Raw genomic sequence first — 72,089 nt, forward strand, 5'->3', positions numbered from 1 at the left:
TGTGATTTATTGCTTTTATATGGATTTTTATGTGTTTTATGTGGTTTTATATGTTTCAATTTTTGGTGTTTTATACGCTTTCCGCTTTTCGCCTTATCAACACATACAACTCGCACTGCACATCTATCTCAAAACGTTAACAAATCGCATGCCATGTTACTCGCTTATGTTATACTACTCGCTGTTTACTCGCTAATCGCAATCACTGCTCTCGAATGCGCGAACCTTGACTGATGGGAGAATATGTGCAATATATGTAGGTGAATACGTGCAGAATGTAATATAGTGTCTTTTATGTGTTTATACGCTTCTGTGCTCTACGTGCTTATGTGCATCTGTGGGTATGTGCCTACGTGATTATGTGATTAGTCGTGTTCCTGAGACTTATTTAGAAATAGTGTGTGTGAGGTGAGGTTTGATTATATAGTGTTTGAGTCCTATGGCGATGTCTGTTGCAGACAATGTCATCTTTCGGATCTCACACTACTCGCTCCGCTCGTCGTAACCATGAGGACAAACGCATCGCTGCTCTCATCGCAAAGCAGATGGCTAAGGTCATTCCGCAAATTGTCAGTGAGCTCAATGAGAATACCAGAAAGTCCTCTCTGAAGAATCCAGGACTGATTCTCCTAAGTCTACTTTTAGCTTCAAGTAGTTTAAAGTCTGCGGTCCCAAATAATTCACCGGAGAAGATGGACCTACTGCCATATTTCAATGGTTTGATTCAATCGAAGTCACCCTGCGCCAAAGCGGCTGTCCCGAAAACCTTCGCACTGTTAACGCCACCGGCGTTTTCCAGTCCAGGGCTCTGGACTGGTGGACTGCCGAAAGAAACAAACAAGGGAATGATGCAGCTTAAGGGCTTAATTGGGATGAGTTGAAGGACATCATGATGAAGGAGTTCTACCCTCCCCACAAGCTTCAAAAGTCAGAGGACGAGTTCTGGCACATCAAACAAGAGGGTGGCGACGACGCTGGTGTAACTGGCCGCTTTAAGCAGCTGAGCATAATCCGTCCGGGCCAAGTTACTACCCCCAAGATAACCATCAAGAAATACATCCATGCTTTACCGGATTGTGTTGCTGATTTCATGCAAGCCGCGAAGACGACGACCATTGAGGAAACCTTCCTGCTCGCTGCCGAGATTAATGACAAGCGAGTTCGGGCTGGTTACTTCGACAAAGCCGCCATGAGTCTTCACCAAGTTACTGCTGCTTCCACCGCTGAAACCGCTGTACCGCAAGCTTCAAAGTCCTCCCGCCGCAAGAGAAAGAACAACAACAACAGTAGCAAGAATTGCGCTGTCACAGCCGCCGCTCAACCGCAACCTCAGAACCGCCAAGTAGCTGCACAGATGACCAATGCACTGCCAGCCAAGCGTAGGGTTTGTTATAAACACTTTGATTGATACTAGAGGCATTCCAGAAATCTCAGTTTTGATGCAAGAACAATCCAAGAATATGTCTTTCGGTTTGATAAAAAACATGCGCTGCTAATCCACTCATGATTTCCTCTAGGCGTAGGGTTTGTTATAAACACTCTGATTGATTTTTCTTAATTTGGGATTGGATTCTTAAACCCTTTAAGTTTTTTAGTGAATCTAACTGTGGTTTTACATTTAAATTGTTCGGTTGTTTTGGGCATTAAGTTGATAAACTTTTTGTCTATGATTTGTTTATTGGTTTATATATTCATATGATTGAATTGATGTGTTGTGCATAAACCCATTAAGTTAATTACATAGCCATCACTTGTTTAACTCAAGCACGGGCTACCACTAGTGGCTTATCACTAATTTAAATAGATCGAGTGTTTTGTCAAACCTGGACCTGGAGGGGATTACCTTCTTCTCATAATTGTTTTCTCAAATTGATGCAGGCCCAAGTATAGAGGATCGGCCATGACATTTCTGGAGGCCCATGATCGAGCCTCCAAGAGTCTTTTACGAAAACGAGCATAACTTTGGCTACGGGTCTCCGTTTTAGGCATTTGACAAATCAAATCGAAGCTTGAAATGAGGAGCACGTCATGGCAAGGACGGTCCTTGCCCAAGTTTTGGCCCCAAAAACGCGTTCTAATGGCAGTTTTGGACACTTTTATGTTTTTTTCGGTGTTTTATGCATTTTATTTTTGGGCTTATGTTTGGCCCATGGCCTTTTTGTAGCCCATTTCGAATTTTTGTCTTTATTTATATGTTGCTCTTGTAATTTGGATGGTCAAAAATCAATTTCGAGTTTACTCATTTTTCACTTTGAATTCTCAGCCCTTTGGGTTGAATAGGGGGTTTGGGGAGGTTCATCACGGGTATTCGTAGAATCAACGTGATTTGTTCTTCGTTATCATAATACACGCTACATTAGTTGGTATCAGAGCTGAATTCCTTGAATTCCTGGCTCAAAATGCCTCCGAGGAGAAACAGGCCAGTCGATGAAGCGTATGAACGGGAGTTGGAACAACGACTTATGGCAAGAGTGGATCAACGTTTTGATCAAGTGGTCGATCAGTTGACTGACCGGATGGCTGACTTGATCAATTGTAGGAGGCAGGGACCCAATGATGGGTATGGTTCTGATTTAGTAACCCATTTGGTCATGGTTTGAATTCTGAGGATGAACAGGAAGGGGGACCAAGGAGAGAACGTGGAGGGGGTAATAGGCACTAGGATTCTGTGATAAGAGTTGATATTCCAGAATTTGATGGGACTACTTTGAATCCGAATGGGTTCATCGATTGGTTGGCTACCGTAGAGGAGGTGTTTGAGTACAAGGAGGTGCCTGAAAATAAGCGGGTGGCTTTAATCGCTACCAGGTTACGTGGTAGGGCTTCTGCATGGTGGCAACAATTGAATCTAACACGCAATAGGCTCGGAAAGTCAAGAATCGTGACATGGACCAAGATGAGAAAGTCCTTGTGGACCAACCCATATGTACTAAAACATTTAATTATAATAGATCTTTCCACTTCCTCTCATTGTTGAGAGTGGGTAACGAATTGTATTGTACAAGTCACTCTTGCAGACACTTCTTATAAAGCATAATATATGTAGAGTTGAATCTTGCTTATGTGAGTTGTACCAAATAAATAATAGTATTTTTCTTTTTGCAGCTTTGGTTGTAGTCATTATGGTTTTAGGTAGAAACTCACCACTTTCAAAGTTCATTAAGGTGAATAAGGTCAATTCTTTTATCTAGGGCCTAATCGTACAATAAAGTTAAAAAAAAGATAAGAAAGAAGAAGCCATCCCATGTGACTCTAACATCATGCATAGTAAAACAGTGCAAGTCGCTTGCAGACTATTTATTAATTTTGTTTCACAAATTCATGGCTCTGGTATGAGCACATGGTACAATTGTGCATTAGTCATTTGTACCTTACACGGATGACTTGTAATCTTTTCATTTTTATTTTTTTATTTTTTCAGCTTGGGAACCTTTGTTTCTTAGTTTTGGATAAGAAAATAAGACGCATATTCTCAGAAGACCCGTTTCAACGAGTTCTTAGCTATCTGTTTGTGAGGCAAAGAGCTCGGAAGCGAATCATATGCACTTCCAAAAACTCTAGATCTGTGAGTAAACATAGTGATATGTTTTTAACAGTTTATGACGGGGATAGTCAGGGATTTAGAACCTGTTTAACCGGAGTCAAGAAGCAGACCTAACCGTCGCGGAGAGGGAAGATCCAGTCGTTTGTATGAAGAGACCGAGACACGCTTGTGCTCAGTTCCACGGATGGCGCCAATGTCGAATCCATGTTTGAAACGGCTGGCGTTACTAACCTTAGATTCGGTGGGATCCGGTTCAGATTCCTCATCTTGTCGTCATGGTGACGGTTCCTCTTGCGGGGCATCGGGTCTTGGGCTGCAGCCACAGGTAAATCTAGTTAGAGGGCCCGAGTGGGTTTACCCCAAGGGCACTCTGACGATCAAGTCAGTATCATGTATGGCAATGATAATTATAAGTGCAAGTAAAGGGTGTAGTTTGGAGAGAGAGAGAGAGAGAGCATCAGATGTTGAATGGGAGAAGGAGGAAGGAGAAGTAACCTCAAGTTGTGGGAGATGTTGTCTGCCCCTTTTAGGAGAAGGGGCTTTTCCTTTTATAATAGTATTCTAGGGCCTTAACCCTAATGGGTTGGTCCAAGAGTGGTTTCTAGTGGGGAAAATCTAAATGGGCTCAGGCCCAGACACCATTTCATAGGAGCAAGCCCAGACGAGGAGCCCAAGCGGGGACCCTTCTCGTCAGTTTCCAACCCACACGTTTTTTTGGGCGACGTGTTTAAGGCAATTTTCAGATCTGATCTATTTTGGAGATATTTTGCAAGTGATACCCGCCTCAAATGTAAACTGAATTCTGACGTGTTTCAGCAGTGGTGATAATGGTGCGCGAAGGCGGGGGTGGTGGTTTATGAAGGTGGAGTAGATGGTGGTGGTGGTTTGTGAAGGTGGCGGTTGTGGTGGTGGTTTATGAAGATGGTAGTGGTGGTTTGTGACAGTGGCTGGGGTGGGGATAAAGTAATGAACTAGGGTTTGGTGGGTATAAATTAGGGAAAATGAAAAGGGGGAACAAAATGATTGATTTGCCCTCATGTGTAACTCACATGACTAACTTTAATTGAAAAAAATAAACTGGGTTAGAGTTAAAGGGCATAACGTGTTGCATTTTAAAACGATAAGTACAAAACTCATCAATTTTATAGACAAATGACATCGGCTGAAATTGGATATAAAAATAAAAGACAAAACTTGCAATTGGCTCTTGATTATATATTATAGACTTAGATTCAAGTATTTCAATATTTTTAAAGCAACTCTTAAATAGCCAAGAATAATTTCAGTATTTTTTAAAGCAACTATTAAATAGCAAGGATCTTGATTGTATATTATAGATTTAGATTCAAGTATTTCAATATTTTTAAAGCAACAATTAAATAGCCAAGAATAATTTCAATATTTTTAAAGCAACTGTTAAATAGCTCAGAATAAATTGCTAAAACTTTTAACAGTTTGCAATTAACTTTTAATACTTTCAGGCCCAATAAAGTAGTTTTCGTCGTAGAAGAATGTTCCAATGAAAAAATATCATCCTTGAACTATCATCCTACATCCACTATGCTATTGTTTTAGACATATTGCTAGATTAGATTATAAAATTAACCAAAAATGTCAAGATCTTTTAAAGTGTTAGAATCTAACTTCTAATAAAGTATTTTAAATAATATCACATAATATTATCTTAGGTTATAGTCTCGTGTATTATACGGGTTGATATTACATGAATTTAACAATAAAAATTGTTTACTTACAAACCACAATAAAAACTAGTAGGTGTAAACTGCTAATTATCTCATAAGCTGGCAATTTCTTACTTATTATAATAAATACCCAACCCGTTTATAAAGTGGTTAATCATCATTTTTTAGGAAACTTCTAAATTATTTTTACATTGTTAGCCACAAAACATATTTGGATAAATATATCCATCAAAATCATTTTTTTTTTTTGCAGATAATATAAAATGGTTCATGATTTTAAATTATATGAACCAGTTGTTTTGCAAAAAAAAAAGTTTGAAAAATTAACGACCATTCATTTTGAAACGAGTATGACATGTGAGGTAAACTTCTTTTTGGGATTACAAGTAAAACGAGAATCTGATGGTATATTTTTAAGTCAAACAAAATACATGAGAACAATTTTAAAGAAATACTCACTAGAGAATTGCTCATCATCAAAACCCCCAATGGCCACTGGAAATAAATTGGATTCTCATCCAGATGGTAACAATGTAGATATTAAAACCTGTAAAGGAACGATTGGATCATTGTTATATCTTACAGCTAGTAGACCAGACATAATGTTTACAATATGTTTTCTAGCTAGTATCAATGTAATCTTGAAGAATCTCACTTAAAAGCTGTAAAAAAGGGTTTTAAAATATCTAAAAGGTACATCAGATCTTGGATTATGGTATCTGAAGAACACAAGTTTGGATTTAATTGTATACAAAGATGCAGATCATGCAGGATGTAAACTTGATAGGAAAAGTATATCTAGAGTATGTTGGGCAAGCAAGAAACAAAATTGTGTTTTTACTTCCATAGCTGAATCAGAATACATAGCAGCAGCAGGCTATTGTTCACAAGTTCTAGGGATACAAACTCAGGGGCGGATTTAGAGCCTTTTTACGGGTTCCCAGGAACCCAGTCGATTTGGAAAAAAACGTTTTTTTGTAGTGTAAACCTTGTATGATTTGGAAAAAAAAAAACGTTTTTTTATAGTGTAAACCTTGTATGATTTGGAAAAAGGAACCCAGTGAAAAAAACTGGCTGGATCCGCCACTGTACAAACTCAGTTGAAAGATTATGGAGTTAACCTAACAAAGACTCCTATTCTTTGTGATTCAAAAAGTTCTATAGCAATAACTTCAAATCCACTAATCCAGTCTATTACTCAAGGACTAAGCCCGTTGATGTCAGGAATTTGTGGTCAGTGTAGTGTTTAGTGAATTAACTAATTAACTACTATTGTCACCATTGTAGCGACCGCTGAAGCGACCACTGGAGCTACGACGTCCTCTCCAACAACCACTAGAAAGCGAGCTTTGATCGACCTGAAAATATCAAACTGGAAAAAATGAGTATCAAGAACTAAACTGTAATCTCATATCTAATTATGAATACATGACTCTGTTTATATAGGAGAGAACTGTCAACTATACATACAACTAACAGCTATACACACAACTAACTATAACAAACATAACTAACTGTTATACATACCAACTGTATATATACTCTAATATTATTATTCTAAAATATTGAGTACAAAAAAAAAAAAAATACAACAAACAATTTAGAGTATAGCACATAGACTCAAATTATAGTTTACTCAAACGAATAATATGCAAACTCAATTTTGTTAAAAGAATATTTAACTTAGGTCCATTAAGAACCATCGCTATGTTCATGAAATTCCATACATCTCCAATATCCTTCACGTGATATCTACTTGTGATCGGCACTTATCTTCTCGCTAAAGTTCATGTCCAAGTTTCATTTCGGTTTGAAACTCCAAACGTGAACAATTAATAAGAAACTAAGTTGTTTATAGTCCCAGTGGCGGATCTAGGATTCCGACCAAGGGGTAACGTGTTATAAATAAGCCGTAACGAAATTGAAAAAACATCAATTTTTTTTCCAAAATTTACAGTAATTTTTTCAAATTTTTTCCGACCAAGGGGTAGCGGGGGTTACCCCTACCAAGAGGTAGGTCCGCCCCTGGTTTATACAACATGTGTTTGCATGTATCAGATATAGTTATTTATGTATAAGAATTCATCTAATTTAAAAAAAAATTGCTACCCAAACTTGTGTCGTAGCCAACTTTACCTACCTAAGGTTGATTTAGAAGTTTGAAATGTGCGCTAGTGCCTTTATGATGCATGACATCATGAGAATTGTCATAAAGAACTCTATAATAGATATGGTTTCTATAAATAGCTAAAAATGCTAGGGAGCTTTATTAGCAATGGTTGCTATGGCTGCCTCTACATATTTCTTTTTGAATTCCTTCTCATACCATGACATGACTCGCAATAATCTTAGAGGCACACCAGGACCCAAAGTTGCACATGGGATCATCAAGAAAAACGATGGTTCGTCAAGGAGTTTGCTTGCTAAAGATCTTACAAAGGTAAACGCTACTGAAGTTCGCGCTAATAAAGCTAGTTTCTTGAAGCCAATAATGATGCTTGGCCAAAACAAAAATTATCTGGACATGATTCCGGATCTCGGTTTTGGAAGCATGCTTAGTGATGGTTTTGTTTTCCGACAAAACTTTCAAATCAGATCATATGAAGTTGGGTCAGACCAAGCAGTTACTATAGAAACCCTTATGAATCTATTGCAGGTATATATGGTAGATTTGTGATTAATATAACTGGTTATCGTAACTGACTATATAATTGGCATGTGCATGCTCAGGAAACATCCATAAATCATTTGAAGGCAATTGGAGTATGGGGTGGTGGCTCTGGTTTAACACGAGAGATGTGCAAGATCAAGAACCTAATCTGGGTGATGTCAAAGCTGCAAGTGGCAGTGGATCGTTATCCAATATGGTACAACTGGTCCATAAACATATTAATTAGCGTCTTAATATAACACACACGGCTTTGTTTCGAGAACACCTAATTGACTCGAGAACACCTAATTGACGACAAGAGCTTGATTTTAAACGGGTCAAGCTCAGGTTTTTACTAACAGCTAGTTAAACTCTAATTTAAATCCCTTTGTATTTAACAGAAATAATCTAACACTACTAGAAAACTAGGCAATTGCAACCAAAATTTGTGACCTACATAAGGCGGTGGCAAAATTAGCGACCAGTTTGCGACCAACATCAAAACAATCGCAAAATCAAAGACCAACCCACATTCGGTAGCAAAACGGTCTCAAATTTTGCAACCGCAATTTTTCGGTCGCAAATAGTTGAATGGTGGTCGGAAAACAGTCGCAAATATGAGAAAAATAAAAAAAGCAAAAGTTGTGACCGCCTAAAGCGGTCGCAAATACAAGAAATATATAAAAAACAAAAGTTGCGACTATCTAAAGTGGTCGCAAATACGAGAATATCTAAAAATAAAAAAGTAAAAGTTGCAAAGAAATATATAAAAAACAAAAGTTACTTTTGCCAAACTCCTCTGTCCGTTGCACTCTTCTTCACTGCATCTCTTCCACCACCTAGGGTTTCATTTTTTCATCTGATCCACAATTTTACCACCACAAATCCTCTCAATTTCTTCTAATATCTCTCTCTCTCATCCAATTCACCCCACTGGATCCACCAATTGCTTCAATTTCGCTCCGATTACACCTTAGGATCCGATTCCGGCCGAGCGTTTTCATTCTCCGAGGAGAATGATCGATTACTGTCCTCAACTTCCTCGTCTTCGTCGGAAATGATGACGGAGATGATAAAGTCATGTTAATCGATCCGAATTGCAGTAGTGTTTGTGATTATAATAGTTTTGGATGTTTATCACCTTTATCTAGGTTTCAGATGGGCGTTTTGAACAGTTACGATGTTTGGAGCCGTCCTCCGTGGATGAACGCCGTGTGCGGTTGCTCCGGCAGATGTCAAATTTGGTAAGTATGACTCACCGGATCAGTTAGAGGTTTCGGTTTATGGTAAAATTAGATCGAAATCAGCCAATAGTAGTGAACACTATAATATTAGTTCTAGTTTTAATTTGTGTCATGAAAGTCGTTTTATGAATGCTGATGCCTCTGTTGTTAATCACTTAGAAAAAAAGTTTATTCGAGAATGGTGAAGGCTTTGAGGAAGAAGACGATTGAAACCAGTTTGAAAGTGAACAATGAACATTCTATCATGCTTTGTTTTCCGCAGAGCTTGACGGATGCTAGACGAACGAAATCTGAGGTTTACGAAGGGTTTCGCATGTGTATTGTGATGAATTGTCTCATGTTACTTTCTAAACGCTAAATTTTCTTTAACTTTGGTGTGAATCTGTGAGTATATGCGAATGTTTTAAATTAGGTTGATTGTTTAGTGATATTTTGATTTTTTTCTTCATTTTTGTGGATGATTACTGTTGTGATTAGAAAATAAGTATGATAATTAGGTCATTAGATATGGAACCATGAAAGGATGAGATATTTTGTTACATTATCATAACTGTAGTATTAAAAAAAATATTATGATCTAGTTTTAGTAAAGAAGACGTGTTCATTGAAAACATCCTTTCAATAGATAGTTTCATGAGATACCTTCAATTGCTGAAAATTTATTAACACAGAAGTTATCTTGGTTAAACTATGTAATCAGCACTTTATTGCTCAAAAGAGATATGTCACTGATGTTGTCTGGGCTATCTAATCTTTTCTCTTGAAGTTAGTTTCTTTTGCTCTTATTTCTGTCGACCCAAACCTGTTTCGAAAGGCAAACCATACAGAATTGAATCAGTTTGAAATTTGGGTTCAATGTATTATTTAACTACCGGTTATCCCAAACCGGTTTCAAAACTGTATTCAATGTATATATGCTCAAACCTGAGGATCGGACCGGATTTGAACCAGCTTCAGATCAGTTTATTGGTTTAGTATCCGGTTTCAGATTCGGATCCGGATCCTGTTTGGTTGTGCACCTCTAATTTGAGTTATGATCTTAACAAAAAACTCTTAAACCATTTGAGCCAGGCCGTTAACTGAACCAGTTGGGCAAAGCCCAAAAAAACTGAAACCAATCTTTGAAGCCCAAACTTGATGGGCCCAGTTTAATTTTCTTTTGCAGAAAGCGATTCTTCCAAGAATTTCATGAGTGGGAATCCGCCAAGTTTCAATGATGTTAAAAGTCAACGAATTATTTAAGAAAAGGTTGATTCCTGGTTGTGGTTGTTAATCAAGGAGCATTTATATAACTGCCGGAAGTCTATTTCTGTATTTTTCCGACGGTGAGTAATCTCTGTCTGGTTTCATGATGTTTTTAGTTGTTTGTGGTTGTTATTGCTTATTTGCTTCTAGTTGTTTATATGATTTGGTGATTGATCATAGTGCTTGATTGTGTTAAAAGTATATATATGATTTGAATTATTTATTAAGACTTGTAATTATTTTAATTGTCTTTGATCTTTCATGTTTTATTAGGTTTGAGCTTTCATGTTTAAGTGGTGAATTAGGGCTAGCTATCTACCATCTATGATCTAATTGAATCATACTTGAACCAGATGAGTGAATTTTTCACACAATTCCTTGGTTTGAGTTTAGTCTAAACGGGTCACAAGTTTACTTGAGGGTCGTTTGGGTTGACCCGTTTGGTTTCAATATGTTTTGCATCAACACTTAATCTGATTGAATGTTTTGTGCCAAAATTAGAAGGATAAAAGAGAAAGAAGTATCTGATTTTATAGTCTAAATGACATTTTATATGTTTTTTTGTTGTAAATTTGTAATTTTGGAGGATAAATATGCAAAAAAATAAAATATAATAAATTTTTTGGGTTAAACAAGTCGTGGTCATGTCAACACAATTTACGTGTAGTAGTCTCTTTGGTTAAATTCGTCGTTTATATATCTGGTGATTTCAGGGCCATTGAGCATTTGTTCCAAGCGAGATGTCTGATAGGTTTGGAGAAGTGGCGAGCGGGCCAACCCAAGACCCGTCTACCAACAGTAGCGACGCTGGCGATTTCGAGTGCAACATATGCTTTGACTTGGCCCAAGACCCGATCGTCACTTTGCGGGCATCTTTTTTGCTGGCCCTGCCTTTACAAATGGCTTCACCTACATTCACATTCTCAAGAATGCCCTGTTTGTAAAGCCCAAATTGAAGAAGGAAAGTTAGTCCCTTTATACGGTAGAGGAAACCTGATGATGAAATCCTGAACATGAAACTGTCAGGAAATTAGGAAATTACGAGAGAAACCATATACGTGGAATGACACGAGACGGTAAGAACGATGCACCCACACTAAAACGGGCCGACATTGGTATTGCGGTTGCTGATGCAACTGATGCAACCCGTGGTGCATTCAATATTGTATTGACCAAGCCTGGGCTGAGTGTAAATATATCCATGATATATTCTATCACCTAACATCTACAAGCTATCATTATACATTCAGATCATACGCATATAATTTTATGTAAACATTTGCTGGTTAGACCAGTTATTGGTAGCTTCTGACCCGTTTACTTTATATTCATTTGATAGTTATTTGTGTTCCTCCTTTTCAAGACTGGTTTCTAATGGTGGATGAGCTTGTTGTTTCTGATGGTGGATGCTTGCAGGTAATATCATTACTGTAATTTTATTACGTAGATTACGATTACAAATGACATTGAATTTTACCTTCTCTAGGTTCGCTGGACCTCCTAGCCTTGTGCAGTTGGACCTCCTGGCCTTGTGCAGCCTTAAGTTGCAGGTAGGTGTTTGACTGTTTTCATTACAACATTTTGTCATTCCATGTGTCGGTTTCGTAAAAACGATCACTTGTGCTTTCGGTTTTCAAACCGGTTGTAAAGATCAAGAATAGTAATTGGTCATAAACTGCTGGTTCGGTTTGGTCCTAAAACCGTTTTAAAAAAACAGTTAAAAAAACCGGTTTTGGGTTTTTTTCTGGTTACGGTTCTAAAACAGGTTGTTTCGATTTCGAATAAGGTATGTCCATGTGGTAGTTCGTGTGCATTAAGAGCAACTGATTTTTTAAGTGAAGTGTATAGATATGTTTGGTGAATTCGGTTCGGTTTTAAAACCGGTTTGGGCCAAAAAGCGGTTTTAACTGGTTTTTAAAATCGGTTTGGTTTTTAAACGGCTTACAAATGTCGCGAAGAAGAACCGCGCTATAGATATGTTAGGTACTATCACTATGCAGTTAATATCGGTGATCAGTCCCAGAACTATTATATGTCCGATGTTCAGATGCTTGATACAGGTCTCAAGTTTGACTTTGTTGACCAAGACTTATAATTGACCTGAATTTACCTAATAATATCAACTTTCTTCTTCATCTTCTTTTTTGTAGATACGCTTACCTGGACAAAGTTGATAACCAATGCCGAGCTATTGCCACCTAGAGCTGGTCATACAACCGTTGCATTGGGCAAGAACTTGCTTGTATTTGGAGGTTTTACTGACGTTCAAGATCTTTATGATGACTTATATATGTTTGATCTTGGTAATCTACTGAATATTTGTATTTAGTTTAACATGATATTAAAAGCACTACCTTTATGTGTTCAATCTTAATCTTTTCAATTATTGTGTAGAAACGTTTAGATGGACCAAGGTTATTACTTTAGGAGTGGGCCCATCAGCCAGATTTTCTATGGCAGGAAGCACTTTGCATCCACAGCATGGAGGCATTCTTATATTCATGGGAGGCTGCAATAAGAGTCTCGAGGCACTTGATGACATGTTCTACCTACACGCAGGTTTTATTAACTTTGTGATTACGGGTCAAAGTCATGTTGGTTGCCCAAGTCATGTAATTCGTTTAGTGTCAACATCGGCCATTGAAACCTGGATTGCTCTTTCAGACTGCTTCAGTTGGACATGCCTAAGTTTTCCTTTATAATATATCTTTCAGACTGCTTCAGTTGGACATGCCTAAGCTTTCAAGGCACAGGTAAACTTATTGAGTTTCTTTAGATAATCAATGTTTTAAATATACTGTTATACTATATTACTACTATGATAATCTTGTCTTTTAAATAAGAGTAAAATACATGGATGGTCCTTGTGGTTTATATGCGTATACGCTTACGGGTCTAACTTCTAAGAGCCGTGAATCATATGCTAATGCTGGCATCATTGCTGAACAGGTGATCATACCTTTGAAGTTTCCTTAAGTTTTAAACGGTTGAAGCTTTGTTTTTTTTTGTTTTGTTTATTATAAAGGGCCTTAACGTTGTTTATTTTGCTATTCTTTGTTGATTCAGATGGATATATATTGTATGGGCATGCACATGATCTCCACAACGGATAATGCTCTCAGTTCAAGTGGTAATTTGTTCCTTCTTGAGCATATAGTTAACTGATTAGTTTCATAAATTGTGATTATGCTGGCCATTAATATTTCACTTTGCATTGGTTTTATTAGATCGAAAGGTTGAACGTGATTATCCAAGATATAGTGAAAGAAAAAGAAGAAGAAAAAGAAAAAGAAAGGTTGAATGATATTATTGCGGGATTGGTGGTGGAAAAAGAGAAATATAAGGCGGAGAAAGAGGCTATGAATGAAAGAATGGCAAACATTGAAGCAATGCTAAAGGCTAGGTTTCAAAACGTATAATCATCGACTTAGGTTTCAAACGTTTAAACACTTTGTTTTGAATATGTATTTTGTTACGGTAACTTTGGTATTTGATGTTTCAAGTGAAATGTTTTATATAAATGTGAAAGTTTGATAATATGTAAATTTTAAAATTGACATTATATACAGGTTAAAATAGAAGACGGCTGAAATTAATTAATAAAAAATAAATATAAATTGCGACCGCAATAGCGGTCGTAATTTTTCAAAAGGCAAGTGGTCGCAAAACGGTCGCAGTTTGTAAAAGCCATGCGGTCGGAATACGGTCGCATCAAGACCGTCGCAACCGAAGTCCCACAAAACCAGGAACAGTATTGTGACCATTATTAAAGTCGCAAAACCCAGGTCGCAAACGATAATAGCAGTCGCAACTTAGTCGGAATAGAGCAATTGCGACGGGTGTTTTTCCAATCGCAGTTCCGGTCAGAAAACGGTCGCAACAGGGCAATTGCGACTGGTTTACGACCAAAATTGCAGTCGGAAAAACCTAGTTTTCTAGTAGTGTAATAAATTTTTATAACGCTCAAACTATTGGCACACCAAAGGTGCCTATTTGCACACAGCGTATAGGGTTGCATAAAAATCAGTGTCTGACTAAGTTCATTTCTGGTCTGGCTGCTCCTATACGTTGCGTATAGGCCTATACACAGCGTATATAAAGGGCAAAAAGACAATATTTTATAAATGTTTCTTAAAAAAACCACCCTTTATATACGCTGCATATAGGCCTATATGCGGTGTATATAAAGGGTCAAAAGGATAATTTTACCCGTGGTTTGGGCTGCGTATAGTCCCGAATCTAGGGGTAAAATTGTCTTTTTTACCAAACTCGCCCTACATATACGCGACATACAAAGCTATACGCGTCGTATAGTAAAAAAGACCATTTTACCCCTGGACTGGGCTATACGCAGCCCAAACCAGGGGTAAAATTGTCTTTTTGACCCTTTATATACGTTGTGTATAGACCTATACGCAGCATACAGGGTATTTTATAGAAACACTTATAAAATATTAATCGTTTTAGTAAAGTTTTATAAAAAAAAGTTTTCTATTTTAAATACATAAAAAAGGAACTATTTCTTACAAACTTTTTTATAAAACATTAATCATTTTTATACAATAAATATCGTATATATGTTGTATTCCGGGTCTGATGGGGCCAAGAACGGAGTAGGATTTTTGGTGTCTATACAATTGCATAAGAATGTAATTGAGGTGATACGATACAACGATAGAATTATGGTGTTAAAGTTAGTATTAGGTGAGCAAGTAGTGACAGTGGTATGCGCCTATGCACCGCAAGTGGGACTAGGAGATCAAGAGAAAAGAGAGTTCTGGGATTGTCTAGATGTAGTAGTAAGGGCCATACCTAGGGAGGAGAAAATTTTTATAGGAGGGGATTTTAATGGGCACATTGGCAAGGATGGGGATGGCTTTGAGTTGGTGCACGGGGGTTTTGGTTTTGGCGATAGGAATGAACCTGGTAGAGACCTTCTAGACTTTGTGGCAGCTCACAGCCTAGGTATTATAAACTCGTTCTTTAGGAAGAGGGAATCTCATTTGATCACTTTTAGTAGCGGAGGACGTAACACGCAAATCGACTATCTTTTGATGAGGCAGGGAGATCGACGGACGTGGATAGACTGCAAGGTTATACCAAGGGAGACTGCAGCAGCTCAACACCACTTGCTAGTAGCAGATATAGCCCTAAAAGTAAGGCTAACTGAGGGGGAGAGGAAAACCCGACCTAGGATCCGTTGGGGAAACTTGAAGGGAGAAAAAATTATGATGTTTAGAGATAAAGTTAATTCGATGACATCGATGCAACTAGTTGACGACGCAAACCGGATTTGGGAGGCTATGGCGACTACGATCACTACAGTGGCGAATGAGACGCTAGGGGTCACAACAGGAAAGACTAGTGGGCATAAGGAGTCCTGGTGGTGGAATGAAGACGTGCATACCAAAATAAAGGATAAGCAAAAGAGTTTTAGAGATCTTTTGAGGTGCACAGATGAGGAAGAGCGGCTGAGGGTGAGGGAAATATACAAGAAGGCAAAAAGGGAAGCGAAAAAGGCGGTGACCGAAGCAAAAAACACAGCCTATAAACAAATGTATGAACATTTGGAAACGAAAGAGGGAGAGCATGATATGTTCAAGATTTCCAAAGCTAGGGAGCTAAGAAGAAAAGATCTAGGAGTAGTAAAGTTTATCAAAGGAGAGAATGGACGTGTTTTAGTCAAGGCAGATGACATTAAGTTAAGATGGCAAACCTACTTCCAGAATCTTTTCAACAACGGTAGGGCATACCAACAAGATAGCAGCAATCCGAGGACTCGAAGGCGACAACAGAATAATTGCTACTGCACTAGGATCACACATGAAGAGGTGAGGATGGCACTTAGGAAGATGGGAAGGGGCAAGGCTGTGGGTTTGGACAACATACCGATTGAGGTGTGGAAGTGTTTGGGGGAAGAAGGAGTCCGATGGCTAACACTTTTGTTCAATCGTATTTTCAAGACTGGAAAAATGCCAGATCAGTGGAGGAGTAGTGTCGTGGTGCCTCTATACAAGAATAAAGGAGACGCTCAATGTTGTGGGAGCTACAGAGGAATCAAATTACTAAGCCACACTATGAAGCTCTGGGAAAGGGTAATTGAAACTAGAATTAGAAAAGAAACTCAGGTTTCAGTAAACCAATTTGGATTCATGAAAGGGAGGTCAACTACAGAAGCGATACATATTCTAAGGAGATTGATGGAAAAGTATAGAGCGAAGAAGCAAGATCTACATATGGTGTTTATCGACCTTGAAAAGGCATATGACACTGTCCCACGGCAACTGATTTGGGATAGTTTGGAGGGTCGAGGGCTACCTGGCAAGTATATTGACATAATCAAGGATACATACGATAGAGCGGAAACTAGTGTCCGCGCGCCTGTAGGGGATACAAACTTCTTTCCTGTGGAGGTAGGACTCCACCAAGGGTCTGCGTTGAGCCCTTTTCTTTTTGCGGTTGTCTTGGATGAGCTGTCCAAGTTGATTCAGGAGACAGTTCCGTGGTGCATGCTTTGTGCAGACGATATTGTGTTGATTGCAGAGACTAAACAGTGCCTGAACGCGAGGTTAGAGGAGTGGCGAGTAGCCTTAGAGGGCAAGGGCCTACGGATTAGTCGATCTAAGACTGAGTATCTACACTGTGATTTTAGTAGTGTAGCCGATGATGATGACACCCAAATCACCATTGAGGATCAATTAGTCCCACAGGTAACTATATTTAAATATTTGGGGTCGTTTGTACAAAGAGATGGTGACATAGATAGTGATGTAACCCATCGCATACAAGCTGGCTGGTGTAGATGGAGGGCAGCCAGTGGGGTATTGTGCGATAGGAGGTTCCCAACTAAACTAAGGGGAAAATTTTACAGAGTCGCAGTTAGGCCTGCTATGCTATATGGAACAGACTGTTGGGCTATCAAGAAGACACAAGCGCGCAAGATGGAGGTAGCAGAGATGAGGATGCTGAGGTGGATGTGTGGTCACACGAGGTTAGATCGTATAAGAAATGAGGTTTTTAGGAAAAGATTAGGGGTGGCTAGTATATCAGATAAGATAAAGGAGGGGAGATTGAGATGGTTTGGGCATGTGAAGCGGAGACAAACGACGGCACCAGTTAGAGTAGTGGAAACTCTTACTGTGGAGGGGAGAAGAGGAAGAGGCAGACCCAAACTGACATGGGATGAGCAGATTAGACATGATTTACTAGAGTTGCATCTTTCTGAGGACATGGTCCAAGATAGGACAGCGTGGAGACGTAGGATTAGGGTTAAGGACTTTTAGGGGATATTGCAGAAAGGTCTTAGTTGTATTTTAGGGACGTAGGTTTTCTTATCCTTTAAGAGACCTTACGGGTGATTGCATCCCTGTGTTCATGCCCAAATGTTGTATGATATTACACATGATTTACATTATATTGTGTCACTCTGATAACTTTCTTGGTATTGTTAACTTCTTATTTCTATGTTCTTTGACTTGGTGTGTTGGTATGATGTTCGTTTTGGAGCCGAGGGTCTCTCTGGAAGCAGCCTCTCTATCCCTAGGGATAGAGGCAAGGTCTGTCTACATCCCACCCTCCCCAGACCCTATAAGTAGCTTTTCTATTTATGGGATTTACTGGGTATGGTTGTTGTTGTTGTATCGTATATATGTAGTATAGGTTACGTATTGACCTCGTATAAGCCTATAAGTGTGATATCGTATCGTATAGTGTGTATAGTGTAGTATATGTCCCGTATAGGCCTATAGACACATACAAAACTTATAGAGAACCTATACAAGACTTATACTACACACTATACGATATGATACTATACGATACGATACTCTAGGATACCATAGAACACCTGTATAGGCCTATAGGTGTAGTATAGGTCCCGTATAGCCCTATAGGCATATACAAGACATATACGAGACTTATACTATACACTATACAATACGATACTACATCCATAGGTCTATACGAGTTTTATACTACGAGACTTATACTATACGATACGATACTTAAAAATGTTTTTTTTAAGTACTTATTATAGAACTTTGCTAAAACGATACATAATTTATACAATTGTTTCCTAACAAAAAAAAACCTTTATGTGCGCTGCGTATAGGCCTATATGTAGCGTATATAAAGGGTCAAAAAGACAATTTTACCACAAATTTAGAGGGTAAAAAAAACTATCATTTATATATGCTGCGTATAGGCCTATACGCAGCGTATATAGTGGGTCAAAAAGATAATTTTACCCCTAGTTTGGGTTGCGTATAGCCCCAAATCTAGGGGTAAAATGGTTTTTTTACCATACGCCGCGTATAGCCCTGTATGTGTGTTGATGCAGATTTTGTGTCCGATGCTTGTCGAATAGATTAGTTATTATTTTACGCTGAATTTGTAATAGTTAGTGAAACGGTCTATCGAACGTGTATAGACCCGCTCGTTTGAAGTGGTCAAACGAGAGGGTTATTTGTTTGACCGTGTGTGTTTGCTAGACAAATTATGGTTGTATAATGTTTGGTGTCGAAGGATAGGGCATCGAAGGATTGTGTATATCCTTCGAAGGGTCAGATTAACCACAATCCAAAAGATCACCTTTATCACCTGACAACTTCGAAGGATACATAAGAAAACTTTGAAGGGTCATCTTTACTTCTCATCTTTTGTTTGGAAGGATCAGATTTCTGTTTCGAAGGGTCATCAGTTTTTCCTCGACAGATCAACCTTAACCTCCTCACAACTTCGAAAGATCAACTATTCTTTTTCGAAAGACAACAACTTCGAAAGATATAGATGGTTCGAAGGATCCAGTTGTGATGTTTCGAAGAGAGAGAGAAAGAACTGTTGCTGTTGTTCTCTGACATGAAGAATAGCGGCTGCATTTTTTTAATATTGTTTCGGTTAATGGAGGTTGGCTTCAAGTTTTTGATCTGTGTATCTAAGAAATTTAGAAGAGAATGGTGGTTGTCTGATCTTGTATCGCAGTGGAGGATGACAAGAATGAGGGTAGATGTTGTTGTCGGCTGTTGTTGTCATCACACAGGAGAGAGAAAGAAGGGATGTCGGCTGGTGATGTTTTAAAAATAGGGTTTTGACTTTGAGTTGTGCCCATTGTTTAAATCAGCTGAATATCTTTAATCCTTTGATGGTCCAACATTTAACATTTCACTATAAACATGTTTAATTAAGCCCACTTGAGGTATTTTTTTTGGCTGGTGATTTATGAGAAGTGAACTCATGTCTTGGGCCTCAATAAAATATCAAATGAAATGGGTTGTGAATGCATGTTTGTATTTATTTTTTTTGTTGGGCCATTCACCTTTGGATTTAATTAGATGCCATCTAATTAAAATGGGCCGTGATATTTTTTTTTTGGTGAAGCCCACTAGCATTTTACTAGCAACCATTATCACATTATGGCCGGGCTCACATGATGGTTTCTACAAATTACTAGTGGGAGTGGGGTCGGATGTTCGTGAAGTCTAGTTGAACCACGCTTCTAAATGTCAACGTCAAATTTGTACGGATTTGGGAGCGCGCGGGATGATGCGGCATGATGAAAACAAGAGATGATGAAAACTTGATTTTTGAAAAATGTGGGGTAGTCACGGTTACCGATGCAAATGGCAAAAATGGTGACGCGACTATTATGGGCCAAAAACAACACGGTGGTAGAGTTTGTGATTTTCTGGTGATACAAACGGTTCGGAGTGGAATGTTTTGCACAGACACATATTTGAGGATTTTAATTAATTCTCCAGCCAGCGTGAAGGGTTTTGCACGGAAACATACAGGTATCTAAAGTCGACAGTTGTTTCAAAGCGCTGTTTACTGAAGACCTGGGGGAATCTTTATGGAAGTTGATAATTCAAGGCTGAAGACCTGCAGGATTCGGTTTTGGGTTTGATGTTTCTTTGGGATTTTACAGGGATCTGGGGGTAACTCAATTCGTTGAGTTTGCAAACGATGTACTTGGTCAAGCTGACTTCCTGAGTACTGATGCTGAAGATTCGTAGTGCATTACGTGGTCAACTTCACAAAGGCGAGACAATGAGATCTGGATGTAGTTCAACTAAGCGTGCTGTTTGGTTGAGCTTGCAAGGGATACACTTGGTCTAGCTGACTTTCCTGAGTGTTGATGCTGAAGATTAAAGTGCATTACTTGGTCGATTCCACAAAGACGGTTTACAGAAGACAGTTCACCAGAAATCTCTATCAATGTAGTATGCTTGAAGATCAAGACTTGATGCAGTTTTTTAAAGACTGGAACCCTTATCAAATGCCGGTTGGAGTATTGGAAGATCAGCGGAAGATCGGTCAATTGAGCCTTTTGAGGAAATTGCACAACACCCAACACGGATACGCGTACTTTAAGGGGGAAATATTATACAAGGAGCATCAAGATACTACTTACCTGGATCATCGGTCAAGGGGGAATTTGTTAACACAGAGAAGATGAATACTTGACTGAAGATCGATTGCAGTTGCATGTTCAGCATTCGACAGCAACGGACAAGGGGGAATTTGTTGATGCAGATTTTGTGTCCAATGCTTGTCGAATAGATTAGTTATTATTTTACGCTGAATTTGTAATAGTTAGTGAAACGGTCTATCGAACGTGTATAGACCCGCTCGTTTGAAGTGGTCAAACGAGAGGGTTATTCGTTTGACCGTGTGTGTTTGCTAGACAAATTATGGTTGTATAATGTTTGGTGTCGAAGGATAGGGCATCGAAGGATTGTGTATATCCTTCGATGAGCTCGAAAGATATCCATCGAAGGATGAAGATGGACCTCGAAGGATATGTCATCCTTCGAGGTATATGTGTATCTTTCGAAAGCTGAATGATCGACAGATGATCTATCGATCAGTCAGTTAGATCCTTCGACCATACAACCTATGTTGGGTATAAATACCAACACTTTGTCATTTGCAACACAAGAGAGTGAGAGGAGGTTTGAGACCTCACCGGGAGAAATCACCACTTGATTTCTCCCTGGATGTATACTTCTTTGGTATTAGTTCGGTTATCATGTAATCGGGCCGACTTGTAATGTTTTACTACCGGATTAATACAAAGTTTGTTTGTTTATCATCTCTTATCTCTTCCGTCTTTGAACATAATCATGAAAATCACGGTTTTGATCCCGAAACCCGGACCTACAATGTGGCGTATATATGGGGTAAGTTTGGTAAAAAGACCATTTTACCCCTGGATTGGGGGTTAGAAACATTTTACCAGCGTGTATAAAGGGTGTTTTTTTAGAAACATTTATATAATATTAATCATTTTAGTAAAGTTTTATAAAAAAAAAGTTTTCTATTTTAAATAAATAAAACGTAAGTATTTGATACAACCTTTTTTATACAACATTAATCGTTTTTATATGATAAATATCGTATCGTGTAGGTGTAGTATAGGTCACGTCTTGACCTCGCATAAGCCTATAAGCCTCATATAGGCCTACGGATGTAGTATCGTATCATATAGTGTTGTATAAGTCTCGTATAGGCCTATAGGTGTAGTATAATATCATATCTTATCGTATCGAATAATGTCGTATAAGTATCCTATATGTCCCCTATAGGTCTTGTATATGCCTATAGGCCTATACGAGATTTATACTACACTATACACGATACGATAGGATACAATATTATATTACACGTATAGGCTTATACGAGATTTATACTACACTATATCATACGATACTTCATTCATAGACCTATACGAGACCTATATTATACCATACAATAGAATACTTAACAATGTTTTTACTACAGTATATGATACCATAGTATACAATATTATATTTACACGTATAGGCCTATACGAGATTATACTACACTATATGATACCATACTACATCCATAGGTCTATACGAGACATATATTATACTATACGATAGAATACTTAACAGTGTTTCTTATTTATCTAATTTTAAAAATTATTTATTATCTAAGTTTGCTAAAACGATAAAAACAATGTATAACAATGTTTCTTAAAAAAAACCATCATTTATATACGTTGCGTATAGGCCTATACGCGGCGTATATAAAGGGACAAATTTCCACATCATATCAGAGATTCTCTTGGAAATTGAAAAAGACGGCTATACATCGCGTATAGACCTATACGCGATGTATATAAAGCTAGGGTTTGATGTGCAAATAGGCATTTTGGTGTGCAAATATGTACACCCTTTTATAACTAAAGAAGGGATGATGGATAAATCTCTCACAAATTCAAAAACTTCTAAATTGGTCAAAAACTTACATTAGAAAAAAAAATAGTTAAAACAACTTGTATTACATAAACAACCATAATTACTCCTCAATATACAATATGTTTAGGTTTTACTAATCCTATGTTATGGACTGAAACTATTGCAAGGTATGGGACTTTTCCAACATCGATTGTATGGGCAACCAATGTAGGGTTTATATACCAAATTGGCTCTCTCACCCACTAGTCTTTTGGGATGAGTTCTCTCGTTTGGTATGTAACATCCTACACCACCCCCAAACTCAAAGACGGCACCACCAAACTCAAAGGGCCGTTTAAAGGTGGCATGCCTATGATGTAAGCCATAATGTCCAAATGGCCGTACGAATCACCAAACAACTATTAAAAAGTAGGTGAGCTAAGATGCAAGGCACAATTCCTAACCAAGCAGATGACCTCTCAATGCAACTTCAAACAGTTGTTTGAAATTGGTGTATTATAAGATTGTCAGTAGCGTGGTGTGTGCATGATAAGCCCCCATGTTTATCATACACGAGATTAATTTCCATGTTTGAGCATAAGCACATACGTTTTAGTACTATCAATCCGCATACAAATAATATACGTCCAAGTCTATACCTAATAAATAAGTCACTCGTTGCACAATACCTCACAATTTCTGTGAGCCAAATTTCTTTTTTCTGTTTATCTTATTCCACCATTCGTATTCTATTTCTTAGTTTCAAAAAACAACAGTAACTTATGGATAAAGACATGTAATTTCTATAATATCTTATCTTAAAATATCATTCTGTAATTTTCAAATTTCCATGATCTGAAATTCTTTTGTTATTCTAGGAGTAGGGAAGTGAGCGTGAGCTTACCCCATTATCAACCAGTTATGTATAATATTTGGGCTCTAAGTGAAACCCAGGCATGCAAACTTGCATAGTACCATAATGTATATATGTAATTGGGCACGGCTTGTTGGTATCACAATTTAGCCTGAGTTTTATAGACTCCTACACACATATATATCCATAATTGTATTTATGCATGTATATGGTATTTATACTAACTTGATGTTGATGTGCTAATTTGTCATGCCTAAATGATCTATTATAGGGATGATGTTATTCAAATTGATACTTGGAAAGGTGCCTATGGGAAAATTGGAATATGCTCCAATTGGACGATTTGTGATGCCAAAACAGGCGAGATATTACTAACAGCCTCGTGGTATCAACCTTTTACTACATAAAAGTAGAAAACATGTTTATGGAGTAACTTTTCTGGGCATTAATGGTGGCATATTTCTTGTGTAATCTCGTAGTATTTGGTTAATGATGAATGAAGAGACAAGAAGGTTATCCAAATTCCCATATGAAGTTCGAAGTGAATTAGACGAACACTTAACAAATGTTACACTGCCCGTGGTCGCTAGAAAATGGTGTAGGTCCCTTTTTCACGGAGGATAACGAACCTAAACCTTGTTATACAAACCTACTAGCTAGTGCGGAATCCCAGCTAGCAAGCAAACCGAGTTAGTAGCAAGTAGAGAAACAAACACACAAGTTCACCGATTAACACAACTTGTATTAATGCAATGAGGGTTCGGTTACAAGCTCAATGTTTACAGAAATGTTCTATAAACTCTCAAAGTGTGTGAGTGTTTTCTGGACAGAATGCTCTCAAGGCATTCTATCTCTCGGATGTGCAAATGGCAGAACTTCTCACACATACACTGCATGGGTATATATATACCCAGCCCATGATGCCAGATCGAAGGATCCGATAGATGGTCCGAAGGATCATCTATCGAGGATAAGTTGTTCGAATCATCAGCATTGACCTCGAAGGATCATCCTTCGAGGTCTAACAGTCGAACTATATCTTTCGTGCACCTCGAAGGATCAACAGAATCCTTCGAGAAGCTATCCTTCGATCAGAACATCTTTCAATATACAAACTGTTGTCCAAGTCAAACCGGAGGATGGTTGACTTGGTCAACTTACAACACAAATCAGGACATTGTTACATACAGACCGAATACAGACAAAGTACAGACACAAGTGCACCAACAAACTCCCCCTTGGCTGTAGCTTTGTCTTTATCTTCTATGGTTGTAGACTCGTCTCGAACTTCGACGGTCTTGGGTCTTCGAGTTCTCAAAACTCTGATGTCCTTTCAAGTCTTCAAAGTCGGAGGATCTTCAAAGTCTTCACGTCTTGAAGGCAGAGAGTGTATCAACAAACTACCCGTATCATGTAGGAAGTGTGTTGACAAACTCCCCCTTAACATAAGCTCCCCCTTGAGTTATGCTCGTGAAAAGACTTTATCTTTATGAAGTGAGATCCTTGTGGTGTTGACGATGGTCAGCGGCTACTCGATCATCTTCATCATTTGAGTGCCTTCATGTCGTGTCTTCATTCCAAGGCTTTGTCATCGACCATGTTCTCCTAGCCTTTAGAATCTGCACATGCAAGAAATCTAAACGCGTAATGAGAACAACTGCTTGGAATATGGTTAATCATAGATAAGTGACACACGGATGACCATGTCACAATCAAACACCGTCCGACAGTTTGAAAGTTTTTCAAATTTATCAATTTCAGATTTCAACTTTCAAAACATGCAAATTTCGACCGTTTATGAAGATTTAGTCAGTTCGGTTTTCGTTCAGGTTTCAGGCAACGAAGACTCGAGCTCCAACATCGTACGATCGAAAATAAAGTAGAAAGAAAATCTTTTTGGCTTTTATAAAGTTTATATTAAAACAAGCCTAAAATCTTTTTGGTATTTTTGAAATTAAAAGACAACAATTTAAAATCCTTTGAGTGTTATCAAACGACATCACCGCTAGTGTCGTGCTGATATGCACCAAACGACGAAACTGTTTTAAAAGAAAACAATAAAAGTTAAGCAGTAAATAACTATATACAGACATTCTTTTTGCGAGTTTCGAGGGTAAGAGAATCATATCAGTGTACGGTCATGCCAAAACACTCTTGTTGTTCAGTTAGTTAATATTAAGATAAGCATCCTATAACAATTATCGGTATTGTTGTCCACTTAAGCTCAACTTATCAGATGTAATCATGGCGAGGGGATACGTTAAGGTATGATTTATACTTACCGACCGGTGTTCATCCACATCACGACACATTCCCGTATCAAGGTATGCACGAGAGTTCATCTTACCGGTGAGTATACCGATTATCATCTGTTTGACCGTATAAATTGTGGGATACTCACTTATTTTGATTTGAAAACCAAGCCCTTTGTGATATAATCACTTATTGATGAGGAACTTGATTTTCGTATGCATGAGGGCACAGGTGCAAGTCCGTGAACAGGTCAGTACTTCCGTACAGCAGAGAGACGAACTTGACACCCGGATAAATGTGATATTTTATCACTTATTTGATTTGGACATGTGATTGTTTATCACTTATTGAGGTCGAATGCAGTATGTAATATGTACACGTATGTATAGTATCATGGAAGATCTAGACTTGCGTCCCCGTTATTTTTCGGTAAAAGATACAACCATGATACCCAGATGATAAGCAGCATAAAGACGGAATATCTCAGAACCTCGGCAATCTATCAAACGAAATTTCGGTACTAAGACCATATGCCAATGAATGGTTCCCACCTGATCTTCAGTCGATTAAGATTTATATCACCCTGCACACTTTAAAATGATTGTGAGCCTACCGATACATCTTATATAGAGCTGCTTATCGTTTTTCATTTAAGGTTTAAAGAGGTTTGGATAGACCACTGATGTACTATCATTTTCTCTTTTGCTCGCCAGGAAACTCATTTTTGTTTTTCTATTGTTTTTGTGTTTTTGAAATTTTTCGATGTTTTTGGATTTTCTGATTTTTGGATTTACTCCCCCTAAAATCAATAAACTAAGATAAATTTAAAAACACAACAGTATTTACAAAAATGATTTTCCGATGTTGGTTTACTCTTGCTTGACCTTAATGCCGTTTACCAATAATAAAAAGTCAAATCTTGATTTGTCAAATGCTTTGGTAAAAAGGTCGGCACGTTGGTCATCGGTGTGGACCTTAACAACATCGATTAGCCTTTTCTCAAAGCAATCACGTATGAAGTGATATTTGATTTCGATGTGTTTGGTCTTTGAATGCTGCACAGGATTTCTAGTGATATCTAAAGCAGCAGAATTATCAACGTAAATAGGAGTAGTTAGGAATTCAAAACCGTAGTCCCGCATTTGTTGTTGGATCCAAAGAACTTGGGAGCAACAACTTGAGGCAGCAATGTATTCAGCTTCGCATGTTGATGTAGCTACACACGTCTGCTTCTTGCACTGCCATGTGACTAGGCGATTTCCTAAGAACTGACATCCAGCCGTTGTGGATTTACCGTCGATTTTGCATCCGCCAAAATCAGAATCACTGAAAGCTACCAATTCAAAGTTATTATCCCTAGGGTACCACAGACCGGTGTCAGGGTACGCCTTCAAATAACGAAAAATCCTTTTAACAGCAGCAAGATGTGAGGCCTTCGGGTTAACTTGATATCTGGCAAGCAGGCACGTTGGGTACATTATGTCTGGCCTTGATGCTGTGAGGTACATAAGAGATCCGATCATAGCGCGATAGATTGAAGGGCTAACAGCTTCTCCCTTCAAGTCTGGAGTAATTCCGTGATTAGTTGGCAATGGGGTACCAATGGGCGTTGCATCAGACATCTGGAACCGGCTCAAGATGTCACCAACATATTTAGTCTGATGGATGAATATCCCAAACTCCGTTTGTTGTACTTGTAGGCCCAAGAAGAAAGTCATTTCCCCCATAGCACTCATCTCGAATTTATCCTGCATAATGCGCTCGAATTCCCTACACAAGACATCATTAGTAGAACCAAAAATAATGTCATCAACGTATACTTGTACCAGAAGAAGATCTCCATCTTGTTCTTTGATGAAAAGAGTACAGTCGATAAGACCTCTACGAAAACCGTTCTCCAGCAGATAGTGAGATAAGGTTGCATACCAAGCTCGTGGTGCTTGATGAAGACCATAAAGAGCTTTGTTTAGCAACCAAACCCGATCGGGATGGATAGGATCTTCAAAACCTGGAGGCTGTTCGACGTACACCTCTTCTTCAACCACACCATGTAAAAATGCACTTTTCACGTCCATCTGATAAACCTTGAATCCTTTGAAGGACGCATAGGCTAGAAAGATTCGAATTGCTTCGAGACGTGCCACTGGTGCATAGACTTCGTTGTAGTCGATCCCTTCAATCTGACGAAAACCTTGAACGACTAAACGAGCTTTGTTTCGGATAACAACTCCGCGGTCATCCTTTTTGCATTTGAAAACCCAACGGGTACCAATCTTCTTGTATCCAGCAGGTTTCTCTACGAGTTTCCAGACACCCAGCTTCTGGAATTGTTGCAGTTCTTCCTGCATTGCTTCAACCCAAGCATTATCTTTCAAGGCTTCTTTCCACGTTCTTGGTTCTTCCTGTGAGACATAACACGCGAAAGACCAATCGTTTTGTTGCCCGGATTCTCGAATAGCTGCATACAAGCCTGCATTGTTGTTGTTTCGCAACATGTTTCTTGTTTGTACGCCACTCTGCACATTTCCAATGATGTTTTGTTGAGGATGGGTATTATGAATCCTTGTTTCTGGATTATCTGGAACTGGAACATTTATACCCAGGTTGTTAAGATTAAGATCAACAACTAATTCAAGACCCGGAATTGACGAAGAGGATGATGCAGTAGTCTCAGCTGTTCTATGTGTATCCACTGGAGGAGTACCCTCTGAAGTACCATGAACTGCTGTTGTAGGACCTTCCTGATCTGCATCTAGAAATTCATCATCCTCTGAAGATTCGTTCAATTCGTTTGCATCATGAAAATCCTCATTGTTGAGAGTATTGTTGTTCACCGAAGAAGATGGTTCTTGATTAACAAGAATTGGACGAACCACCGGTGAAACTGTTGCATTGTCACTCTCGAAAAACATCCTAGCCGCAGCATTTTCTTCAACGGCTTCAACATTGATCGAATTGAAGAAGTCATCATACTCAAACATCCAAGGTTGACCCGGATTTTTGACTGGCAAGGTGTGCCTTTGTACTCTGACCTCAGACCATTCCTCGACCCTTTTAGTCTCTAGATTCCAGACTCGTAAGTTAGGGGTGGCATACCCAAGAAAGTATCCATCAATTGCTCTTGCCCCAAACTTTCCATTAGGATCGATGATTGTGCATGGAGCTCCAAACGGTTCGAGATAAGACAAATCTGGTTTCCGTTTTTGAAGAAGCTCAAAGCAGGTCTTGTTGTGCCTTTTGACTGTAAGGACTCTGTTCAATGTGTAACATGCAGAGGCCACAGCTTCAGTCCAGAATGGAATGGGTAACTGTGACTCCACTAACATTGTCCTAGCAGTCTCGATCAATGTGCGGTTCTTACGTTCAGCGACACCATTCTGTTGAGGAGTATAAGCTGCACTAAACTCATGTAGAATACCCTTTGAAGTGCAGAACTCCGCCATGGAATGATTCTTAAATTCAGTACCATTGTCGCTACGTATCCGCCTAACCTTCAACTTATACAAATTCTCAATCTGAATGATCAAGTTTTTGATAATACCAAAGGTTTCACTCTTGTGTGCCATGAACGCAACCCAAGAAAATCTTGAATAATCATCAGTAACCACGAGGCAGTATTGATCACCCCGAATACTCTTGTGCTTGACAGGTCCGAACAAATCCATGTGCAAGCGTTCAAGAGGAACTGCCACCGTGTTGATCTTCTTTGTAGGGTGCTTCTTCTTCGTTTGCTTTCCTTTCTGGCACGAAACACAGACGTCTTGAAGATGGAAATTTTTGAGGGGAACACCATTCACCAATTCATTTGAAACCAAATGATTCATTTTGCGTAAGTGAATGTGACCCATTCGTCTGTGCCAAGAGATAGTGTCTTTTTCTGTGGCTTTGGAAACGAAACAAGTTGCTTGTGCAGACGTAGTAATAGCTTGGCTCATGTCAAGGACGTACAGATCATTTATCCTTGGAGCCGACAAGAGAATCCATTCTTTTGGAATTTTGAAGCCGGGTTTCAGCACATAACATCCATTAGCATCAAAGTGTACTGAGAACTGCTTGTCACAGATTTGAGAAACACTAAGAAGATTGTGATCAAGTTGTTGCACAAAATTGATCTTGTCAAAGCTGACAATCCCGTTAGATATCATTCCTTCACCTGTTATATATCCACCTTTATCTCCAGCAAAAGCAACATAACCTCCTCTAATTGATTTAACGTCGTAGAGAAGCTTCATGTCGCCTGTCATGTGCCTGGATGCCCCACTATCAACAATCCAATGACTACTGATAGTTCCTCCTGAAGCACCCTGCACATGAACTCAAATGAATTAGTTGGAGATGGGGACCCAAGCCATTGTGGTCTTGGGTCTTCCATTTTCATCAATGACAATAACTTCTTGTCTTTGATGGTTGGTGAATTGTGATGGTCCCCCTGATTCAGTAACCGATTTAGGTTTCCATGTCTGTTTTGTTTTACCAGTATCTTTCTTTAAAATTTTAACTTCTTGATTGTTTGAAATTGTAGAAGTTTCTGGTTTTACAGCAACAGATTGTTTTTGAACCGCATCGGTTTTAATCGCTTTTTCTATCCTTTTGACCTGTTGGCGTTTCTGTTTCTTTTCCCTTTCTTTTACAAGGCGGGGATCTTGTTTTGTGGAAACAGTTGGCTTACGGTCAGTTTTGCCACGGGGATCATCAACCTTTCCTTTCTGCTTATGAAGATATGGGCAGTTTCTAATAATGTGCCCAATGGTTCCACACTCAAAACATGATCTTCGTTCTACAAACCCCGAAGTATCATGTGATCGCTTAGCCGATGATGTTGAACTTTGTGAGCCCGAGGTACTAGGTTTTGAGCTACTTGGTTCATTTCTTTTCTTGACAATAGCTTTCTTGACAAAATCTAAGTTAGATTGATCTTCAAACTTTTCAATTTTGTCTGTTCCCGTCGATTTCACAAAGTTAACATTTTTCTTCTTCTTTTGATTCGGCTTCTTGTTAGCTTGAGCCGGTGTTTTACCTTTGGGTTTGGTGTGATTTTGCTGTGTTGGCACTGTTGGTAATTTCTTGTTACCAAATTGTTTTCGGATTTCAGCTTTTGGAATAGGAGGACACTGTGTGACTGTAACTCGTGGTCCTGTTTTTCCCAAAAACTTACTTGTCGAATTTTCAAAGACTTTACAGATTAAGGATTGATTAACATTCTTAATGGGAAAATCTTTGTCTGAGTAAATTTTATCATCACCAACTAAAGTGTACAGCAAATTCACACTCTCCGGCTCTTCTGCGGATGAGGACTCAATTGCAATAGTCTTAGCGGGTTGTACAGGGGGATCACATAGAATGTGATTCTCAAGAGGTATGTCCTTATTTTTTACTACCGCATCAGACTTTGCAGGGACAGTATCATCAGATTCATCATCAGACGAATCAGCATCCTCAATCACAACTGGAGGATCTTGATTCTGTTCAGCACTCACAAATGTATCTGCTGACACATCTGAATCTGAGGATACTTCCTTTTGGTATCCGAGTCCTGCAGCAAACTCCTTAACATCTAGAGGCACAGAAGGTTCAAAGAAAACTCTGTCCTCTTCATCAGGCATGGCGTCATAATTATGTCTCACTGGTGGTGGACACTTCTTGTAGCCTATGCATGTGACATCTCTCTTTTCCTTCTGAACATCAATGATGTGATCTAACACATAGCTAGAGCTCAAATAACTGTCTAGCCTGAGTTGGATCGCATCACTTTCGGTTTTCACACAAGCCATCTCTTTTTGCATTGTTTCAAGACGAGAGATATACAAATTAATATCCGTCTGTTTTCTTGAAACCATTTTTGTCAATTCAGTTTTATCTTTCTTTAATGTTTCAATCATTGACTTAAATTCTTTTTCATGGTTTTCATGAAACATATTGGCTTCTGTGCATTTTGAGAGATCCACAGTCAATTTCTGATTGTGGAGAAAGGTCACATCATATTTTTCTTGCAAAGCGTCATGCTTACTTTGCAAGTCACTCAAATTCTCATTCACAGTAGTATGTTTGTCTTGCAAGTCAAACAAACTAGCTTGTAAAGCATCATGTTTGCCTTGCAACTCAGACATACTTTTCTCCATTTCAGCACATCTAGCATGCAACCTAGCACATTCATCACAATTAACAGCAGTGGGTTCATCGACACATACCTGACTTGATGAACCGTCGACATTAGCCATAAAGGCTGAATGGAGAGAAGACGAAGTATAAGCAGCTTGATCCACCAAAATAGATCTTCTTTGAGTTTCTGCTGCAGCTTCCTCCAAGAGTTCATCAATATCTGCATCGATTGCTGCATTCGATGTCTCACCCACATAATCATCACCAGAATTGGATGATTCTTCATCAGCACTCCTGCTATAACCAGAAGAGTCTTCATCTTCAGACGATTCACCACCACTGGCAGAAGATTCTCTACCACTGGTGTGAACCAACTCTTTCACAATTTGAGCAAAACATGCTGTTTCATCAAGAGCATCAGCACCCAACTGGATTGACCAGTCACAACCTTCATCCACCTGAACTGCAAGTGCTCGGTTGGTTTGGTTATTTGCAGGCACCAATGACCGCTCAGTGTTTCTGTTCTGATTCTGCTGGTTGCCTCGGTTTCTGAAGGGATTTTGATTCCCGTGCTGTGCTGGCTTTGTACATTCCCTTTTAAAGTGGCCCCGTTCACCACAGTTGAAGCACTTAACAGCCTGCTTATCGAACCCATACTTGGTGTCTCGCTTACTTTCCAAGCTGGTTCTGCCAGTACTTTCCATCCAATCCTTTGCTCTTCTCACAGCACTCGCAAAGGCCCACTTGATATCCATCAAGTCCATCTCTTCCTTATCAATCTGCCTGTAATCTTCTTGTGTCAGATTAATGTTTCCAATCTGACCTTCTATCAACCCACAGTACGCGCTCACTACAGTGTTAAGTAGCTCCATGTGTTCCTTAGCTACTTCTACACTGACTTTAGAGAAACTTGAAGTGTCAAGCTGTACTGTATTTGGCTTTGATTGTTGACCTGCAGCAGATGATGTTCCTCCATAACACGCATATTGTGGTTGTTGAGCAGGAGGAGGAGGAGGTGGTTGTATTGGATTTCCATACAGATCTGTGGTTGGAGGCGGCTTTACAGGAACTTGCATTGGATTGCCATACATATCCGTGCTTGTGACAAACGCCGTTTGAAGTGGAGCATGTGAACCGGCTTTTGCAGATGAAGAAGTGGAGGTGCCATAATACATCTCTGGATTCTGTGGCACTGCAACTCTCTTTGCCTTCAACGTTTCTTCCTGATCCTTGTTCTCCAGAAGCTGCACGAAATTGTTGATATTTGTAGTTTTCAACGTTCCGTTATACTTCAAGATTTCCAGGAAGTTATTCCATTGAGGAGGCAATGCATCGGCAAACTTCTTTACCACCTCTGTTGGAGTCGTTGTGACTTCAAAGTTGGTCAGCTCAGTAAGTAGGTGATAGAAACGGATTGTCATATCTCCCAAGGACTCCTTATCCATACATGTGAAGCCATCGAATTCTTTCTTCAGTAGATCTCGTCGTAGTTGACGTGTGGCTTCATTACCTACTCCTCTTGTCTTCAATGCATCCCACAGCTTCTTCGTAGTCTTGAAACTGACGAACTGATGATAAATATCCTTGCTCAGTGCTTGAGTGAGAATAGCGTATGCTTTCTTTTCTAAGTCATACGTCTTCTTTTGATCATCAGGAAGATCGGCAAATGTAGCTGTCGAAGAAGCAGCAACCTCAATAGATTGATCGAATTCCGTAGTGAACCGCAACCACAACTCTGTATTTTGACCAAGAATGTATGTATGGAAACGATCAACCCATCCCGGATATTCATTAAGATGCATCAACTTTGGAGGCCTGTTCAAACTGCCGGTTTCACTTTCGCTTAGTAGAAGACTTTGAATACTCGGAGTTTGATTTGAAACAAACGCCCATTGACCAGCTGGAGTGGCATTTGTTTGTGAGGATGTAGATACCGGAGATTCGGCCCATGATGGAGATTGACTGGTATTCATGTATTTTCCACTGTCTGGAGCCGGATTTCCCCACCAACTCGGATTCATCTTTGACAAGAAAAATAAATTCTATGTCCAAGTCACGAAAGATGATGAGCACCCGAAAGATCACACACAGTCGAAGGACCCTAGTTCGAAAGATCTTAAAAGAAAACAGAAACTTGTTAGCAATAAACAGACCACACTTCGAAAGATCAAATCTTGTTCGAAGGATCAACAGTGCTCGAAAGATCACTGTTGAATCTCGAACAATGATTTCGAAAGATTCAAGAACTCGAAGGATTCCCCTTTGAAAGATCCTTATCTTTCGAGTTAAATCCTTATCTTTCGGACACCTGTCTTTCGAAAAGATTCCTTTATCGAAAGATATGCTTCGGACTTCGAAGGATGGGTCGAAGGATAATAATCTTTCGAGCCTTCCTTGATCGAAAGATAGTCTTTCGAGGTCGAAGGATATCTTTCGAGAGGTTCTGACACACTGACACAAAGTGATGGGTTGGTGAAAAGGTGACGGGTTGGTAAGTCAACTTTCGGCAAAAGGAGGTAAGGTCTGACACAGATTTCTACCAACTTTGAAATGACCTGAAAGTTTACCAAATATGGACAATCTTATCCACACAGTCCGGTGACCGGAATAGTTACCGGAGTATGCCGGAAATCACCAAAACACTTAAAAACAAGTTTTTAAGTTACCCAACCCCACTTTAAACACTCCCGGTTAGTTTAGACACGTTTTTACTCAAAGAAAATGTAAGAAACTAAGTAAAAACAGGTGCAAAACCAAGTGTTTCAACACACCAAAACTTGTAAAAACCCGGTTTTAAACAAGGTAAAGAGCCAAGCTCTGATACCACTTGTAGGTCCCTTTTTCACGGAGGATAACGAACCTAAACCTTGTTATACAAACCTACTAGCTAGTGCGGAATCCCAGCTAGCAAGCAAACCGAGTTAGTAGCAAGTAGAGAAACAAACACACAAGTTCACCGATTAACACAACTTGTATTAATGCAATGAGGGTTCGGTTACAAGCTCAATGTTTACAGAAATGTTCTATAAACTCTCAAAGTGTGTGAGTGTTTTCTGGACAGAATGCTCTCAAGGCATTCTATCTCTCGGATGTGCAAATGGCAGAACTTCTCACACATACACTGCATGGGTATATATATACCCAGCCCATGATGCCAGATCGAAGGATCCGATAGATGGTCCGAAGGATCATCTATCGAGGATAAGTTGTTCGAATCATCAGCATTGACCTCGAAGGATCATCCTTCGAGGTCTAACAGTCGAACTATATCTTTCGTGCACCTCGAAGGATCAACAGAATCCTTCGAGAAGCTATCCTTCGATCAGAACATCTTTCAATATACAAACTGTTGTCCAAGTCAAACCGGAGGATGGTTGACTTGGTCAACTTACAACACAAATCAGGACATTGTTACATACAGACCGAATACAGACAAAGTACAGACACAAGTGCACCAACAAATGGTCACCACGCGATGAGATGAGTATTGTAGACCATGTTCGCAATGGTATAATGGTTAGTCAATTTGTTAAATTTTCTTCACCAATAAAATGTTTTCTCTATGTTTTAATTTAAGTCCTTGCATGAACTCATTAACTCGTTTCATACACAAATATGTGCTTATAGCCAAGACGGAGCGACTTAGATATGAACCAACATGTTAACAATGTGAAATATATTGGGTGGATCCTTGAGGTAACAGGTAACTTGCTTTTCTTTCATTCTAAGTATATATGCATCAGATGATTTAAGACATTATATATAATATTAAAACCTCAGGTCGGTAGCTACATTCAGTTTCTTTATCTTCACACACACACCAAACGTTTTTTTATTGGTGTAGTTAATTTTTAACTTGTTTTTCTCTTATAACTTTTAAAATATGATATTTTATAAAATTTTGAGTATGTCCTTATGAAATGCTTATTTTTATCTATATCTCGTGGGTTATTATTGTAGAGTGTTCCACATTCTATTGTCGAGAACTATGAGCTTGCTAGCCTAACTTTAGAGTACCGCCAAGAGTGCAAAATGGAAAGCGTGGTGCAATCCCACACTTATGTAATGGTAAGCAACAATGGCAAAATAGGGGTTTATGATCTTGTTGATTGCAAGCATGCGCTTCAACTTGAGACTGGAGGTAGTGATATCATGAGAGGCTGGAGTATATGGCGGCCAAAACAATATGGAAATAGACTAGGACTCGAATGAGGGTAACTCTTAGTTCTTTAATTGGAAGTAAAAGACCTAAAGGTCATAAAACAACAAATGTTACCATTGGTTTACTCTTATCATCTTCTATGGAAACTCATGATAATATTGACTTTTTAGTTCCCTATTTTAGAGTTGATATATGTTGTATTACAAGGTTTTGAGCTTTGTGTTATTCTACCTCTTTCACCCAATCCATTTTCTAAGACAAATGTTGACAATTGGAATTTATGAATGTGAATACCCCAATTAATATATACTTCAAGATTCACATATAAATTTCATATTTCATACATGTATCTCAAAAAAAAACTTCAAAACCTATCATGGTTAAAACTACATAATGAATTGAAATTTACAAGCTTTCTACATAGTCTAACCATAAAAAGAAACATAACAAACCCATTTCAACAATATCAAAGATTATATCATTCCAATCCTTTTTATTTATTAACATGAACTCCCATTAAACTCAAAAGTTAGGGTTTAGGTTCATAAATTGCTTACCACTTGAACTTATTCAGCTGGAGACAGAGGCGGACTCACAGCATAGGTTGAGTGGGCGGCCATCCCCCTTAAAAAACAATAATTAGTTTAATAGGAATGCGAAAATCTCAAGAGCCCCCTGAGAATTTGCAATCGCACCCCCTTGAATTGAAAAAAACGAGAATGAAAACACCTTGAAAAGTGTTTATGAATTTTTCCAATGGAATTAATTTTCACCACTTTGTTAATGCTCACCGAAGCTTTGGATGGAAGAAGATGAATGTATAACCAAAAGTCAAAGCAATTAGATGATTATCCATTCAAGTCAAATTAGCTTTTGGTGATACACGATTTGTGGACGCGACTCGGCTCGACGTGATTCAATTAAAGACACGACATTCCTCCGTCGTGTGCAAGAACAACAATGATGGGGCCAAGACATCAACTATTTTATCTTGATCCTTGGGCTGAAAACATCTCGGCGAAACACTCTAGTGGGCCTAAACTGTTGGGCCTAAGCCCATAACGGCGAAACAAAAGGAGGTCGATGAAACAAGACTTGTTTCGTCGACTTGATTCCTTTCGTCGAATAATATTTTGTTTCGTCGAGCTAGGTTCTGTTTCGCCAAGAACTGTTCCGTTTCGTGGTGGCCTATGTTGTTGTGACTATATATAGACAGAAGACAGATAGGAGAAACATAGAACACACACGAGAGAAATAGAGAGAGAGTTTACAGAGCATATTTGTAAACATTGAGCTGTAACTGTTTTTCAAGTATTAATACATAGGTGTTAATCGTTGAATCTCGTGTTTATATTGTCATTGTTGTGTTCTATCTCGGTTTGCTATCTCGGTTGGATTCCGCACAACCGGGTTAGTTTGTACACAAGGATTAGGCGACTAGATCCTCCCCTAGCCGGACCTACAAGTGGTATCAGAGCCTTGGCTCTTCTCCTTGTTAAAACCGAGTGTTTTCGGGTGTGTTTCGGGTTTTTGAAGTTTATGTTTTTCCTGAAAAATTGTGTTTAAAGCTTCAAAAATTTCATGTCTTACTAGAAGTTCTTATAAAAACCATTTTATCTTTCATGTTCACATGCTAAAAGTTGGTTTTTAGTGAAGTTCTGAGCAAAGTCGTGTTTCGGAAAGTTGTCAATTTACCGGAAAATTCAAAGTTTCTTAGTGTGTTCTTCACATCTTCAAGTTGTTCTTCATAAACACAACTTTTTGATCAATTTAAAATAAATTGTTAAGTTGTTTGTGCTTTGAAAAGTGTTATTTGATTAAAATATATGTTACCATGCTTGGGTTGGTGAAATGTTCATGTCTTGAGCCGAAAGCATACTGTTGTGTCAGTAAAAGATAAGGTTGAAAAAGTTTACCAACTCCTATCACCTTTTTCGACGTAACAGATATTCGACGAAACAAGTTCCCTTTCGCCAAAACGTAAACGACGAAACACAAGATTCTGTTTCGTCACCATCTTTCTGTTTCGTCGTCTTGAATTGGGCCCTGTTTCGTCGAGTTAGTATTGGGCTGTCTTAATCGATCTAAGCCTGTTTCGTTGACTAGAGCCCATAAGAAAAGTTCAGTTTCGTCGATCGGTTTCGTCAATACTAATCAACTCCTGTTTCGCCGAAGTGTGTTTCGTCAAACATTCATTGGGCTCGTTTTGTTACACAAACCTTGGGCCCATTTCGTTATGGCACCTGATTTGGGCCGACCTTATTTTCTGTTTCGTCGACATAAAGCCCAAAAGGGAATTCTATTTCGTTAAAGTAACAAAGTCTGTTTCATGGAAACTGTTTCGTCGAGATACTTGTAATTTTAAACAGAAGGTTTGCAATAGTGGTTTAACTATTTGTTTGAAGTGTGTTTTTCAGGTATTCATTCATTTGTATCAAATATGAATCCAAGTTGGTGGGGTACTCCGTCTGTAGATGAAGGAAAGTATAGAAGTACGGGTTTATCTCCTTCGTGGGCCGAATCTCCCGTACCGGTATCTTCGCAAGCCAATGCAATATCTACCGGTCAATGGGCATTCGTATCAAATCAAACTCTGAGTATTCAAAGCATTCTATTGAGCGAGAGCGAAACCGGAAGTTTGAATCGACCTCCAAAGTTGATGCACTTAACCGAATATCCGGGATGGGTTGATAGATTCTATACAAACGTCCTTGGACAAAATACAGAATTGTGGCTACGTTTCACCACAGATTTCGATCAAGCGATAGAGGTTGCCGCTTCAACTGCTGCTACATTTGCCGATCTTCCTGAAGATCAGAAAAAGACATACGATTTGGAAAAGAAGGCATATACCATTCTTACTCAGGCATTAAGCAAGGATATTTACCATCAATTTGTCAGCTTCAAGACGACAAAGAAGTTATGGGATGCGTTGAAGACATGAGGGTAGGAAATGAAGCAACACGACAATTGCGACACGACCTACTCAAGAAAGAATTTGATGGCTTCACGTGTATGGATAAGGAATCATTTACTTACTGAATTGGGTAATTTTGAGGTAGTGACAACTCCAGTAGAGGTAGTGAAGAAGGTTGCGGATGCGTTGCCACCTCAACGGAATAGTTTCTTGGAGATTCTAAAATACAATGGAGTGTTGGCTACAACAAACATCAATGACTTCATGCAGCTCTTGGAGAACAAGGATCAGGAAGAAACTCTAAAAGCAAAGAAGGTTCCAGTGCCACAGAATCCTGAGATGTATTATGGAACCTCCGGCACCTCTTCTGCTAGACCAGTCTCTCATGCTCCTCTTCAAACGGCATTTGTCACAAGCACAGATTTATATGGCAATCAGATACAGGTTCCTGTCAAGCCAGCTCCAGCGACAGACTTGTATGGAAATCCTCTACAGCCAGTTCCACAACAGCAAGTCTATCGGCCATCTACCGTAGCAACTGATCTATATGGGAATCCACTTCCTGTTCAACAACAAGCTTGTTATGGAAGTACATCATCTGCTGGTCAGCCATCTAAGCCAAATACAGTGCGGCTCGACACCTCAAGCTTTTTAAAAGTCAGTGTGGAAGTAGCAAAGGAACATATGGAGCTGCTAAACACTTTGGTGAGCGCATATTGTGGGTTAGTAGAAGGTCAGATTGGGAACATTAATCTGACACAAAAAGACTATCAGCAAATTTATAAGGAGGAGATGGATTTGATGGACATCAAATGGGCTTTCGCAAGTGCTGTAAGGAGGGCAAAGGATTCCATGGAGAGAACGGGCAGAACCAGCTTGGAAAGCAAGAACGACACCAAGTATGGGTTCGATAAGCAGGCTGTCAAGTGCTTCAACTATGGTGAACGGGGTCATTTTAAAAGGGAATGTACAAAGCCAGCTCAGCATGGGAACCAGAATCCGTTCAGAAATCAAGGCAACCAGTAGAATCAGAACAGGAACAATGATCGTACGTTAATGCCTGTCAACAACCCAAGTCAAGCGGGACCATCAAATGCCAACCAGGCTCTTGTGGTTCAAGTAGATGAAGGTTGTGATTGGTCAATTCAGTTGGGAAATGATGCTCCGGATGGAACAGCGTGTTTTGCTGAAGTTGTCAAGGATCTTAAGCATGCCAGTGGTGGAGAATCTTCCACCAATGGTGATGAATCTTCTGAAGACGAAGACAGTTCCGGATACAGTAGAAGCTCGGATGAAGAATCCTCAAGTTTAGGTGATGATCAGTTGGATGACACGTCAAGTGTGTCAGTCGATGCAGATGTTGATGAGCTATTGAGAGAAGCTGCAGCAGGAGATCATAGAAGATCTATTCTGGTGGATCAAGCTGCTTATTCTTCGTCTTCTCTCCATTCAACCTTTATGGCTAATGTCGACAGTTCATCAAGTCAGGTATATGTCGATGAACCCACTGCTGATAATTGTAATAATTGTGCTAGTTTAAGTGTTAAATGTGTTGATCTGGAGGCAAACATGTCTGAGTTGCAAGGCAAACATGATGCTTTAAAAGCTAGTTTGTTTGACTTGCAAGACAAACATGTTTCGCTAAATGCTAAGTGGTGTGAGTTGCAAAGCAAACACGAGGCTTTGCAAGACAAGTATGATGTGACATTCATCCATAACCAAAAGTTGACCGTGGATCTTTCTAAGTGCACAGAAGCCAACATGTTTTATGAAAACCATGAAAAGGAATTTAAATCGGTGATTGAAAAATTAAAGAAGGATAAAACCAAGCTGACAAAAATGGTTTCCAGAAAACAAACTGACATAAATTTGTATATAACTTGCCTTGAGATAATGCAAAAAGAGATGGCTTGTGTTAAAACTGAAAGTGAGGCGATCTAGCTTAAGTTAGACAGTTATTTGAGCTCTAGCTATGTGTTGGATCACATCATTGACGTTCAGAAAGAGAAACGGGATGTCACATGCATTGGTTACAAGAAATGTCCACCACCTGTGAGACACAATTATGATGCCATGCCTGATGAGGAAGATAGAACCTACTTTGAACCATCTGTCCCTTTAGACGTTAAAGAATTTGCAACAGGACTTGGATACAAGAAAGAAGTATCATCCGATTCAGATGTGTCAGCAGATACATGTGTGTCTTCTGCTGAAACAAATCAGGATCCTCCAGTTGTTATTGAGGATGCTGATTCTTCTGATGATGAATCCGATGATACTAACCCAGCAAAGTCTGATGCGGTAATCAAAGAAGAGGACATACCTCTTGAGAATCATATTCTATGTGATCCTCCTGCAAAACCCGCTAAGACTGTTGCAATCGAGTCCTCGTCTGCAAAAGAGTCGGAGAGTGTGAATTTGCTGTACACTCTTGTTGGTGATGATAAAATTTATTCTGACAAAGATTTTCCTATTAAGAATGTTAATCAATCTTTAATCAGTAAAGTCTTTGAAAATTCGACAAGTAAGTTTTTGGGAAAGACAGGATCACATGTTATGGTAACACAGTGCCCTCCTATTCCAAAGGCTGAAGTTCGAAAACAATATGGCAATCAGAAATTACCAACAGGGAAAAAGCAGCAAAATCATACCAAACCAAAAGGAAAATCAACGACTCAAGATCAAAAGAAACAGAGTAAAAAGAAGGACAAGAAGGTGAACTTTGTGAAATCAAAGGGAACGGACAAATTTGAAACATTTGAAAACAAATCTAACTTAGATTTTGTTAAGAAAGCAATAGTGTTGAAAAGAAATGAACCAAACAGTTCAAAACCTAGTACCTCGGGATCACAAAGTTCATCATCGACAAGACACTCATATGATGCTTCGGGGTTTGTTGCACGAAGATCATGTTTTGAATGTGGTGAAATTGGACATATAATTCGAAATTGTCCATATCTTCATAAACAAAAAGCCAAAGTTGATGATCCCCGTGAACGAAATCACCAAAAGAGATCTGTTTCTTCAAAACAAGATCCCCGCCTTATACGAGAAAGGGAAAAGAAACAGAAACGCCAACAAGTCAAGGTGATTGAGAAAGCACTTAAGACTGATGTGGTTCAAAAACAATCTGTTTCAGTTAAACCAGAAAAGTTCAAAATTTTCAAAAACTTCAAACATTCACGAAGTTAAGTTTTCAAACAATCAAACTGGTAAAACTCAACAGACATGGAAACCTAAATTGACCACAAATTTAGGGGGACCATCACAATTTCCTAATCATCAAAAGGTGGAAGTTATTGTTGTTGATGAAAATGGAAGACCCAAGACCACAATGGCTTGGGTCCCCATCTCCAACTAATCAAGTGAGTTCATGTGCAGGGTGTTCCAGGAGGAACTATCAGTAGTCATTGGATAGTTGATAGTGGGGCATCCAGGCACATGACAGGCGACATGAAGCTTCTCTACGACATCAAATCTATTAGAGGAGGTTATGTTGTTTTTGCTGGAGATAAAGGCGGATATATTACTGGTGAAGGAATGATATCCAACGGGGTTGTAAGCTTTGATAAGATCAACTTTGTGCAACAACTTGATCACAATCTTCTCAGCGTTTCACAAATCTGTGACAAACAGTTCTCAGTACGCTTTGATGCAAATGGATGTTATGTGCTGAAACCCGGCTTCAAAATTCCAAAAGAATGGATTCTCTTATCTGCTCCAAGGATAAATGATTTGTACGTCCTTGATATGAGCCAAGCTATTACAACGTCTGCACAAGCAACCTGTTTCGTTTCCAAAGCTACAGAAAAAGACTCAATCTCTTGGCACAGACGAATGGGTCACATTCACTTACGCAAAATGAATCATTTGGTGTCAAATGAATTGGTGAATGGTGTTCCTCTTAAAAACTTCCATCTTCAAGACGTCTGTGTTTCGTGCCAGAAAGGAAAACAAACGAAGAAGTGACACCCAACTAAGAAGATCAACACGGTGGCCGTTCTGCTCAAACGTTTGCACATGGATTTGTTCGGTCCTGTCAAGCATAAAAGATTAGGAATGATCAATATTGCCTCGTGATAACTGATGATTATTCAAGATTTTCTTGGTTGGAATTCATGGCACACAAGAGTGAAACTTTCGGTATTGTCAAAAACTTAATCATTTAGATTGAGAATTTGTATAAGTTGAAGGTTAGACGGATACGCAGCGACAATTGTACAGAATTTAAAAATCATGCCATGGCAGAGTTTTGCACTTCAAAAGGTATTCTTCACGAATTTAGTGCAGCTTATACTCCTCAACAGAATGGCGTCGCTGAACGTAAGAACCACACATTGATCGAGACTGCTAGGACAATGTTGGTAGAGTCGCAGTTGCCCATTCCATTCTGGAGTGAAGCTGTGGCCTCTGCATGTTACACGTTGAATCGAGTCCTTACAGTCAAAAGGCACAACAAGACCTGCTATGAGCTTCTTCACAAACGGAAACCAGATTTGTCATATCTTGAACCGTTTGGAGCTCCATGTACGATAATCGATCCTAATGGAAAGTTTGGGGCAAAAGCAATTTAGGGATACTTTCTTGGGTATGCCACCCCGAACTTAAGAGTCTGGAATCTAGAGACTAAAAGGGTCGAGGAATGGTCTGAAGTCAGAGTTCAAAGGCACACATTGCCAGTCAAATGTCCTGCTCAGCCTTGGATGTTTGAGTACGATGACTTTTTCAATTCGATCAATGTTGAAGCAGTTGAAGAGAATGCTGCAGCAAGGATGTTTTTCGAGAGTGACAACGCAAAAGTTTCACTGGTGGTTCGTCCAATTCTTGTCAATCAAGAACCATCTTCAGTGAACAATAATGCTCTCGACAATGAGGATTTTCACGATGCTACCAAATTGAACGAATCTTCAGAGGGTATGATGAATTTCTCGATGCAGATCAAAAAGCCCCAACAACAGTAGTTCATGGTACTTCAGAGGGTACACCTCCAGTGGACGCCCCTAGAACAGCTGAAGCTACTGCATCTTCCTCTTCGTCAATTCCGGGTATTGAATTGGTTGTTGATCTCAATCTCAACAATCTGGGTAGAAATATTCCAGTTCGAGATAATCCAGAAACAAGGATTCATAATACCCATCCTCAACAAAACATCATCGGAAATGTACAGAGTGGCGTTCAAACAAGAAACATGTTGCGGAACAACAACAATGCAGGCTTGTATGCAGCTATTCGAGAACCTGGTCAACAAAACGATTGGTCTTTCGCGTGTTATGTCTCACAGGAAGAGCCAAGAACTTGGAAAGAAGCTATGAAAGATAACTCTTGGGTTGAAGCAATGCAGGAAGAACTGCAACAATTCCAGAAGCTTGGTGTCTGGAAACTCGTAGAGAAACCTGCTGGCTACAAGAAGATTGGTACCCGTTGGGTGTTCAAATGCAAAAAGGATGACCGTGGAGTAGTTATCCGAAACAAAGCACGATTAGTCGTTCAAGGTTTTCGTCAGATAGAGGGGATCGACTACAACGAAGTTTATGCACCTGTTGCACGTCTGGAAGCAATTCGGATCTTTCTGGCTTATGCCTCATTCAAAGGATTCAAGGTTTACCAGATGGACGTCAAAAGTGCATTCTTACATGGTGTGGTGGAAGAAGAGGTGTATGTCGAACAACCTCCAGGTTTTGAAGATCCTATCCATCCCGATCGGGTTTGGTTGCTGAACAAAGCTCTCTATGGTCTACATCAAGCACCACGAGCTTGGTATGCAACCTTATCTAATTATCTGCTGGAGAATGGATTTCGCAGAGGTCTTATCGATTGTACTCTTTTCATCAAAGAACAAGATGGAGATCTTCTACTGGTACAGGTATACATTGATCATATTATATTTGGTTCTACTAATGATGTTTTGTGTAGGAATTTCGAGCGCATTATGCAGGATAAATTCGAGATGAGTGCTATGGGGGAAATGACTTTCTTTTTGGGCCTACAAGTGCAACAAACCGAGTCTGGATATTCATCCATCAGACTAAATATGTTGGTGACATCTTGAGCCGGTTCCAGATGTCTGATGCAACGCCCATCGGTACCCCACTGCAGCAAAATCACAGAATTACTCCCGACTTGAAGGGTGAATCTGTTAGCCCCTCATACTACCGCGCGATGATCGGATCTCTTATGTACCTCACAGCAGCAAGACCAGATATAATGTACCCAATGTGACTGCTTACCAGATATCAAGTCAACCCGAAGGCCTCACATCTTGCAGCTGTAAAAAGGATTTTTCGTTATTTGAAGGGTTGCCCTGACACCGGTCTATGGTACCCTAGGGATAATAACTTTGAATTGATTGCTTTCAGTGATTCTAATTTTGGCTGATGCAAAATCGACGGCAAATCCACAACGGCTGGATGTCAGTTTTTAGGAAATCGCCTAGTCACATGGTAGTGCAAGAAGCAGACGTGTGTCGCTACATCAACATGCGAAGCTGAATACATTGCTGCCTCAAGTTGTTGCTCCCAAGTCCTGTGGATCCAACAACAATTGCGCGACTACGGTTTTGAATTCCGAACTACTCCTATTTACGTTGATAATTCTACTGCCTTACAGATCACTAGAAATCCTGTGCAGCATTCAAAGACCAAACACATCGAAATCAAATATCACTTCATATGTGATTGCTTTGATAAAAGGCTAATCGATGTTGTTAAGGTCCACACCGATGACCAACGTGCCGACCTTTTTACCAAAGCATTTGACAAATCAATATTTGACTTTTTATTATTGGTAAACGGCATTAAGGTCAAGCAAGAGTAAAATCAACATCGGAAAATCATTTTTGTACATACCTTTGTGTTTTAAATTTATCTTAGTTTGTTGATTTTAGGGGGAGTAAATCCAAATTTCGAAAATACAAAAACATCGAAAAATTTCAAACACAAAAACAATAGAAAAGCAAAAATGAGTTTCCTGGCGAGCAAAAGAGAAAATGACAGTACATCAGTGGTCTATCCAAACCTCTTTAAACCTAAACTGAAAAACGATAAGCAGCTCTATATAAGATGTATTGGTAGGCTCACAATCATTTTAAAGTGTGCAGGGTGATATAAACTTAAATCGACTGAAGACCAGGTGGGAACCATTCATTGGCATATGGTCTTAGTACCGAAATTTCGTTTGAGAGATTGCCGAGGTTCTGAGATATTCGGTCTTTATGCTGCTTATCATCTGGGTATCATGGTTGTTTCTTTTACCGGAAAATAATGGGGACGCAAGTCTAGATCTTCCATGATACCATACATACGTGTACATATTGCATTCGACCTCAATAAGTGATAAACAATCACATGTCCCTCAAAATAAGTGACGAAATATCACATTTATCCGGGAGTCAAGTTCGTCTCTCTGTTGTACGAAAGTACTGACATGTTCACGGACTTGCTCATGTGCCCTCATGCATCTGAAAATCAAGTTCCTCATCAATAAGTGATTCTATCACATAGGGCTTGTTTTCAAATCAAAATAAGTGAGAATCTCACATCATATACGGTCAAACAGATGATAATCGGTATACTCACCGGTAAGATGAACTCTCGTGCATACTTGATACGGGAATGTGTCGTGATGTGGATGAACACCGGTCGGTAAGTATAAATCATACCTTAACGTATCCCCTCGCCATGATTACATCTGATAAGTTGAGCTTATGTGGACAACAATACCGATAATCGTTATAGGATGCTTATCTAAATGTTAACTAATTGAACAACAAGAGCGTTTTGGCATGACCGTACACTGATATGATTCTCTTACTCACAAAAAGAATGTCTGTAAATATTTATTTAATGCTTTCAGTTTCTGCATCTCTGTATATATTTATTTACTGCTTTCAGTCTTTACATTTGAAATATTCAAAAAATTCTAAAAAGATTTTAGGTGTGTTTTAATATAAACTTTCTAAAAGACAAAAAGATTTTATTTCTATTTTATTTTCGATCGTACGATGTTGGATCTCGAGTCTTCGTTACCTGAAACCCGAACGAAAACCAAATTGACTAAATCTTCATAAACGGTCAAAATTTGCAAGTTTTGAAAGTTATAAACTAAAATTGACAAATTTGTTAAACTTTCAAACTGTCGGACGGTAGTTGACTGGAATATGGTCATACGTGTGTCGTTTGTTTATTTTAACTATATTCCAAGAAGTTGTTCTCATTATGCGTTTAGATTTCTTGCATGTGCAGATGCTAAAGGCGAGGAGAACATGTTCGATGACAAGCTTCGGAATGAAGACACGACGTGAAGGCACTCAAAAGATTAAGATGATCGAGTTGCCGCTGACCATCATCAACACCACAAGGATCTCAAGTTCTAAAGATCAAGTCATTTCCGTGCATAACTCAAGGGGGAGCTTATGTTAAGGGGGAGTTTGTCAACACACTTCCTACATGAAACGAGAAGTTTGTTGATACACTTTCTGCTTTCAAGACGTGAAGACTTTGAAGATCCTCCGACATAGAAGACATGAAAGGCGAATCTCACGAGTAGCGTCCAAGGGGGAGTTTGTTGATACACGATTTGTGGACGCGACTCGGCTCGACATGATTCAATTAAAGACACGGCATTCCTCCATCGTGTGCAAGAACAACAATGATGGGGCCAAGACATCAAGTATTTTATCTTGATCCTTGGGCTGAAAACATCTCGGCGAAACAATCTAGTGGGCCTAAACTGTTGGGCCTAAGCCCATAACGGCGAAACAAAAGGAGGTCGACGAAACAAGACTTGTTTCGTTGACTTGATTCCTTTCGTCGAATGATATTTTGTTTCGTCGAGCTAGGTTATGTTTCGCCAAGAACTGTTCCGTTTCGTGGTGGCCTATGTTGCTGTGACTATATATAAACAGAAGACATATAGGAAACATAGAACACACACGAGAGAAATAGAGAGAGAGTTTACAGAGCATATTTGTAAACATTGAGCTGTAACTGTTTTTCAAGTATTAATACATAGGTGTTAATCGTTTAATCTCGTGTTTATATTGTCATTGTTGTGTTCGATCTCGGTTTGCTATCTCGGTTGGATTCCGCACAACCGGGTTAGTTTGTACACAAGGATTAGGCGACTAGATCCTCCCCTAGCCGGACCTACAGCTATAAAGTCCGGCTCTTTAAAAAGGTTATGGACAGGTGCAAAGAGAATTATATTGGGTTTGTAGTTGAAGTAAAATTTAAAACTGGGTTGGGACTTTAGTTTTGATAATTAGTACTATATAAGAAATATATAGTATAGATGAAGTTTTAATTTTAGGTTATTATAATTTTGTTTTTATTTATTAATTAATTTAGAAAACCTAACTTATTATTAAATAGGAAAATTGGAAAATAATAATCTCATCTTTCTGAAATTGACCGATAATAATCCCAAGTCAGTTATTAGCCAATAATAATCCGACCTTGTCCAATTTTTTTTGTAAAATAGTCCGCCGTTAAAATATTTAACGGAGTTAAGTGTTTTTTCGAATTACAAATCAATGTTTTAGGGCTTTTGATCAGAACGAGGATACGAGTTGATTGATGTAAAACTTACCTCAAAATACTGCGCCCAACCCACGAAAACGGTGCTTCAATTCAGGTGTTTAACTTCCAATTAACAAAATTCAAGCCATTACGAACACAATTTCGAGGTAAGTTTTTACATCAATCTACTCGTATCCTCGTTCTGATCAAAAGGTCTAAAACATCGGTTTGTAATTTGAAAAAAACACTTGACTCCGTTAAGCATATTTTAACGGCAAACTATTTTACAAAAAAAAAAAAAAAAATTGGACGAGGTCGGATTATTATTGGCTAATAACTGACTTGGGATTATTATCGGTCAATTTCAGAAATATGGGATTATTATTTTCCAATTTGCCTATTAAATAAGGCTAAATACAAGATCAGATAAAATAAACAGTTGACAATACTGTGTAATCTAAAAGAATGGCAAATGTTTAATATGATTAAAATATGATTTGATTTTATCGTTTTAGTATGTGACAGACCCAACTTGACCCAGCCCGACCCAACCCAAAATAGACCGACTTTTTTTTTATATATAACAATATATAAATAACTTTTAAAAATTTTTGCACCCTAAAAAAAATCTGAGTCCGCCATAGCAGGAGATGATTACAGACTTTTATATGTTGTTATAACATACTTTGATTCTTTCGAGATTTGAGTTTTCCCTTCTTGGGTTCTTGCTCGTTGATGTTTTAGAAGCATCCTCACATCCCCATTTTATTTTGACAAAAAAATGAGATGGGTTACTCATCTTTGATCTCATTTAAAGAAATTTTCAAAAGTTGCAAAATCAATCCTTTAGGTATCAAGATACTATAATATTTTACCCAAATTAAAAATGTATAACCTCTAACCTTGTCATGTTTATAATAATATTTCATTTGGCCCTTCTCATTAATAAATATTTATGTAATTTATTTCAAGAAAAATGGGATGTTCAGATAAACATTAACTAACCATGTAAAATCATACAAGTAGACCTAACTGATACAATTATATAGATTTGCTCTACTTTCCGATAAGAGTGACTACTCCACCAACTCTTTGGAAAGAAAACATGAAAACCACAAAGTTGATTAAAACTAAGTTGTTTCCATGATCAGGGGCGGACCTACTGTAACACCCCGTGTTTTCGAAGTCAAAGTCAAAGGAAGAAAAGATTGCTAATTGTGATCTGTCACTCCTTGCTTAATTATTGATTGTATTTCTTGACTTGTAATCGAATATTTTATTTTGGTTACTTTAGTTGTATTATATGGAGTATCTATAATAATCGAGGTTTAATCGATGTTAATCGCTAACCTATTTTAACGCTAATCGCATCTCAATCGCATCGCAACCTGAACGGTAGGTTCTGTATATTGTTTTACGTGTATGTACTACTTATGTGTTACTTGTGCATGTTTGTTATATGTTTGTGGGGAATAATCGAAACGCAATCGCAACTCTATCGCAACGCAATCTCATCGCGAACTAGAAACGCAAGTTTATTTATGTTGTTGTAAGTTAGTTATGTTATTTATGTGACTAATAATTAAATCTATCGCGTCGCTTAATCATTACTCGCTTAAACGCATCGCAACGGTCAACGCACGAAACGAAAACACGAAAACCAACTCACGGCAGCCCATCGATCGAATGACCATTCGAGATGACCATTCGATCGGATGGCCATCCGATCGGGTTGCCATCCGATCCGACACCTGTACCGCCTTGCCTCTTTTGGTCACCTATAAATAGCACCTGCAAACAGTGATGTGACAGCTCTGATGTGACCCTTCGACTTCTCATCCTATTTTCTCTCGATTTCTCGCGATTCTTGTAAGGTTTCAACTCAAATCTTGTACATCTATCATCTAAACACACTTCTTCATCATCTTCACCTTTGGATCTTCACTTTTCACCATGCAATTCCTTTTGGTAAGCACAAAAACACGATGGTAATCTAATACAAGTCTCATGAACATCCTGTAGTCACATGTTACTGCGCAAGGTCCAGTCATATGTTCACACATGAGCTTTATACCATCTTTATTTGTCTCACCTAAACAAAGTAATTGTACTCATGCAAATATTGTAACTAAAACATATGATATATTTACATGAAAGGTTACATGTGCGCAAGCACATTAACAAAACATTACAAAAAGGGATCCAACATCCCAAACATATTCAAATACCAAAAACAACTTCTACAAGTTACGACCTAATCTAGGTCTTCTTCATCTGAAGCAACCGCTTCATCAGGAAATATTTCCTTCATTTGGTCCACAATGTTCTCAGACTGAAGCGCAGTAGTCACCAAATCCATCACCGGGAGGCGCAGATTATTGTATTGTTCTTTGGCAGCTGCATGAGCAGCACTAGTGTCAACCCCGCCGGTGGCAGACCTGCTGGTATCCTAGTTAACTCTCAAAGCATCGGTGACGCGCTAAGTACATTCCGCATAGCCGTCGTGGCGTGCAGTCACCATCAGGTTAGCAACAGTTTGGTCCAAATTAATTGAGTTCAGAATTGAATTTGCAACCTGCGTAGACAGAGTTAAAATAAGTTTATATACAAACTTATTCAAAATAATTCAAGGGGTTGAGATACTTACATTTGTGATCCCATGGTGTTGCATCCACAACATATTATTCTTCAAGGGCTCAACTAAGCTTTCCGCCATCACTCTGGCAGTCTCAAAACTTTCAAGTTTTTCTTCGGTTTCGGAGAGGCGACGCATAGCTTCAGCTTTTTCAACCTTTGCAAGTTGCAGATCTTTCTTCACAGACTCAAGTTCCGCTTTGGTTTGTTCCTAATCATGTAATAAAGAGGTAAGTTCCTCAATCTCCTTATTTCTAAGGGAAAGAGTTGCGCAAGTTTGTACCTCTCTTTGCTCACTTCCTTCTCTATAAGAACGAGCTTCATCGCGGGCAGCTTCCATGTCAGCTTTCTCTTTCTTCAACTTCTCATTCTCTGCCTTGAGATTGACAATGTCATTTCGAAGAACCCTCTATTCATTATTATCTTTCTCACATACCTCTTTCCATCTCTACTGAGTTTCTGCAAGCTAAGCAACTTCTGCTTCAGCCTTCTTTTTCCAGCTCATAGCTGACCACTCTTCTGTCTTCGGCTCACCCTCGAATTTAGCTTGATCAGCTTCAAGTTTAGCTCTCAAAGCAGCAACATGTGCTTTCTCTTCAGCATCCACTTTTTTGGAAGCTTCAACAGCATCCTATTCTTTGTGCACACTGCGCCACTCGCGCACTATTCAGTGGGCAGTAGAAGTTGAGCTGGCAGTCTCTTGAAGGTATGAGCGGTAAGTACGCTCATGAGTTTGTTCTTCTTGAAACTTGATTTTAGTAGACGGAAAAGCACCCTGTAGCCAATCACGGCATACTTGCCAATCGGAGAACGTATCGCCTTGTTTCAATTTCCATACAGGCGCGTGGATGTCAGAGGCTCTCTTCTCCGAATAAGTCCTATAGTAGTGATCCCCCGGAGTCTCATCCGGGTGGATAGGAGATTCTTCTTCATCATAAACAATAAAGGCTTGATGCTCAATATTTTCTGGATTTTCTTCAACATTATTTTTGGGAGGCTCGGAAGTGGGCGCAGAGGAGGAAGGAATGGTTACCACAGGTACTTCTTCCTCAATAATGGATTTTTTCTTTTCAGGCCCCTGCGCGGCCGCCACAACTTCAAGAGACACTGGTTTGGTAACACCAGCATCAGCCGTCTCCACCTCCGCTTCCACAGTCTTCTCCACCCCCGCTTCCACAGTCTTGGTACCCTCTAAATTATCTTTAATAGATTCAGGGGGGAGGAGGTGACGGCGGACGGTCATCATTGAAAGCAGATAATGTTTCTGTTTGAACGGATAAAACAGGTTTTTTTGCAAAGAAAAATTTACAAGGTCATCTTATTATATGTAAAAGCGGAAACCTGAAAAAGACACTCACCTGGGGAAAACTTCGCAGCGAAGGCGTCTAGATTGCCTTTCTTGCCAATCTTTTTCCTTGATATCTTTTTTGCGGGCTGCGCCGGAGCTTCTCCTTCAGGCTTCTTTCTTTTAACCGCCTTAGTCCTCACTAGCGGCTCAGGGCTAGATTCCACGTCAATGGGATCATCCGGGTTTGATACTGGGATGTCCGTGGTGTCTCGAGGCTCCGCCTTGGGTTGTTTCACAGCTACAGGCGCAAGTCCCTTTAATGAGTCAGACACCACTACGTAATCACACCAAGAATCAGACGCGAGGCGCATACCTTTCTTCTTCTCTTCTTATGGAACGTCCGCCTTCGGCGCATCAGTCTTTGTGGGTGCAGTAGAGGCAACGGGTCCGCGTTTTTTCTTCTTAGATTCAGGGCCTACGCCTAAATTGATCAATTCACCTATCCAAAGGAAGTTATGTTGCAATATTACCTAAAGCGCAATATCAGCAAAGAGTAATATTGCAATATTACATGAAAGATCCAAAAAAGGAACTTACCAGCATCAGCAGAAGGTTGCGCCTCCAGGTCTGAATCCTGGGGAAGCGCAAAGTTCTTCACCATCTGATGGTACCATGGCTCCTCATCAGCACCTAACTGGACTGTTGTCATTTTCCCCTTTTGTCTCTTATACGCCACTACGTATAAGGCAAGCAAGGGCTTTCACGACTTACTAGTTTTATCTTCTACATACACCGATTTGTCACGGCGATCTGCTCTCCAAAAAAAGACTCATTTTGGCAGCAACCAAAGCCCTTTCAGGTAATTGAATAGAAGGAATCTCTTTGATATCTTAAGACCAGATTTCAGTCACCGGAGCGTCTGTAGGATCGTGTCTTGACCCAAACGAGTCGTTCAGAGGAGATTCTATCAAATACAGATGCGGAAACTAAGTATTTGACTTAGGAACAGCTAGCAAATCACTTTAAACTTCTATTTGCATTGATTTCTGATAGTTTACATTCAAATCTCGATCCAGCAGCACTTCGGTACGAGTTACAAGACAGTTACCATGTTTCGCTTGAATGACACCCTTATATAGGGTTTGAGTTTCGCTTCAAAGGTCAAGACCAAATAAGCGAAACCTCCAAACTGACATACAAGCGGAACTATATTGTGACACATAAGCGAAACCTTCTACCTATGTCATTATAAGCGAAACCTATTGCTAACACTTATACAATCTCCTGTTTTCTCGAATAACATGCCCTGATCTAACAATCTAAGACTAAGACTGGATCTAAGATGAAGTCAACAGATGTAGGGCACCAACAGACTCCCCCTCAGATGTTGGCGGAGTCGTCTATCGAGTCACGACAATGCTGTGTCTTCATGTCTTCAGTCTTGATCAGTCTCTAGGCTTCTCTCTCTCTATCTTCATTTCTCTCTCTTTGATCACCAACAGACTCCCTCACTTTGATGTTGACATCTTTTGAGTTCCTCAGCTCCAACATGCGCTCCCCCTCAAATAATGACTTTTCCTGCATAAAACTCTACCACGTGCATAAGTTTTATGACAAACAATTAAGCATATAAACTATCACAAACACATCAATCAATCAGATACTGATGAACCACTTGAGATTTGTATTATTCTATCAAAATATCACAATCTCCCAAACCATCTGTTCATCATGTTTAGCACTTAGAATTTTGAAAATCTGTTTTTCAATATCAGTTGTCGAAAATCTTTTTGACTTTTTCAAAATTTATGCTAAAACACATCAAAAATCTTTTTGTATTATCAGAAAGAAAATGATTGACACTATTTGTAAAACAAAAGAATGCAAAGATGAAATATTTACAGACAATATTTTTGTGAGTTTGTGCAAGAGGATCATATCAGTTTTGAGACAAATCACTAACACCGTTAAGCTTTAAACATTTTCAGTTCTAAACAATTTACCTAGATTGTCAGTATATTGATCCACTTTAAATTTTCACACAAATTTCAATCGATTCGAGATACGATATTAATGTTTTAGAAACTTAAACTTAATTGTGTATCACTCCACTCGAATATACTCCTGTATCCAGATCCCAATATTCAGTCCTACAGGTGAGTATACCACAGATGATATCTGTAAAGGGGTTATGTGCGAGGGCCGTTAGAGCTCAGGTCGATACTTCCGTATACGCAGAGAGATGACGGCTTCGACTTTAGGTGGGTCCCCTTTAGAGGATCTTTTATTTACAACAGCAGCGACTATCAATTTTATTGTTTCATCAGCATGCTGAGGGCGAGCTTATATTTCAAAGCTTTTTGCAGAAAGTATTATCCGGAGACTAGGTCAGTACTTCCATACAGCAGAAGTCCCGGAATAATACCCCAGATATCACTGAGTATAAAGACCTAGTATCTCAGAATACGGGACCTTTCAAACAAGATTTCGGGGGTTACCCATATATCCAAGAATAGTTACCCACAAATCAAGTAAGTTTGAATTTAGGTTTATATCTCGTTTCAATTTACTAAATGTGCGAAAATCTACTGACACATCCGCAGTAAGATTGTTTATCACATTTTGACTTTCCAATTCTTTAGCATGTTGTGATAGTCCACTGATGTACTATCATTTCCTCTTTTATGCAACAAAAACTCATTTTTCAGTTTTATCATGTTTTTGGCTTTTTCAAATTTTCTAATGTTTTTGGATTTTCTAAAAATTTTCTACTCCCCCTAAAATGCAAACACATTAAAGAAATTTGAAAAACTATCTATGCTCTAGACACACTTGAACATAAAACAAACTGTACAAAACTTGACAACCGATATCGTTACATCAATTCGCCATTTACTAGCGCATAAACAATCAGAACTCCCCCTATCAACAAACTATTTTCCCATTTAGATTTCAAAACACTTAAGTTTGTTTTAATCAAAATGGTTTTTCCAGAAAATAAGGTTGATTGATTTTACCACTTGTAGGTTTATCAAACAAATGTTCAGGGATATGGTTCATCATCTTGTCTTCAAACCAGTTGTAGGAAAATAGAAGTACAAATTAATGTCCTTGATTTACCATATGCAATCAAATCGTCTAACCACTTGAAATTATAAACAACAACCATAAACAAACCTCTTTACCGTTTGTATAATTGATGTTACCGAATAAAACTTAAGAAAGATGCCGATTCATGCTCCACGCTTACCAACCTGGGAGCTCCGGCAAGTCCTGAGACTTACTGTTCGTAGTATGTACCATCCCAGTCACAAACCAGGGATGGTTCAACCTTTTCTCTCTTTGTTTTCTTCTCATAAAATTCTTTGACTTTTCGATCAATCATCTTTCCAAAGATAAGTTTTACCTTGGGGTTAAAGACCTTCTCAGCATCAAATTCCTGTTTATCATTATAAAATTGGTTAGAAATTTCAATTTTACCAATTTTCTTTTTATAATTCTCAGCCCGAAGTGATGGAAACTCCTCATCATTCACAATCGGAACTGATTTCTCATTTTTTAAAACAGCTTCACATTTTGAAACAACAACTTGTGGCTCATCTGACTTTGTGGAATCAGATTCATCGCCTGAAGATAGCTCCTCTGATTTTGACCTATCAGAATCATCGCTAGAGCTTTCACCAGCATTCTTAACAACCCATTTCTGGTTGTCAGATTTGGCTCTCTTCTTGTAAAACTTGTTCGAACTCTCACCAATTTCAAATATAGAATTTTTAAACAATTTTTCTCTATTAATTGGTGGTTCAAATTCAACTACTCTTTTCTTGAGTTTACGAGATACTCCCTGTTTTGATTGTATTGCCTTAGAACAATCTCGAGCAATATGTCCAACAGTGTTGCACCGGAAACAGGTTCTCGTATATGTATTCTCTTCAGCTATTTTCTTCAATTCTACTTGCTTCTTTGCAAGGAATTCATTGTTTGATTCCCTCCAGAAACTTGTCTTTTCTTCTTCATCAGTTGAAGTGCCTGAAACAAAAAACATTTTTGATTTAAAATCACGAACATATTTTTCATTTTTTTGTTTTTCTGTAGGAGTAAAACCTAACCCTTTCTTTTTGAAATTACCATTATGGTTTGATTTCTTTTGGAAACCTAAACCAGAACTGTAATTCTTTTTCTTGTTCAATCTTTGTTGCACTCTTGAGGTGTAAGGTCTTGGTTTTTCATTAAGACATAAGTCTTTTATTTCAGAAATATTAATTTCTGTGAGTTTAGAAACCTTGTTTATCAATTCAGTTTTGACACCTCTTATTGGAAATTCCTCATCAGAATATAATTTGTCAGTATCATTCAAAGTGTATGCAACTTTGAACAATCCATCATCCAAATTAGATCTTGATAACAAAAATTTTCTATCATAAACTATTTTGTCCTGTTTTTCTGTTTGACACGGAGTGCTTGACCCAGACTTTGACTCTGACGTGAACTCCAACTTATTTCATCGTTTTCTAACACATGATCCACGACTTTCTTCATCAATTGAGATTGTTGATCAGTGTCAGATGATGTAAACACAACATCAATACTATTTGGTAGATTGACTGACGACTCCGACTCCCACTGTAAATTTGTTGCCTTTTTGACTCTTTCATCGTTTGGGTATCTTGGAAAATATCCATTTTCCAGCGGGGGTGGACACTTGTTATAACTGACACCTTGTTTCTTACCAGAATCTTTCTTGTCAGTCTTTTTCTTCGTGTCATTCTTCTTCTTTTCCAAAGTCTTTTCATCAGCAATTTTTTCAGCTTCCTTTTCTTCAGTTACCTCATCATCTTCCCATGCCTTCATACTTTCAACCGTCGGATAAATCCTGTCAATGACATAAGAAGTACATGAGTAACTTTTTAACAAACGGTTAACTCTTTCAGTTTCAATTCCTTGCAGCTCAAGCTTTTGTTCCAAAGCAGCACACTTCTCGATGTAATCGTTCACAACTTTCTGTTTTATCATGAAAGCTCCCTGAAGTGTCTTCATTGCTGTTGCTTGTTCTTCACTCGTTTGGTTGTATTGGTTCATTGCTTTGTTCAACACATCGTAAGATTCCTTTAAACTGTTCAAGTTGTAAATCAGTGTACTATTCTGCTTCTTTATAGCTTCACAGTTCTCACACTTCACTGGAATCTTTTTCGCATCAACTTCTTCCTCAACCTTGAATTTAGGAACTTCTTTAACCTTTTGTCTTCTTATCACTGGAACATCTTCATCATCACTGCTCACTGGTGTCTTGATCTTTTTCTTTTTCTTCTTGGCTTTTTCATCTTCACTATCACTCTCAGCAATCAGCTTCATATCAACTTTGAATTTTCTTGCCCAATACTCAGTATCATCATTACTATCACTTTCAACCTTTGCCATGAAAGCAGTGTAAGCTCTAGTTTGATCAGGAATATAATCATCCCAAGTAAAATTTTCCCAGCTGAAACCCTCTGGTAATTTTTCATCTACTTGATCAATCAAACAAGCTTTTGCATTATCTGGAATATATTTATCCCAATTGAATGAATTCTTTTCATCTGGATTAACCACACATGCTTTCTTTCCAGAATCTTCAATTATTGGTCTTCCATGTGCAGTTTGTGCTTGATGTTGATGTTGTTGTGATGGTGATTGAGCAACCTGATGGTAAATGGCTTTTCTGTAGTAATCATTGTTGTTATTGAAAGGATTCTGAGCTCCACTTGCTTGGCGGTTAGTGCACTCCCTTTTGAAGTGTCCTTTTTCCCTGCACCGAAAACAAGTGACTTTAGATTTATCGAAACCTAAAGTAGAAACATTTGCCTCACGAAGATCATCTCTCCCCGTGATCTACTTGAATTTCTCAGCTCTTCTTAATACGCTAGCCAAACACCACTTTATGTCCATTAGCTCCATCTCTTCAGCATCTATCTGGTCGTAGTCTTCCTTTGTTAGCATTGGATTCCTGATACGACCTGCAACAAAACAACTATAAGATTCCAAAACCATTCCTAATAAAGACATTTGGTTTTTAGCAACTTTCTCAGAATAATCTTGATCATTTTCAAGATTTAATACAATATTGCACTGAAGTTTCTTCCCATTTTTCGTTGCTGAAATGTTTGGATCAAAGGACGAAAATGATGTAAAACTTGTTTTGCTGCTTGATCCTTTAGATGAACTTTCAGATGAATTCTTGACACTGTAGGCAGTTTCAATTTTCGGAGATAGATTTGATGATTTCTCATTCACCCCTGCCTTATAGTATAATCCGATATCCTGTTCACCATCAAAATCTTTCATACGAATAACTTTTCGTTGTTCCATTTCTTGAGCTTCGATCTTTTCAATGAACTTGCTGAGTGTCAAATTTGCTAAAACCCTTGTTGTTTCTTAACATCATAACATATGTGCCCCAAGTTTCATATGGCAAAGCATCAGCAAGTTTTTCGATCAACTCTTCATTGGTTTTTTCAATACTCAATCTCTTCATGTTAGCAAGCAAATTGTAGTATCTTTCGATAATCTCTCTTGTACTTTCATTCTTTAACCCGCGAAACAGATCAAATTCTTTCTTTAGAAGCGATTTCTTGCTTTTGACCATTTCTTCACTACCACAAAACTTTAACCTTAAAGCTTTCCAAATTGAATATGAAGCTTGTTGAAGAAGACTTAACATCATTTTCTCATCTTTGTATTTCTTTCTAGCATCAGCACTTAGATCTTTTATTGGAACAGGCTCTTCATCATCATTCATCGGTCGAACATATTTTGTCTCGACACATTCCCAAGCATCTAGGTAATTAGCTTGTACCCAATTCTCAAAACGACCTTCCCATCCTTTAAATTCTTCTATGTTCATGAGTTTGGGTGGTTTTTGCATTGTACCCGTTTCGTTCTCGAGCATTGTATTTTGTGCAAAAGTGATCAGTGTAACCGGAGTAGCGAATGCGTTAAAAAAATCCTCGTCCATTTTTCGGATTTTAATAATTCCACAACAGTCCTTAAAAGCGGAACTATCAAAGCAGTTGTACAATGAAGCGAAACCACAAGGTACAAACAAGCGGAACTATTACGTTCAAACAAGCGAAAACACTTGATCTTTGAAGCGGAACCACAAAATGATCACAAAAGCGGAACTCCTTTGTACGAATAAACGGAACTACTGAAATGTTCGCTGAAGCGAAACTAGTTGGACTTATGAAGCGGAACCTCTGAGCTTTGAAGCGGAACCTTCAAAATTTGAAGCGGAACCTCCAAAATTTGAAGCGGAACCTCCTGAACTGATGTAACAATAAGCGGAACTATAATATTCTTTGAAGCGGAACTATGAAATGTCCGTATAAGCGGAACCTATTCGAAAGTTCATTTGACCCATTTTTAATCTGAATTTTAACACCAAACTTTCCAGGGTTTGTCTATATACTGTTCCGCACAATCTGTGAGATTTTGAGCTGATTTTGACCGGTGAAAATGTCTGAACTGAAGAAAGAAGGTATAGAAGTAAGAAATCTTGACAAATTCCAGCTATTCTCTGCAAAACTCCTCCTCCTGAAGCTCTGATACCAATTGTAGGATCGTGTCTTGACCCGAACGAGTCGTTCAGAGGATATTCTATCAAATACAGATGCGAAAACTAAGTATTTGACTTAGGAACAGCTAGCAAATCACTTTAAACTTCTATTTGCATTGATTTCTGACAGTTTACATTCAAATCTCGATCCGGCAGCACTTAGGTACGAGTTACAAGACTGTTACCATGTTTCGCTTGAATGACACCCTTATATAGGGTTTGAGTTTCGCTTCAAAGGTCAAGACCAAATAAGCGAAACCTCCAAACTGATATACAAGCGGAACTATATTGTGACACATAAGCGAAACCTTCTACCTATGTCATTATAAGCGAAACCTATTGCTAACACTTATACAATCTCCTGTTTTCTCGAATAACATGCCCTGGTCTAACAATCTAAGACTAAGACTCGATCTAAGACGAAGTCAACAGATGTAGTGCACCAACAGCGTCCAAGTTTTCCGGTGGAATTTCCTCTGCACCCCGGAACTCCATCTTCACCGGTATCACTCCTGATTTGATAAAAAAAGAATTTCAATTTCCACTCATGGAATGATTTCATAGGGGTAAGAAGGATCTTTTTCACCGAAGGACGTTGCATAAACGAGTAGAACCCCTGTGAACAGTGCAACTGGTAGAAAACTCGAAATCGCTCAACCAATGGTGCAATATCCATGGACTGAAAAAGAAATTCAAAGTGTCGTATTCGAACCATCCCCATAGGATGTAGCTGAGATAAGTGGAATTTGTAATAACCCAGAACTTCAAGAACAAATTTTGTTGTTCGCAACCGGAAGGTTCCGTCAGCAAAATAATCCCAGAATAAGGTAATAAAACTGGCCGGAGCTTGTGCCGCTGTTTGCCCTTCTTTGGGATAAATAGCACCCCAACTCTCCGGAAACTTGAAGCTTTTTACAAGAATATTGAAGGTCTCTTCAGACCACTTCAATGGAGGTAAGGATGAAGACATCTCTTCTACAATATTTTCTGGGTTTTCGCCGGGAGGTAGAAATGGGGATCAGGGAAAACAATCGTAGACCTTTTTAAAGGAAAATGAAATGAAGAAGACGAAAGGTTTTGTAGACGAATGCTTAAAGAATAAGTCGTATAAGGGTACATATACTCATCGCCATTAATGCCCTCGAAAACCGTAAAACCCCTTTTTTTAGGAAAACACGGTTATCAAGGCAGTAAAGGCAAGAGGGGAAACAGAAAGGGCTTCACGCGCTCGTGGAAACCACGACTGACGATGCCCAATTAATGTTTGACGTCTGACACGGGTGACAGCCTGTCACCTAACTGTCACTTGTCAATATCAGTACAATACCTTTTACCAACTAGACTGGCACAAAGCAAGCATTTTCAAATTCAAATCATGAGAACTTCAGCATTAAAGAAAGGGAAAATATCTTCTCAAAAAGATTGTTCATACCTTGCGCCGAACAACTTTGCTACTTCTCAACAGCAAAAGCGCACACTCCATTTTTTATAGTCTAGTGCTCCACCTACTTGCCATTTGCGCGTAGGAGCACCACTAGACTGGGGGGACGTGAAGGGGTTTGGTCCCAAAAACCCTGTGCAAGCGTAGAGGACCATACCATAATTATACGCCAAACTCATCTTGAACAGACCTTGCGCGGCCGTGCAACGTGTCTTAGTAAGATTTCGAAAGATCAGTCCTCAATGACCATGCACCGGAGAATGAAAAGACAAATGTTCAATTAACACCCTTGCGCGGGCGCGCGCAATGGTACAGTTAAACTTGAAGATTTAACAACAAAAGACAAGTCTTGAACACATTCGCACATATGAAATGAGGACTTGAACAAAAGGAATCTTTTCTGTTATAACAGAATGGACATGTGCCAAGGAATTAATGGTTTACAGCTGTAGATCTTCTAGAAGGCATTAAATGACCATCACGCATAACCCCATTCGGTTATAACCGAATGTGATGTGGCAAAAAATCTAGGGTCTTCATTGAAGTCAAGATGATTGCAACAATTTACATGCAAATCTAGATCAAACCACTTTCCACGTGGCATCTCCCCAGCCGTTGATCAAGATCACGATCCGTGTGCATGGATGGGGAGATAACTGTTAACGGAAAAGGAGATTCTGTTATTTCTTCCATGATATTTTTGTTGCCAAACTTCGGTTATAAATATGAGAATTCAGGTACAATCTATTCATTCACTTTCACTTACTTTCACTCTTACTACTTCGCCTTCTTCTTCAGATCACTGTACTTATTCTCGCGCTGGAGGGTGGTCACGGAGACAATCCCCATTCTCCCCGTGGTGAGTCTAACGGCTTTCTATTTTGCAGTGATATGCGGCAAAGTAGTTCCCATCAGTCATCGGCGAGAGGATTAACCTTTTTATGCAGAAACCCTACCCCCATTGATTCCGGTCATTTAGATCTGGTGTTTCTTCAGTTACGAAATAATTAATTCTCCAGCCGTTTTTGGTGATACTAGAGGCATTCCAGAAATCTCAGTTTTGACGCAAGAACAATCCAAGAATATGTCTTTCGGTTTGATCAAAAACATGCGCTGCTAATCCACTCATGATTTCCTCTAGGCGTAGGGTTTGTTATAAACACTTTGATTGATTTTTCTTAATTTTGGGAATGGATTCTTAAACCCTTTAAGTTTTTTAGTGAATCTAACTGTGGTTTTACATTTAAATTGTTCGGTTGTTTTGGGTATTAAATTGATGAACTTTTTGTCTATGATTTGTTTATTGGTTTATATATTCATATGATTGAATTGATGTGTTGTGCATAAACCCATTAAGTTAATAACATAGCCATCACTTGTGTTTGGCCCATGGCATTTTTGTGGCCCATTTTGAATTTCTGTCTTTATTTATATGTTGCTCTTGTAATTTGGATGGTCAGAAATCAACTTCGAGCTCATTTATCATTTTAATAGGCCACTCGATGAAGCGTATGAACGGGAGTTGGAGCAGCGACTTATGGCAAGAGTGGATCGACGTTTCGATCAAGTGGTCGATCAGTTGACTGACAACATGGCTGACTTGATCAATTGTAGCAGCTAGGGACCCAATGATGGGTATGGTTCTTGATGTGCGTGAAGTGTGTTATATTTTTAATATATATTTTAACCCCTTTTACACTTTTAGCCAAGTTTTAAATTTATTAAACACGATTACTAACACTAAACACACATATGGGCAAGTGCACCCATCGTGGACGTAGTATAGTGTTGGTAAGATACTGAGGTCGTCCAAGGACACAAGAGCTTTTAGTACCGGTTTATCCTCAAAGTCTAATCAAATCAAAAAGTTAGAAAAAAGGTTTTTAAACTAGAAAAATAAAAACTAACTAAATGCTGATAAATAAAAATAAAATAAAAACAGATAGACAAGATGAATCACTTGGATCCGACTCGTGTATTAGTATAACCTTTGATTATTTTTGCACTTTTGCACTTGTTTAAGAGATTATCTTAGTTATTGTAGTAGGCCCCTCTTTTGAAGGCGACGTTACCCTCAACCCAGTAGTTTGAGTCAGCAAGGATACAATCCTAAAGGGTTGGATTATTGGAAGATAATGAATTAAGTTATTAATGCAAATTGTGGTAGGCCCCGCTTTTGGCGGTGACGTTACCCTCGGCTAAGTAGTCTGAGTCAGCAGGGATACAGTCCTAAATAGCCGGGTTATAGTATTAATAGTAGTTAACTTATGAGGGGGTCAAAGAGTTTGGATCCCCGCCATCCAATACCTATGGGCATTGAAGGAGATCCTACTAAATTTGACCCAGGTCCCTTGCAGGACCTCTAAACGCTGAACAAGGGCAAGACCCTTACCAAACCGTTCCCTTAACCCCCGACCAGGTAGCCAACATACCTCCATATAGACCGTGGAGATATGAATGGTGAAAATCTTTTATTTTATATAGACAGTAAAATAATGCCAAGACACCACGGACAAACGATAAGGAAAGATCACCTTCAACATAAGCAACTAGTTATTAAAGTCATTAATACAAAACCAAATAAAAAGTGCAAAAGATTAAAAATAAAAAGTATTATACTAAACACTTGTCTTCACCAAGTGATGTAAGAGACTTAGGCAAACATGGCCTTGATTGTCAAGAACTCTTACGATCAATCTTGGATCCCGAGACGACTCACACACTCTACGATGGACAATGGATGATGGTGGTGGATGATGGTGTTATGGTGGTGGTGGGTGGTGGATGAAGTGTGAGAGACGTGGTGTGCCAAGGGATGAGTTGGAATGAAACCAAGCACTCCTATTTATAGGCTGAACAGAAGGCTGGGCACGGCCCCGTGTCCGCTGGACACGGCCCCGTGCCCGTCTGACACTCTCTCTCTTCATTAATTGTAATTTGCAATTACAATTAATGCGCCTGCTGTACTTTCGCCACGCCCCCGTGCTCACTGGACACGGCCCCGTGGTGGGCAATAGACGCTTCTACAGGTTTGTCTTTTCTGCTGCTTCCTGGGCACGGCCCCGTGCTGGCTGAGCACGGGGCGTGTTCAGGCTTCTGTTTTCTCTTCTTTGCTTGGGAGGATGCCGTTGAGGGTTCGGGCAGTCTACTTTTGTTCCTTTTCTTGTATTTATGTTAGAATTAGCTGTCTTTTTGCTTCTTTTATGAATTTGAGCTCATTTAATCCTGAAAATACAAAAGGAAGACAAAAACACTCTTTTTCCAACATTAGTACTTAAAAAGGGTTAGTTTTATGCCTCATTGATGTAATTTATATGTTGCATTTTACACACATCAAATACCCCCACACTTGAACTTTTGCTTGTCCCCAAGCAAAACTCTTTAAATGTGGCTTACACTCCCAAATGGAATGGGTAGAAGAGAAGGTTTTTGGCTTGTCATAGAGTGTTGGGAATCCAAGATCTTTTTGGGTTTTATTTTTATTTATTTACAATGCTATTCGTTATGATTTATTTAGAACGTTTCATAAGATAAATTACTTATTTGGGCATAACATGCCTTTTTAAAATTTCATTTATATACAAGTTCACATACCTCACGGGAGAAATCACTCAACACTCGGCCGAAGGTGTATTTTTTAGTTAATCACTCGAGAGCGGCATGGAACTTACGCCTACCATAGGCTTGCCAAGCAATCAATCCTCCTCCTTTTTAACTTTATACCTTTGTAAATATCAAGAGGACTTTTTGGGTTAAGGGTTAGGCTTGGGCTAAAGGTGGGTGGTTGGGTTAGTGGTTAGTAAAAGGGCGAAAAGCGTAAAAAGCGTCGGTTTTCGTAAAACACTTTGTTTTTAGTGACTTTTTATTTTGAAGTATTTTCCAAACAAGCTTTTGTTTGCATAGCTTTGTTTGTTTTTGACTTCATCAATTTTTTTTTTTTTTGATGTCACACAAAAGAACGAGCTTGCAAAAAAACCCGAGCTTGTTACTAAAATAAAGGGTAAAAATAAAAAAGGGGTTTTGGTGGGTAAAAAGGGTTTAGGGTAAAGAAACGAAAGGTTTAGGCTCAAAGGGGTTAACTAGGGGGATTTTGGGTAGGTGGTAAAAAAATGAAAAATAATGGTGTAGAAAGAAAAATGGTCAGTCCTAATGCCTCCATCATTTACTTACTTGGGTTTAAGTTGGTAAGGACCGGAAATGAATCGTCGTGGCAAGTTCTAGAGTTGTAAGAACCAAGCGGCTATTCACACAAGAAACGAAAAATGAGCATTTAGTCTAAGGATGTAAATTTGTATGCTCAATAAAGGCTCAAAACTCACTTTTGTGGGAATGAGTTTTTAATGTGATCAAGTATATATAATCAAATTTTAACTAGACTTGTTATGCTGTTTCATAATTTTCTAATGTTGGTTCGACGCTCTCGGTTGTAAAATTTATAAAAATATAACCTTATTAATCTTAGGATTCCTAACTTAAACTTTAGACAAGTAAAAAAAATGGAAGTTTTTGAAAAAAAAAATTTGGGGTGTTTAGCAGTTCCAATAGAGTTTTGTGTAAGGCTTGTTGTTAGGACTTGCAAAATTTCAAGGTGTTAGCTTCCCCCCCCACACTTAAATTACACATTGTCCTCAATGTGTCCCAAAAATAAATTTTTAGGTTGATTGGATGTGTAATGTGGTGTTAAAAAGCAAAAGATTTATGTTACTGGCAGTCTGGACACGGCCCCGTGGTGACCGGACACGGCCCCGTGTTCAGGTGCCAGTAACAAAAATTAAAGAAATGAGACAGAAGCCTGGACACGGGGGCGTGTCTGGTGAACACGGCCCGTGTCCAGTTAACTGAACTGGGCGTTTTTCTGCAGGTGGCTTAGCACGGGGTCGTGTTGGTTGAGCACGGCCCGTGTTGAGCCTTCTTTAATGGAGATTTGTGTCGGGTCGCTTCGTTCTTTGTGCATGGGGCCATTTTTCTCGTTCCCTTTTTCATCCTTTACCACCGTGAGTGTGTTTAATTTCTGCAAATTAAAACTAAAAGATTAAACTAAACTAAGGATAGTTCCGCGGAATGCCTCCGTGGTGCGCCACGTTTATAAGGGTCCTTGGCTAGACCCAATGTGAGGTTATATATTTTCTGAGCGGGATGCTTGGCGTCCCATGTTACACCGTTGGAGAGCAGCATCCAAACTCGAATCAATAACCTTCATGTAGTTGACCGGGTCGTCGTCCTCTATTCTCTTCCCAACTCCGAATTTTACTTCATCATCCCCATACCTCAAGGTGAGTGTTCCGTCATTCATATCTACCACCGCTTGTGTGGTGGCAAGAAATGGTCTCCCTAGTATGAGGGGGACCTCGGTGTCTTCCTCCATATCGAGTATGACAAAGTCGGCTGGGTAGACGAATTTGCTTACCTTTACCAAGACATTTTTAATGACACCTTGCGAGAATCTGACGGATCTATCAGCAAGTTGTATGCTCATTTTTGTAGGACTCGTTGTTCCTAGGCCGAGTCTTTTAAACATTGATGAGGGCATGAGGTTAATGCTAGCCCCAAGGTCGGCTAGTGCATTACGAACGGGGGACTCCCCGATTGAGCAGGGAATCGTGAGGCTTCCGGGATCGATTTTCTTTTGGGGAAGTTTATTGAGTACGAGTGCAGAGCATTCTTCGCCTAATTTAACTAATTGCAAAGTTTCAATTTTCTTTTTATGAGTGAGGAAGTCCCTCATGAACTTAGAGTATTTGGGCATTTGGGTTAGGACATCAATAAAAGGAATATTGACATGCAATTGCTTTAGTAGACTTTCGAACTTCGCGAATTGCTCATTGGTCTTTTGACGAATTAACCTACCGGGCTACGGAACTCGAGGAGCCTTGGTAGGCTCTGGTGACGGAGGGGAGTTCTTCTCCTGCAGAGGTGGGGGTACCGTTTCTTCTGTCGGCGGCGGCGCTTCTGCAGGCCCCACGGTGCGGTTTCGTAGCGTGATGAGACGAACTTGCGCTTTTGGGTTTGTTTCGGTATTGCTAGGTAATGCGCCTTGTGGTCTCTCGGAAAAATTTTGAGCTATTTGATTTAATTGTTTTTCTATGTTTTGAATACTAGCTTGTTGATTTCTAAAATTTGATTCTAATTGTAGAAATCTTTCCGAGTTTTTCTTTTCAGTGTCGGAGATGAGGCGAGATACAGTATCTTCAAGCCTTTCTCGTCCACTTTGTTGTTGAGTGAAATTTTGTGACTCATTTCTTGGTTGTTGAAAGTTTGTTCGTTGGGTTTGTTGGTTACTACTATTGCCGGGTTCTCTCCAACCAAGGTTTGGGTGGTTTCGCCATCCTTGGTTGTAAGTGCCCGTTGGAGGACCCGACGGCCTAGGTCTATTATCAATGTAGCTTACCGATTCCTGTTGATCGTCTGTTTCTTTCATACAACTCCAATTTTCATGTGGCCCACCACACCCTTCACAAGCCATAACCGAGACTGTTTTTGTCATTTCTAACTTTTTTATTTTTGAAGAAAGGGCCTCGATTTGGGCTTGTAAAGAAGTGTTTTCATCGACCTTATGGGCGCCCGGGGCAATAGATTTATTGCCTCGGGGGGTGTGCCATTGAAAATTGGTTTGAGCAATTTCCTCAATTTGGTTATATATTTCATGCGGGCGTCGATTACCTAAAAGTCCCCCGGAGCTAGAATCAAGTGTCTGCCTTGTGTGTGGCAACAGTCCATTATAGAAAGTGGATACTTGTTGCCATATCGCAAGGCCATGATGTGGACACTTGCGTAATAACTCCTTGAACCTTTCCCAAGTTTCATATAAGGATTCCCCGTCCTCTTGTGAATATGTATTAATTTCAGTCATTAATTTAGCCGTTTTAGCGGGAGGGAAATACTTATATAGAAATTTTTGGGCTAGTTCATCCCAGGTATTTACCGATCCAGCTGGGAGGGCGTTGAGCCAAGCTTTCGCTCGGTCTTTTAGTGAGAAAGGAAACATTCGGAGGCGGATGGCGTCGTTTGATGCTCCATTGATCCGAAAGGTATCACATATTTCTAAGAAATTAGTAATATGTAGATGGGGATCCTTGTCCGCAAGCCCATGGAAGGTTGCGGAGTTTTGGAGCATTTGTATCAAATGCGGCCGAAGTTCGAAGTTATTAGCTTCAACATTCGGAGCTTTGATAGCGGCGCCTAGGTTACCTACGGTGGGTCGTAGATAATCCATGAGGGTACGTTGGTCCGCCATTGGAGGTGGATCACCCGAAACTTTCTCTTGGTTTTTAGCTTTTAATCTTTTTCTGAGAAAGCGTTCGGGTTCTTCTAGAGGTTCTTTTATGTCCTTATTAGAACTGGAGCTCATACATTATGTAGGATTGGCGTCTGGTTCCAAGTCCTGCAATAAAAACAGAAAAGAAGGCTGGTCAGAAGGTTCACCACGGCCCCGTGTTCAGCAAACACGGCCCGTGGTCGGAGTTACAGTGATTGTTTTCCAGATCCCAGTTACTGGAAGTTGGACACGGCCCCGTGTTGCACCGACACGGCCCCGTGGTCAGCCTTCTGTAACTTGGAAAACTAAAAACTGCCAGTAACGATGCTGGGCACGACCCGTGTCCGACCAGGCACGGCCCGTGCTGAGCTCTGCAGAAGCTGAAAAATTATGAAAAATCCTAAAAATTTAAAAGAAAAATAAAAATATGATTAGGCCGTTGATTCCTAACTTTCTTAAAATCCTTGTGTCCCCGGCAGCGGCGCCAAAAACTTGATGTGCGTGAAGTGTGTTATATTTTTAATATATATTTTAAGCCCTTTTACACTCTTAGCCAAGTTTTAAATTTATAAAACACGATATTTACTAACACTAAACACACATATGGGCAAGTGCACCCATCGTGGACGTAGTATAGTGTTGGTAAGATACCGAGGTCGTCCAAGAACACAAGAGCTTTTAGTACCGGTTTATCCTCAACGTCTAATCAAATCAAAAAGTTAGAAAAAAGGTTTTTAAACTAGAAAAATAAAAACTAACTAAATGCTGATAAATAAAAATAAAATAAAAACAGATAGACAATATGAATCACTTGGATCCGACTCGTGTATTAGTATAACCTTTGATTATTTTCGCACTTTTGCACTTGTTTAAGAGATTATCTTAGTTATTGTAGTAGGCCCCTCTTTTGAAGGCGACGTTACCCTCAACCCAGTAGTTTGAGTCAGCAAGGATACAATCCTAAAGGATTGGATTATTGGAAGATAATGAATTAAGTTATTAATGCAAATTGTGGTAGGCCCCGCTTTTGGTGGTGACGTTACCCTCGGCTAAGTAGTCTGAGTCAGTAGGGATACAGTCCTAAATAGCCGGGTTATAGTATTAATAGTAGTTAACTTATGAGGGGGTCAAATAGTTTGGATCCCCGCCATTCAATACCTATGGGCATTGAAGGAGATCCTACTAAATTTGACCCAGGTCCCTTGCAGGACCTCTAAACGCTGAACAAGGGCAAGACCCTTACCAAACCGTTCCCTTAACCCCCGACCAGGTAGCCAACATACCTCCATATAGACCGTGGAGATATGAATGGTGAAAATCTTTTATTTTATATAGACAGTAAAATAATGCCAAGACACCACGGACAAACGATAAGGAAAGATCACCTTCAACATAAGCAACTAGTTATTAAAGTCATTAATACAAAACCAAATAAAAAGTGCAAAAGATTAAAAATAAAAAGTATTATACTAAACACTTGTCTTCACCAAGTGATGTAAGAGACTTAGGCAAACATGGCCTTGATTGTCAAGAACTCTTACGATCAATCTTGGATCCCGAGACGACTCACACACTCTACGATGGACAATGGATGATGGTGGTGGATGATGGTGTTATGGTGGTGGTGGGTGGTGGATGAAGTGTGAGAGAGGTGGTGTGCCAAGGGATGAGTTGGAATGAAACCAAGCACTCCTATTTATAGGCTGAACAGAAGGCTGGGCACGGTCCCGTGTCCGCTGGACACGGCCCCGTGCCCGTCTGACACTCTCTCTCTTCATTAATTGTAATTCGCAATTACAATTAATGCGCCTGCTCTACTTTCGCCACGCCCCCGTGCTCACTGGACACGGCCCCGTGGTGGGCAATAGAAGCTTCTACAGGTTTGTCTTTTCTGCTGCTTCCTGGGCACGGCCCCGTGCTGGCTGAGCACGGGGCGTGTTCAGGCTTCTGTTTTCTCTTCTTTGCTTGGGAGGATGCCGTTGAGGGTTCGGGCAGTCTACTTTTGTTCCTTTTCTTGTATTTATGTTAGAATTAGCTGTCTTTTTGCTTCTTTTGTGAATTTGAGCTCATTTAATCCTGAAAATACAAAAGGAAGACAAAAACACTCTTTTTCCAACATTAGTACTTAAAAAGGGTTAGTTTTATGCCTCATTTGATGTAATTTATATGTTGTATTTTACACACATCAGTTCTGATTTAGTAACCCATTTGGTGATGGTTCGAATTCCGAGAACAAACAGGAAGGGGGACCAAGGCGAGAACATGGAGGGGTAATAGGCATTGGGATTCTATGATAAGAGTTGATATTCCAGAATTTGATGGGACTACTTTGAATCTGGAGGGGTTCATCGACTGGTTGGCTACCGTAGAGGAGGTGTTTGAGTACAAGGAGGTGCCTGAAAATAAGCGGGTGGCTTTAATCGCTACCAGGTTACATGGCAAGGCTTCTGCATGGTGGCAACAATTGAAGCTAACACGCAATAGGCTCGGAAAGTCAAGAATCGTGACATGGACCAAGATGAGAAAGTGCTTGCGGACCAACCCATATGTACTAAAACATTTAATTATAATATATCTTTCCCCTTCCTCTCATTGTTGAGAGTGGGTAACGAATTGTGTTGTACAAGTCACTCCTGCAGACACTTCTTATAAAGCATAATATATGTAGAGTTGAATCTTGCTTATTTGAGTTGTACCAAAGAAATAATAGTATTTTTCTTTTTGCAGCTTTGGTTGTAGTCACTATGGTTTTAGGTAGAAACTCGTCACTTTCAAAGTTCATTAAGGTGAATAAGGTCAATTCTTTTACCTAGGGCATAATCGTACAATAAAGTAAAAAAAAAAAGATAAGAAAGAAGAAGACATACCATGTGACTCTGACATCATGCACAGTAAAACAGTGCAAGTCGCTTGTAGATTATTTATTAATTTTGTTTCACATAAAATGTTCCACAAATTCATGGCTCTGGTATGAGCACATGGTACAATTATGCATTAGTCATGTGTACCTTACACGGATGACTTGTAATCTTTTCATTTTTATTTTTTTATTTTTTTATTTTTTCAGCTTGGAAACTTTGGTTTCTTAGTTTTGGATAAGAAAATAAGATGCATATTCTCAGAAGACCCGTTTCAACGAGTTCTTAGCTATCTGTTTGTGAGCTCGGAAGCGAATCATATGCACTTCCAAAAACTCTAGATCTGTGAGTAAACATAGTGATATGTTTTTAATAGTTTATGATGGGGATAGTCAGGGATTTAGAACCTGTTTAACTGGAGTCAAGAAGCAGACCTAACCGTCGCGGAGAGGGAAGATCCAGTCATTTGTATGAAGAGACCGAGACACGCTTGTGCTCAGTTCCACGGATGGCGCCAATGTCGAATCCATGTTTGAAACGGCCGGCGTTACTAACCTTAGATTCGGTGGGATCCGGTTCAGATTCCTCATCTTGTCATCATGGTGACGGTTCCTCT

General features: G+C 39.2%; 3 protein-coding genes, 1 long non-coding RNA gene and 1 other non-coding gene across 6 annotated transcripts; all 5 read left to right on the forward strand.

Annotated features, from left to right (window-relative positions):
* The first annotated feature begins 3,728 nt into the window (after nt 1-3,728).
* On the forward strand, nt 3,729-24,084 carry LOC110883191 (palmitoyl-acyl carrier protein thioesterase, chloroplastic). Its single transcript, XM_022131009.1, has 5 exons — nt 3,729-3,869; nt 7,508-7,903; nt 7,978-8,114; nt 23,732-23,845; nt 23,940-24,084. Exons 1-5 carry the CDS (start codon nt 3,729-3,731, stop codon nt 24,082-24,084), a joined length of 933 nt encoding a protein of 310 aa, XP_021986701.1.
* On the forward strand, nt 11,416-11,936 carry LOC118483211. Its single transcript, XR_004869884.1, has 3 exons — nt 11,416-11,462; nt 11,726-11,802; nt 11,873-11,936. It is a non-coding gene; the product is annotated as an uncharacterized LOC118483211 (long non-coding RNA).
* Nucleotides 12,148-13,916, forward strand: LOC118483210 (serine/threonine-protein phosphatase BSL1-like). 2 transcript variants are annotated; one of them, XM_035978754.1, is made up of 5 exons: nt 12,148-12,689; nt 12,781-12,945; nt 13,101-13,139; nt 13,453-13,516; nt 13,614-13,916. In XM_035978754.1, the coding sequence occupies exons 1-4, from the start codon at nt 12,677-12,679 to the stop codon at nt 13,497-13,499; spliced, it is 264 nt and encodes an 87-aa protein (XP_035834647.1). In that variant the 5' UTR covers nt 12,148-12,676; the 3' UTR covers nt 13,500-13,516; nt 13,614-13,916. The 2 variants fall into 2 exon arrangements, 1 of the variants encoding a protein (XP_035834647.1); XR_004869883.1 differs by having other exon boundaries at nt 13,051-13,516.
* Nucleotides 24,085-35,422: 11,338 nt separating the features above from the next.
* On the forward strand, nt 35,423-36,094 carry LOC110886374 (palmitoyl-acyl carrier protein thioesterase, chloroplastic-like). The gene is made up of 2 exons (XM_022134160.2): nt 35,423-35,508; nt 35,773-36,094. The coding sequence occupies exons 1-2, from the start codon at nt 35,461-35,463 to the stop codon at nt 36,022-36,024; spliced, it is 300 nt and encodes a 99-aa protein (XP_021989852.1). The 5' UTR covers nt 35,423-35,460; the 3' UTR covers nt 36,025-36,094.
* Nucleotides 36,095-68,109: 32,015 nt separating this feature from the next.
* LOC118483383 lies at nt 68,110-68,216 on the forward strand. The gene has a single exon (XR_004870671.1). It is a non-coding gene; the product is annotated as a small nucleolar RNA R71 (small nucleolar RNA).
* Nucleotides 68,217-72,089: the final 3,873 nt, after the last annotated feature.

Source organism: Helianthus annuus, chromosome 10 (assembly GCF_002127325.2).
Source record: "Helianthus annuus cultivar XRQ/B chromosome 10, HanXRQr2.0-SUNRISE, whole genome shotgun sequence".
In the NCBI taxonomy this organism is placed as follows: Eukaryota; Viridiplantae; Streptophyta; class Magnoliopsida; order Asterales; family Asteraceae; genus Helianthus; species Helianthus annuus.

Excerpts from the sequence above, each read along its gene's own strand:
- LOC110883191 (XM_022131009.1), top strand. The coding sequence starts at position 3,729 with ATGGCGCCAATGTCGAATCCATGTTTGAAACGGCTGGCGTTACTAACC. Across the intron at positions 3,870-7,507 it reads GTCTTGGGCTGCAGCCACAG|GGAGCTTTATTAGCAATGGT; the intron begins GTAAATCTAGTT and ends TAAAAATGCTAG. Across the intron at positions 7,904-7,977 it reads CCCTTATGAATCTATTGCAG|GAAACATCCATAAATCATTT; the intron begins GTATATATGGTA and ends GTGCATGCTCAG.
- LOC118483210 (XM_035978754.1), top strand. Across the intron at positions 12,946-13,100 it reads CATGTTCTACCTACACGCAG|ACTGCTTCAGTTGGACATGC; the intron begins GTTTTATTAACT and ends TATATCTTTCAG. Across the intron at positions 13,140-13,452 it reads CCTAAGCTTTCAAGGCACAG|ATGGATATATATTGTATGGG; the intron begins GTAAACTTATTG and ends TTGTTGATTCAG.
- LOC110886374 (XM_022134160.2), top strand. The coding sequence starts at position 35,461 with ATGAACCAACATGTTAACAATGTGAAATATATTGGGTGGATCCTTGAG. Across the intron at positions 35,509-35,772 it reads ATATTGGGTGGATCCTTGAG|AGTGTTCCACATTCTATTGT; the intron begins GTAACAGGTAAC and ends TTATTATTGTAG.